This window comes from Hypomesus transpacificus, chromosome 10, assembly GCF_021917145.1.
Source record: "Hypomesus transpacificus isolate Combined female chromosome 10, fHypTra1, whole genome shotgun sequence".
Classification (NCBI taxonomy): domain Eukaryota; kingdom Metazoa; phylum Chordata; class Actinopteri; order Osmeriformes; family Osmeridae; genus Hypomesus; species Hypomesus transpacificus.
Genome location: NC_061069.1, coordinates 12,926,521 through 12,994,229, shown reverse-complemented (window position 1 = coordinate 12,994,229; position 67,709 = coordinate 12,926,521). Strand labels below are relative to the sequence as shown.

The 67,709-nt window shown below is 50.7% G+C and overlaps 8 protein-coding genes across 11 annotated transcripts in view; 2 read left to right on the top strand and 6 right to left on the bottom strand.

Moving 5' to 3' along the window:
- Positions 1–3,509, bottom strand: part of grk7a (G protein-coupled receptor kinase 7a) — a 7,295-nt gene extending 3,786 nt beyond the window's left edge. Inside the window, exons 1-2 of the mRNA XM_047027390.1 lie at positions 2,853–3,509; positions 1,056–1,511 (exon numbers count right to left, since the gene is read on the bottom strand). Of these exons, the coding sequence (XP_046883346.1) occupies positions 1,056–1,511; positions 2,853–3,449 (1,053 nt within the window). The 5' untranslated portion in view covers positions 3,450–3,509. The remainder of the gene's footprint in view (positions 1–1,055; positions 1,512–2,852) is intronic.
- Positions 3,510–9,328: 5,819 nt separating this feature from the next.
- LOC124472385 lies at positions 9,329–10,734 on the bottom strand. The gene is made up of 2 exons (XM_047027177.1): positions 10,651–10,734; positions 9,329–10,560 (listed from the first exon to the last, which is right to left on the bottom strand). The coding sequence occupies exons 1-2, from the start codon at positions 10,697–10,699 to the stop codon at positions 9,329–9,331; spliced, it is 1,281 nt and encodes a 426-aa protein (XP_046883133.1). The 5' UTR covers positions 10,700–10,734.
- Positions 10,735–13,374: 2,640 nt separating this feature from the next.
- On the bottom strand, positions 13,375–15,170 carry LOC124472384 (tetra-peptide repeat homeobox protein 1-like). Its single transcript, XM_047027176.1, has 4 exons — positions 15,075–15,170; positions 14,749–14,857; positions 14,469–14,641; positions 13,375–14,133 (listed from the first exon to the last, which is right to left on the bottom strand). The coding sequence occupies exons 1-4, from the start codon at positions 15,168–15,170 to the stop codon at positions 13,375–13,377; spliced, it is 1,137 nt and encodes a 378-aa protein (XP_046883132.1).
- A 2,287-nt stretch (positions 15,171–17,457) lies between these two features.
- Positions 17,458–23,588, bottom strand: agfg1b (ArfGAP with FG repeats 1b). The gene is made up of 12 exons (XM_047027415.1): positions 23,276–23,588; positions 21,735–21,828; positions 21,273–21,388; positions 21,053–21,191; positions 20,794–20,950; positions 20,108–20,218; positions 19,315–19,459; positions 19,144–19,223; positions 18,968–19,048; positions 18,514–18,669; positions 17,966–18,060; positions 17,458–17,675 (listed from the first exon to the last, which is right to left on the bottom strand). Exons 1-12 carry the CDS (start codon positions 23,440–23,442, stop codon positions 17,616–17,618), a joined length of 1,401 nt encoding a protein of 466 aa, XP_046883371.1. The 5' UTR covers positions 23,443–23,588; the 3' UTR covers positions 17,458–17,615.
- A 146-nt stretch (positions 23,589–23,734) lies between these two features.
- On the bottom strand, positions 23,735–28,127 carry zgc:110269 (probable flap endonuclease 1 homolog). Of its 2 annotated transcripts, none has more exons than XM_047027418.1 (11): positions 27,645–28,127; positions 27,386–27,461; positions 27,012–27,114; positions 26,668–26,722; positions 26,441–26,502; positions 26,051–26,187; positions 25,689–25,749; positions 25,445–25,576; positions 25,215–25,360; positions 24,684–24,828; positions 23,735–24,243 (listed from the first exon to the last, which is right to left on the bottom strand). In XM_047027418.1, the coding sequence occupies exons 1-11, from the start codon at positions 27,724–27,726 to the stop codon at positions 24,055–24,057; spliced, it is 1,188 nt and encodes a 395-aa protein (XP_046883374.1). In that variant the 5' UTR covers positions 27,727–28,127; the 3' UTR covers positions 23,735–24,054. The 2 variants fall into 2 exon arrangements, with proteins under 2 accessions (XP_046883374.1, XP_046883375.1); XM_047027419.1 differs by having other exon boundaries at positions 23,735–24,432; positions 27,645–27,999.
- Positions 28,128–29,238: 1,111 nt separating this feature from the next.
- LOC124472514 (mitochondrial fission factor homolog A-like) lies at positions 29,239–33,736 on the bottom strand. Of its 3 annotated transcripts, none has more exons than XM_047027425.1 (7): positions 33,480–33,736; positions 32,287–32,502; positions 32,049–32,221; positions 31,308–31,393; positions 30,905–31,069; positions 30,366–30,693; positions 29,239–30,173 (listed from the first exon to the last, which is right to left on the bottom strand). In XM_047027425.1, the coding sequence occupies exons 2-7, from the start codon at positions 32,495–32,497 to the stop codon at positions 30,042–30,044; spliced, it is 1,095 nt and encodes a 364-aa protein (XP_046883381.1). In that variant the 5' UTR covers positions 32,498–32,502; positions 33,480–33,736; the 3' UTR covers positions 29,239–30,041. The 3 variants fall into 3 exon arrangements, with proteins under 3 accessions (XP_046883381.1, XP_046883383.1, XP_046883382.1); XM_047027427.1 differs by having other exon boundaries at positions 30,618–30,693; positions 33,480–33,733; XM_047027426.1 differs by lacking the exon at positions 33,480–33,736 and adding an exon at positions 32,948–33,203.
- Positions 33,737–36,675: 2,939 nt separating this feature from the next.
- LOC124472383 (probable G-protein coupled receptor 158) lies at positions 36,676–55,549 on the top strand (the record flags this gene model as incomplete). Its single annotated transcript, XM_047027175.1, is given in 13 exon segments — positions 36,676–37,928; positions 37,930–38,087; positions 38,824–38,929; positions 46,355–46,488; positions 46,963–47,143; positions 47,473–47,541; positions 49,116–49,225; positions 49,541–49,779; positions 52,125–52,263; positions 53,176–53,281; positions 53,365–53,511; positions 53,844–54,149; positions 54,254–55,549. Coding segments are annotated over 13 exon segments (3,711 nt in total), but the record flags the coding sequence as incomplete, so codon positions are not given.
- A 5,045-nt stretch (positions 55,550–60,594) lies between these two features.
- LOC124472519 (annexin A13-like) lies at positions 60,595–67,067 on the top strand. Its single transcript, XM_047027432.1, has 11 exons — positions 60,595–60,704; positions 61,739–61,814; positions 62,171–62,265; positions 62,517–62,687; positions 62,927–62,960; positions 63,051–63,130; positions 63,693–63,761; positions 64,383–64,484; positions 64,629–64,704; positions 64,967–65,079; positions 65,691–67,067. Exons 1-11 carry the CDS (start codon positions 60,690–60,692, stop codon positions 65,808–65,810), a joined length of 951 nt encoding a protein of 316 aa, XP_046883388.1. The 5' UTR covers positions 60,595–60,689; the 3' UTR covers positions 65,811–67,067.
- Positions 67,068–67,709: the final 642 nt, after the last annotated feature.

Sequence of the window (67,709 nt, the reverse complement as noted above, 5' to 3'; positions counted from 1 at the left end):
CAAGCTATGTAACCAATCTGTAATCCCTGTCCAGATTTCCATCTGAAACTCCATAGGCCCCTTAGTGGTGGAGTCCAGAGTATACTGCTGTAGAGGATGCCCTGGTAAAAACATATGCTCATCCTTAACCTTTAGGATGAGACCTATATTGATGCTCATCCTCTTAGCCGGAGGCAGCGTGTGTGTGAGTGGCTCTACGTCGGCGGCTTTTGACCCAAAGCCCGACTAGGGCTCCTGACTCCAGGCTCATTAATAGAACCAGGGACTAATACCTGACAGAACCAAGGACTAACACCTGACAGAACCAACGACTATAACCTGACAGAACCAGGGACTAATACCTGACAGAACCAAGGACTAACACCTGACAGAACCAGGGACTAATACCTGAAAGAACCAAGGACTAACACCTGACAGGCCACAAAAGGGTTACGTCTTGGATAGGTCTTCCTCAAATTGTTTGTTTAAAACTGTGATCTCTCTCTACTGACATACATCACCCTTATCTTCATCTACTCTTCATCACTATCACTACAATCATCTTGATCGTACTCTAATATAATTTACATTTAGCAGAGGCTCTTATCCAGAGCGACTCACAGTAAGTACAGGGACAAGTAGGGTGAAGTCCCTTGCCCAAGGACACAACATCATTTGGCATGGCCAGGAATTGAACTGGCGACCTTCAAATTACTAGACCGATTCCCTAACTGCTCAGCCACCTGACTCCCCTAATTTACTGCCAAGGGAAACCAAATAGTTTTGCTGGTGGCCTAGCTTAACAGATGTCGACTCCCAGTCTGTCTCCTCTCCAACCCCAACATCAATGCTGATCCCTACTGGAGCCGTGAAGTCCTAGCCTAGTGGGTGACCCAGGGGGCGCAGGTTTGGTTTCAAACGTGGGTGGGACAGCTTTTTTTTTAAATATATAACTGAGGACGAGGATGAAGAAAAGTGAGTGGTTATATGTTGCACCCACGTTTGATGAAACCTACTCCCCTGGATTGACCCATCGTAGAAAGGGGGAAACCCCTCGTAGAACCTTCCAGACCTACCTTCTGGGTGATGGTCTTCCCTGCTGGCAGCTCCACGGCCAGACCCAGATCAGAGAGGCGACACTGTCCGAAGCTATCCAGCAGCACGTTTTCTGGCTTCATGTCACGGTAAACAATATCCATCTGGTGGAGGTGCAGGATGCCCGTGGTGATCTGGGCGGTGTAGTGGATGATGCGCTTCATCTCCACGCCTTTCTCCACGCCCTTCCCGTCAATGCCGATGTTGTAGATGTGGTACTTGAGGTCTCCTCCGTTCATCAGGGTCATGACCAGACACAGGTGGGTCTTGGAGTCGTAGGCGTACGCCAGGTTGACCAGGAACAGGCTGTTGACCTTCTCCAGAATCTGCTTCTCCAGCAGGGCCATCTTCTCTCCGTGTTTCTTCTTCAGGCGTTTCTTACACAGCTTCTTGCAGGCGTACATCTGGCCTGTGTTCTTCACCTGTACAGCGCACACCTGGAGAGGGTGGGGGTGGTGAAGGAAGAGAAAGATGTAGTCAATGTTAGGTTGCCAATAAAAGGAATCATTGTTATAGTCAATAATTCTAAAGTATCTACTACAACCACTACTTGAGCTAATAGTCTCATTTAATCAAAGATCAAGCAAGACATTTAGACCTGTCAGTCAGCTTTACAGTTGTCTGATTCAATTTAATTTATACATCAGAATTTAAAACAACACCAGTTGACTAAAGTGCTGTACAATGTGTTTGCAGAACCCCCAAATACATTAAAATCCACAGTGAAACAAAAAGATGAATGTTCAAAACACATGAAATAACTCAGAAAATCACAAATGGTAGGCTAAAGAGAAACTTTTAACTTATATTTAATAGGTAGTGGTGCAGCAGTTTTGATATGTTCCTGAGTTGATAAGACGCACAAGATGATGCAAGGAACAGATTCTCCCTTGGGTTCTGAGGGGCAGACATTTTGTCTGTAGGGGTCATCCCAGACTTCCGTTCTGATTGATTCTGATATTTATGGAGCTGCCTGTGCTTGGTGCGTTGACGGATGTGAGTGCAAATACTTCAGGATGATCAGGACAATCTCTCTATGATGTTGATCTGCGGTTGGATCCTGATTGAAGGCTTTCTCCTCATTCACCTTTGAACAACGCTTGGTGATCTCTTGTCCATAATTTAATTAACTAGCAAATGCCCTGTCTCCTGGCCACCCAGGGCTGTCCCTTGGCCTCCCAGGGGTGTGCTGAAGCGTTGGGCCCCACAACACCCAGGTCCTCTGCTCCCACACACACAGTCGCCCTTCAGAGGGACTTAATGCAATTTAAGCCAAGTCTGCTGCATGCCGTAAGACTAGTTTATCTTGCAGAGCTAAAGCTTCTTAGCTAATAAATATCTCAAGTGTTTAGATGAAAGGTACAAGTTTACTCATCTTGGCTGATTCTGAATTCGCCTGAAACGAGGATCTTGGTCTCAGAATGCAAATAAGTAAAGGTTTAATACCCATTCAAATGAATGAGTCGTTATCCAGCTCTGCAGAAGCCTGTTAATGACCCATTCATTTGAATCAGGTGTGTTGGAGCAGGGAAACATCTAAAACGTGCAGGACAGGGGGTCCCTGAGGACCAGGATTGAAGACCTCTGTTTTAGAGCATTGTAATGAGGCACTTATTACACAAGTGACATATATATTTCAAGTTAGATGAAACCCGGTTTTCGCTGGTTTATCGCAGACACCTGCTGCGACAACTTTTACGGAAACATGTCTGACATCTTAGCAACACATAAGACAGCGAGCGATTCTCGATCGCTGAATTCTCGCCGGTTCTGCTTACCTCGCCGAAGCCTCCCTTGCCCAGAGTTCTGAACTCGTAGAAGTACTTGTCGCTGATTGGCTGTTTCTCGTACTCCTTCCACTGCAGGAACTTGTCGAAAAACGGACTTGTCTGGTAATCCGCAAATGGCTTCCCTTTGAGGAACTCCCTGGTCCCCTCCTGCACTACTCCCTTCATCACCTCGTCAAAGTCCTTGTCGGTCACTGCCTTGCACTTGGTGGCAGTGTCTCCAGTCAGGAAGGTCAGAAAGGTCTTGGAGTCGGCTTTGCAGAACTTGTTCATGATGTTGGTGCGAGCCTTGTCCTTGGCGGCGCCCTCCGCCAGGTCCCAGTCGTTCAGCTCGTCCAGGAACTCCACGGCGTTCACATACTCGGGGGTTGAGGCCAGGTACTGGCGGAAGAACTTCTTGCCGATGGGCTGCCGCTCGCAGATGCTCTCGAAGACCTTCTCCACGGTGGTCCGGGTGGCGGCACACTGCTCCGGCTTGGGCAGAGCCAAGCTGCGCCTCCGTTTCTTCATTTCCTTGTCGTCGCCGCCCTGGGCCTTCAGGTAGGCCGTGTTGGCCACCAGGTTGTCCAATCCTCCCATGTCACACATCTTGGCGGTTGGTGTGTTCGGTTCCCCCCCTTCTCGACTGGTTGCTTCGGCGGTTCCTTAGTCTGTCCTCGCTCGGCTCCAGCCGGTGCGGTCGTGTTTGAGGGGCTTGCGTGTTTGCGTGAGAGTGTAACTCGCTCCGAAGCCAGGACTCGAATGAGACGCTTGAACATACGTACCTGTAAACCTAAGACACACTGACACACCCAGTAATTACTCATTTAGAATTAAATACCTGGGGGGGATTTTAGCTTAAGGATCTTTGTGTGGTCTATTCGTGGATGCTCTTTACGGAAAGGGAATCGTAAGAGGGTTCCATGCTAAGAGGCTTTGTGGCCCTCTATATTTGTCCAGTATGGAGCTGTGGTGAACACTGGCCCATTGGGTTGTGTTGACTCAACACCAAAGGTGTGATGATAACCAGAGGCCCCTGTCACATTCACACTGAGAAAACACACTGACACACACACACACTCACAAATTCCACTATGTACATAGTACACACACAGACATCCCACACAACACTCTCCTATGACTCAGCCTCAACTTCACCACCGAACACATTGAAGTTCAGGAGTCTTCAACTTCTCCATACCTATTCTACCTGTCCTTGCAGGAAGCCTCACATATTGCCACAGTAACAAACAGAAGTCAGCCATCTTTTTCTCCCTCGTCTAAACCTACTCACAGTACACACAAGTTCAACAAGAGGTCAATGTCAAGGTGACACTTTTCATTTGCGCCGAAAATGGCTGCCTAGGTAGGCTCTCCTGCCAAAGTAAATTCCTTGTCTGTGCAAACTTTCATGGCGAATAAACACCAATTCTGATTCTGATTTCTCTATTTTCCTCTCACATTTACAGAGACAGTGAGTCACTCAAAGAAAGACCACCAGTGTTTTCCTCTCACGGTCCTCATGCACCAGTTTCTACTCCTGCTATATCCCCCTTAAGCAACTTAACTCACAGTGAATTCTGACGTGTGTGTAGAGGGATACATGAGGGATCAGATGCAGAGATGTGCAGCCCTGAGCTGGCACTGGTATGGGGCGTCAGGGATGAACAGCAGTAAGTAGTTAAGAGGAGTAAACTATCTTCCAGACGAGCCAAGATAATAAAAGATCTTCGACTCTCTTTCCCTTTTCTCTCTCTCTCTCTCTCTCTCTCTCTCTCTCTCTCTCTCTCTCTCTCTCTCTCTCTCTCTCTCTCTCTCTCTCTCTCTCTCTCTCTCTCACACACAGTTTCAACACAACCTCTTCATCATCATGTTCTCTCTCTGTCTCTCTCTTTATTTGATTGGTTAGGAGCAGTAACGAGCATCGTTAAATTGTTTGCCTGCATTAACAGGTCACACCTGATTTTATCTGTTTATCACCGTAACAAGTCTCACATGTCACAACATTTCTTTGGACCAATTGTGTTGTCTACGTGATGCCCTCTATAAGGATCTCCTACCTCATATGGAGGTTTGCCCTCTATAAAATGAGCAGTGATATGAGGGTGGGAGAGGCACAGGAAGGGGGCGTGGCCAGGATGCCAACCGCTTCACTACAATACTGCTTAGAGGGCACTGGTAAGTCTCATATTATTGTCTAGAAGCAGAAATGTCTGGCCTTTCAGTCCTTTAGGTCTGTCTGTCTGCCCGTCTGTCTGTCAGCCTGTCCACCTGCCTGTCACTGCCTGTCACTGTCTCACTGTCTCACTGTCTCACTGTCCATCCGTCAAGCCATCTCTCCATCCCAGGGCATGTGACAGGATTGAGGCTCATCAGATGACATCAGGTTAACGTCAGGTCAGAGTCCACCTCGGTATGATCCCTGTCAGAGAGCGCTGCGTTCTCAAGGTGTGCCAGTGGGGATGGCCTTCATGAGAGCCGCAGCTTCAGCCCACACCTTCCTGGGAAGAAACTGTTCAGTCTTTGGATTGTGAAGACAAGGGGCGACACCAATAGCAAGGAAGTTCACTAACACTGAGTTTTGTAGCAGGAGGAGAATGGGGTGGGGGGGGATTAGAAAGTACTGTGTGGTGGAATACCCCTCGACACCATCTGGCTCTGTTGATCTGTGATTGGTGATCACAAGCCAACCCGTTGGCAAGGCTGTGAATTACTACCCCCCCACACACACACATTCCCGTTCAGCGAGTGTTTCTTATTGGCTGAGAGCTGCTGCTGAGTTGCGGGTCAGGTCAGAACCGTAAACCCCCGGGCTAAGACAAGCTCATCCCGGCTCACGGCGACGCGTTCCCCCCCCCGCCCCCTGGGCACAGCTGATGGGCCCTGAGAGACGAGGGGGACCCTGTCTTGACCGGGGGACTTGACCGTCGCCATGCCAACCTCTCCACCGCTAGTTGGCAAGCCCCGACCGTGTGCGCAGGGCGATGAGATGGTGTCTCTCTCCTGGCTGACTGAGCCAGCAGGAGCTATTGTTAACACAACCTCGTGTGCACTTGATGTAGCTCGTCCTGAGTGGAGAGCATGACTGAGGGCTGCACCTCCCTTCTGTGGTACCTGATTAACCAAATCAAATGCATGTTCTCAAAGAGGATTTGACGTCTGGATGGCGAAATAAACATTCTCTCTCGTTTAGCAAGCGGAGAAGCAGTGAGGAGTTGACCTTACCTCACCCCCCCCGAGTTGGGATGCAAATCAAACCACCTTTCCCCCAGCCCTCCCCGCCTGGTCGGCCATATTGGAGATCATGTGTCATCTGCAGCTCAGCCTCTTCATCCAGGGAATCTCATTCAGTCCTCTCAGGACACCTGTACACACACACACACACACACACTCACCCACTTTTCTCTTACCTGCTGACCTGGTAGTTGCCCTGCCCCCCACCCCCCCACACACACACACACACATCCACACACACACACACACATCCACACACACAAATGTCCTTGAACCAAACTAGTGTTCCTGTCATCCTGACACACGGTAGATATGTCTCTTGATTCCCTTCATCTTCATTCGCACATAACTGTTCCTTCACATATTAAGTGTCTCATTAGCTCTGATGGAACCAGACGTGTGCAGTGGAAAATAACATCTGGCTTCACTTTAACCACCCACAACCATCTGGAAAACTTGGAGTTTAAAAGTTCTATAGTCTCTTTAGTTGCAGCACATTAACAAGCAGGTAACTTCTTCTGGATTCTAACCTTAACCCTAGATCCCAGATTTTTTATTTTGGCCTTCTTCTTCCTGAATGGTCAAAGCAATCTCCATTGCTTACCACCCCCCCCCCTAGTGGTCAAAGCAGTCTCCTTGGCTCACTACATCCCCCAGATCAGGGCTGTTACTTTGCTGTTACTATACTTTGATTTTTACTTTAACTTTTTTTTCCACACACAGCAAAAGGAGAGGAGGGGAGAGTTACAAAAGTTTTTTTACCTTTCAAAACTTTTTTCACAGACAGTGAGAGGAGAGGACTGTAAGCACCCAAAACAAAGTTTTTTTCGTATAGTAGCCTATAAGAGAGTCCTCATTAATGATGCAAACTTTCTTTTGGAAGGAGAGAACGGAACAGCCTAAAACAGAAACCTTTCAAAAATGTTTCCACACACAACACAACAACGTTTGTCGTTTTTGTTTTTTATGTACAGTTATCTATTAACAGTTAGTTAATTTACATTTATAGTTTATCCCAGTACTAAACATCAACACCAAATCAACACACAATACAGTTATATCCAGCAGTTACATTAAATAAACTATCCCTAGTGTTACAAAAGATAATTCACACAGAATATTTTACAAAGGGATGGTCACAGCATATTTCTAAAGCCCTTGTCCCAGGGCAGAGCCAGACTAGGGCAGGAAATGGGGCAGAAACGAACGAGTCTGACCGCTGACTGCTGATAGATGACCTGGACGGCTGGCTGTTGCGTAACTTCTGTAACTTTCAATTGATTAAACATTATTCTTGCATGTTCGTATTACCCGACCGTCTTCACCTCTCCCCTCTTTCCCTCCTCTCCCTCCCCCACTCGACCCTTTTCTCTCATCTCCTCCTCTCCTCTCCACCTTGTCTCTTAACCCTGCCTTTTCTCTAACACTTAACTTACAAACTGTCCAACAGATTTCATTTAATGAAAAACGGGCCGTAGATCTGACTCGGACTCCGAATTAGCAGGTGGAAGTGCGATGTAGGATACATAGCAGTTAATAGCATTGCATCTGATAGCAGAGATTAAATCTACTAACAGTGAACGATAACTGGTCTACTAAACGTATGGTATAATCAGATGCACAACGCTATTGACGGCATCGTCTGTGTCTCCCCTCTGAGGGAGTCAATTGGGACATTAGAAAACCTCTCAAAACATTCCAGAACAATCCAGGTCAGTGCTGCGGGTGTTAGCTAAAGTGTTTGCTCTAGAACAAGGTGGGCGGAGACTCTGTCGGAGAGAGAATCAACAACGAATCATCCCAAGGTCAAGGTTCGGGATTTTCTGAGCGGAGAGATAATGAAACTCGGTTTTCGCCTTCAGAACCTTTACAACATCCACTCGCGACGCTCCCGAGCTGAACGGGATTCTCTGTAATACAACACAGCATGCGTGGGCGGCCCCTTATGCGCGAGTCATTCAGACCCCACGTTCCTGACACACAGCGATTCATCCATGTCCACGATAGTAGACCGGTTTGTAGGGGCAAGTAACTTGGCAACCGTACTAGTCTTTGTGTGGGTTTCTTTCGTCCAATTAAGAGGAAATTAGGATTCCTTCTGATGTCAAGTTCAAGTCTTTTATTTGTCAGGTACACAGAACAACACAAGGTTAGACTGGGCACTGAAATTCTTAAGACAAGACAACGCAAGCACCTGGCATAACATAACATATAAGTACACGGAACATAATTTACATCTATGCTATGCTTTCACGAATTCGATAGCGATATAAATTGGCACTGTTGTTGTAAATTCGATAGCGATAGAAATTGGCACTGTAGTTGTAGTTAGTTGGGTTATACATTGCAAAGAAGACAACTAATGGAAATGTATTTTACTCAAAATATGTTTAGTGGTCTAACCCAAACCTTTTAATTCCCCGGGGTCAGAGGACGACAGACCGGTCCTGAGAGAAACCGCCCCAGCCACCTGCTGCTTGTGGATATGTAAAACCTCGGATAGTTTATATTCATGATGAAACTGGAACTGAGGTTTAAGCGTATTAAAAACACAAGACAATTGGAAAAAAATATCTTCAGTGGCATAGACCTACAGTTTTTAAAAAGAAAAAATAAGACTAAAAAAATAAAGGACTTTCAAATGACCACCACGCTAACTTAATTAATGCACAAACAAGTTGTTCTGTGTTGATTGAGGTAGTACAGTAAACCTATAGCGCCTTAATTAAAAACCCTTTAAGGAAGGGTTTCAACATTGTTTTTCACTGGAATCTTGACTGAAAACGTTTGAAAATCAATCCTTGTATCTGATCCATCAAAGCTGACGGTTTTTGAAACATTAACTGTGCTTGAGGGATCTGAACCTCCAACCTCTTGAGCTGGAGTCAAAAGCTGTACCACTTCGCTAGGCCTAAATTAAAGAATTCATTTAAATTGAAACCAGCACTGGAAGCAAAAAATGAACAATACAGTATCACTAAACAATACATAAATCACCTTTGATATAAAAACACACATGTAATTTCCCCCACAGGAATGGCATTTGACACCCTGTTCCTATGACCTGAACATAGGAACAGCATGGAGCCATGAACGTGCTGTAGCAGATCACCATGGTTCTGTGTGTGTGTGTCAAAGAGTTTAACTACAGTGCGTGTTCCTGTGTAACTGCCATGTGCGTGTTATGTCAGGTCTGAGCATGGAACGGCACTGTGTGTGTCTTGTGTGTTTGTGTGTGCTTGGCATGTCTGAGTTCAGAACACGTCCAGTTCATGAGTCTCTGTGTGTGTTTCACCTTCCTGACGAGCACCCAGAGCAGGTCTCGCTTGTACAGGTCCCGGTCCCATACTGACCCTGCCTCCCACAGCCTCCTCCCCAGCCTCGTCCTCTCCCGGTCCCATACTGACCCTGCCTCCCACAGCCTCCTCCCCAGCCTTGTCCTCTCCCGGTCCCATACTGACCCTGCCTCCCTCAGCCTCCTCCCCAGCCTCGTGCTCTCCCGGTCCCATACTGACCCGGCCTCCCTCAGCCTCCTCCCCATCTGTAGCCAGACCCGAGTTGGTGTTGTTACTGGTGCTGTTACTGGTGTTGTTACTGGTGCCGTTACTGGTGCTGTTACCTGCAGACAAGGTGTGGTACCAGCTCCGCAGCCTCAGCGCCCACCTGGGCAGGAAGCGCGGCAGGTAATCCCACAGATCCCGGCAGCGCAGCCCGTACACCACGGGACTGGCCGACTGGGCCACAGAGAACACCAGGAAGTTTAGCACCCTGGCGAAGAGCCCGAGGCGGACCCGAGAGATGATGACCACGCCGGGCAGGATGTGGAAGCTCATCTGCAGGGCGTGGATCAGCGCGGTGCGGCGGAGCCTCCGGTTGGACCTGTTGAAGTGTCCGGCTCGGCAGCTCTCCATGGTGAGCAGGGCGTTGCTGAGGACGATGAGCAGCACTAGGAGACCCAGCAACGCCAGGCTGCTCAGCCGCGCCGCCCAGCCCTCCAGCGCTGTGGAGCACTCCGCCTCCAGAGCCAGCGCCCCCTCCCAGCCCAGCCGCGCCCCGGCCAGGACTGTGAACAGCACGGGGCTGAGCAGCGCCAGCAGCCACACCCCCACCATGACGGGCCTCTGAATGCAGCGCACCAGCGCCCGGTAGTGTAGCGGCTGCAGCACGGACAGACAGGCGTTGAGCGCCATGAGCGTGAGGTTCATCATTGCTCCGCGTGCCGCCACCACCTGGAGGTCGAACACGAGCCAGCAGAAGAGGCGTGGCGCGGGGACGCGGGAGGCCCTGACGGAGTGGAGGATGCAGCCGGTAGCGTTGAAGGCGGCGATGCAGGTGCAGTGCTGGCAGAGGAGCAGGAAGGAGGCCTTGGAGCGCAGCTCGTGCGTGTGCCGCACCGTGACAACGATGAGGTAGCAGAAGTACCCCGTAGCGAGAGAGGACGTGGCGTGCACCACCGCCTTCACAGAGTCCAGGACACGCATGCTATCTGGACACAGGGGGGGGGGGGGGGGGGAACCTTTCAGTTGATTACTAGCTGAGTATTAGGTGTCAGGATAGACCACCCTCTCTTTCTCACCTGCGGCCGAGTCCTCCATCCTGCTAGTCATGTTGTTCCACATCCCCATCACTTCAGGAAACACTCCACAGTACTAGAACACCGGAACTCAGATCTAAAATACAAGAACTCAGCGTAACTTAAATTGTAGCCCTTTCGCAGTATCACATAGGAATTCCCCAGTGGCCACAGATCAGCACAGAAAAACAACTAACCATTGAAGAAACATCAGTCATCTCCTCCATCAGAGAAACATCAGTCATCCCCTCCGCCAGAGATGGTTGGTGATGGAGAGAAGACCAAAGCTCCACACCAGCAGAGCATTGACAGTTCTACAACCCAATCAACACAGCCCAGCCATGACAAACACCCCACACCCATTTACATACCCAAGACTTGGAGAGAATCTTCTAGTGCCTTCTCCACCGTCAAACTTCTACTGTCAAACTCTCAACCAACAAAACAAAAAGAAGAAAAAAAAGCACACACACACACACACAAAGCCAGCAACAATTTAAACTGTCTATGTACGTCTATAAAAGGATAGAGACACATGCAGTGCCCCTGTCCTGGACACTGGGGACAGATGACGACCCTGACTCCCTGGCAGCATGGAGATCCTCCAAGGCTTGTGTCTGTCTGGGGGAGACGACACAGCAGCCAGGCCCCTGGCAGGCTCCTCTCTCCAGGCTCCTCCCCCCGGCAGGCTCCTCCCCCCCAGCAGGCTCCTCTCTCCAGGCTCCTCCCCCCAGCAGGGACGGGAGGGTGGAGAAGAAAGCAGCTCCGCTCTTTTAGATAAGAGGAGCACACACACTCACCTACAGTAACAGTCAAAACATTTTGACACATTATCCCATTCGGTGTGTGCCTGTCCAAACCTTTGACTGGTACTGTATACACACACACGTATTCTCACGTGCTTACAACCACACACACACATCCACACGCACACAATCGCACACACACTCCAAGCTCTGTCCACTCACCATTGTTAACAAACACGTATGATCGGTGAGGTATTGAGTGTGTATGTATATGTATGTATAGCTGTGTGAGTGTGTGTGTGTGTGTGTGTGCTTATCTGGTGGATAAGGGGGGTCCAGGCAGCAAGCTCCCCTCCATATTCATGTCACTGTACAGACACTCCTGCTGCCCTTGTATGAGGTAGCCACTGGTATGCACATGCACACAGAACATATTCCTACTTGCAAGTAGGGTTTCAATGAAAATAAATATTTTAAAGGATACGTTCATGAATATAAAAATGTACTACAATAATGACTATTTAATAGTCATTTATTAGTCATCAGTCTTTGATTATTAATCTATACAGTATAAAAGTGGTATTGCAATTGCGCAAACATGGCCTGTTAATGCAACAGCATTTAGGTTTTCAATCGCAAAATATAACAGAGTAGTAGATTGATATATATTAAATTCACTGACTCATTCATACTTGCTCCTCATGTCTCTTCCTGGAAAGTGGCTCCTAAGAAGTGAATGAGTGAGAGACACTGACATGAGGTCATAGCTGTTGCCTAGCAGCTATTTGAAAGGAAAGACATGCAGATTCACAGTCTCTGTCTGTTCTACAGCTGCTAAGCAACAGCCTTGCCGTGTGCTTGTTAAGGGGCATAGCATAGCATAACTAAACTTCGATCGATACTGACAAATCGCAGTGTTTCCCACACATAGACTAATTTGTGGCGGTGCGCCACAGAATCAACACCGGCCGCCACACATTGCGTTTCGTAAACATTTTTTTTTATCGCTATTTAGGTAAAAACACGCAGCGTATTCGTTCAGCTGCATTTCCTTTCCCTGCTCTCCCTCCGTCTCTTTCACGCACGCGTCTTTCTCACATACACACACAGTCACTACGTCAGCACACGTTAGCAACGATGCATACGCCGTTCTAGTGAGACCGACAGCTACATCAGCGAGCCTTCAGCATTAGTGCCGTAGCTAAAGGTCTAGGAAAGTTGAGGCTACTTTTCGCTAGGTACCGACGGACATGTCTTAATCGAAGGTTCCCCTTCGTTGTTTTGGTGAGAAGTTTCAAGAGCTAGCTACTTACCCGGCGTCATGGAGCCGACCAGTTAAATAGTTATTTAGCACCCTGTATGCAGCGTCGCTACCTGCATATGCAGAAATTATTTGTTTGTTGTTGTTGATTGATTTTGTGAATTATTTCGACCCCCCCCCCCGGTCTGACATGAAACAACACCCCCCCCCCCCCCCCCCCCCCCCCGCCACATATAGCTTTCTAATCTGTGGGAAACACTGAATCGGATGCACTGGGTTTAATATACCATGCAATGTGTTTTATATATGTAATTGCAACTAAAATACTAACTTAAATCCGATCATTTAAGTTTTTGAATGCAGGAAGACTAGAAGGAAAAATACGGTTGTCATACAGAACAAATGAAAAAATATATATATTTAAAGATGGGTAACTGTAAGACATTTTTTTCAATGTGTGATTGCTTAATTATTCTTTACAAATGATGAATTGGTTGATGAATCTTCTACAAAGGCTTCAAAAACATCAGATGTCAAACATATGGTTTCACATCTGGGTATCAGGACCAGTAAGAACCAGTCATAACCAGTGCGATCCAGCAGGAACCACTCAGAATCACCAGGGTCCAGCCAGAACAAGCAGGAACCACTCAGAATCACCAGGGTCCAGCCAGAACAAGCAGGAACCAGTCAGAATCAACAGTCTGAGATGACCTGTCCTCACTTCAGTCTTCTTCCTGAGTCTCGTTTCCAGTCCCCTCTGCCGTTGCCTGGATCTCTCTGGACCCCAGACCCCTTCCTCAGACCAGCCAGCTGCTCCCCTGGGAGGTCAGGACCTGGGCTGGGCCTGGGGTCAGGACCTGGGCTGGGCCTGGGGTAAAGACCTGGGCTGGGCCTGGGGTCAAGACCTGGGCTGGGCCTGGGGTAAAGACCTGGGCTGGGCCTGGGGTTAGGGCTCGGGTTATGGCTGGGGTTGGGGTCGGCATCCCCCACCTGGCCTCCCTGATCCACCACGTAAAGCCACACCTGAGTTTCAAGGTTAGGAGTAGGGCCACGACCAGACCCAGAGTCAGGACTAGGGCCAGGGGTAGGACTAGGACCAGACCCAGAGTCAGGACTAGGGCCAGGGCTAGGACCAGACCCAGAGTCAGGACTAGGACCAGACCCAGAGTCAGGACTAGGGCCAGGGCTAGGACCAGACCCAGAGTCAGGACTAGGCCCAGAATCTGACCCAGAGTCAGGGCCAGAACCAAGGCCCATGTCTGAGAGTGCCAGGCTGACTGTGTCAGCAGCGTGGGGCTGCGTGGGGCTCCGTGGGCTCCCTCTCCTCCTCCGGCTCAGCAGCTTCTGCAGCTGCAGCTTGCTGGTGAAGAACACCTGCCTCCAGCCCAGCTCCCGGGCCAGGGAACACACCTGGGGGGAGGGGGGCCCACAGCTGCTCCACACGGCCTGTACCCAGAACTCCTCCGAGTCACACACCTGGAGGAGGAGGGGGGGGGGGGGGGGGAGGAGGAGGAGGAGGAGGAGGAGAAGCAAAGGGGTGGAGGGGGGCAAGGAGGGGCTAATTATGCTATTATATTGTAAAGCAGAGACTGTTCTTTGGCCCTAACCACTGGATGAAAGAATCTGTATGAGGTAAGGTTGTCGTAACACGTGTGTGTGTGTGTGTGTGTGTGTGTGTGGGGGGGGGGGGGGGGTCACAATGACCCAAAGATAACACAAGGGTTAAGGCACAAAAAAACCGTTGAATTTAGATTGACCTCAAGACGAATCTCTATCTCTGTCACACACACACAGCCGAGTGCCCGTCTGACCTGTCTCAGCCTTCGCGAAGTGAGTCTCAGTCTAGCGATGTCCTCTAGCTCCAGGTGGGAGAGGATGCACAGTAGCAGTGCATTCGGCATCCGCTCCAGGAAGTCAAACTCGCCTCGACACAGCGCCTGGCTATAGCGTAACGTTTTCTGCCCGTACACGACCCTCACTTGGCCTGAGCGGAAACGATAGTTCTGGTTGTATTAATCTACGGATGACTAGTATGTGCATGTGAACTAGTGAACTAGTGAACATGGACAGTTTTTGTGACCCGAACTTTACCCTGAAGTCGGCTGTCTTCCAGGAAGTCTTTATGCGGCATCCTAAGCTCGCCCGGTCTAGCGTTCCGGAACTCACTTCGCAGGGATATCTTCCACGACCTCCAAATCACCTGGAAGAGTTGTAAGCTAGGTGTTTATGGAAAAGACAATGAGGCAAAGTTGCCAACTAGTCTTAATTTTAAGTAATGTTAATGAACGACTCAAGATTGGGACTTTAGCTAGTTCTAAACCACTCATGTTGAATGTGAATCACCCCAGACAGAAATAAACGTATAAAAAACGTAACGCTATACAATATCGGCGACGACAAGTCACCAACATACTAACCTCGGTTTTGGTGACAGTAAACTGGTAATAGTCTTTTGTAGGTGCAGGTCCTTGTCCGTCAATTTCAAATAAACTGTCTCCCAATAAACACGCCATCTTGAACGCGTTACTTGGTTGCCGTAGTAACGACGAGGCACAATCGATGTCCGTTGTTCGAATCTGCATTCCGCTGAAAGACATAACTTTACATTTAATTTCCTCATTTAGCAGACGCTTTTATCCACAGCGACTTCCAAGAGAGAGCTTTACAAAAGTGCATAGTCGGGGGGGGGGGGGGGGGGGGGGGTAGAGATAAAACCTATTATTTTTCCTGTGACCCAGCAAAACTAAGGGGGTCAAGACAAGTACGTCTTGAGCCTTTTCTTGAAGGTGGGGAGACAGTCAGTGTCTCTGATGGAGGTGGGGAGCTGATTCCACCATTGGGGGGCCAGACAGGAGAAGAGCTTGTGTTGGGACCGGGCGCTCTTGACCGCTGTCAGAAGAAGACCGTTGGTGACGGGTGGGGGTGTAAGGCTGGAGGAGAGACTTGATGTAGTTGGGTGCAGTCTCGTTCACTGCTCGTAAGGTCAGTCCCAGGGTCTTGAATCTGATACGGGCCGTGATGGGAAGCCAGTGGAGGGAGATGAGGAGCAGGGTAACATGGGAGCGTCTGGGTAGATTGTAGACCAGGCGGGCCGCTGCGTTCTGAATCCTCTGGAGAGGGCGGGTTGCGCATGCTGGCAGACCGGCGAGCAGCGAGTTGCAGTAGTCCAACTTGGAGAGGACAAGTGCTTGGACAAGCAGCTGGGTGGAGTGCTCAGACAGGTATCTCCTGATCTTCGGATGTTGTAGAGGGTGAATCTACACGACCGGGAGACCGCAGCAATGTGGGCTGTGAAGGAGAGCACCCCTAAAGGTCTGATCCTAAAGCCGCCCCTGTTGTTAACAAAGGGGTTATTAGCCATGTGACGGTAAGGTCAGGGTAAGAAGGGAGGCAGACAGGGCAAGGCCGTACAAACACACATTAGCACACTGAATAGGCTACGTCTTTTTACAACATACTGAGGTAGGCCTGCTATGGATTTTTTTCTGGGCAATAAAAGACTAATCAAAACGACTTCGCTATAGAGTACTTGCTAGACAATCAAACGCCAACGATAACATTCTACCTATCAACTACCCTCATTACTGCAGCAACCAGACAGTATGATGGCCGATGTGGCGGGTGAGTTCTGTAATAAATGGATTTGGACTGGAAAGAGTGCTGATGAAAACACACTTCCAATCAGAGGTCCTTGTACTAGCCTGACCATAATGACAGGAGCTGAACCGTGCACATGTGTCCTCACAGATACAAGCACAACCACACACACACACCTGTCCTCAGAGACACAAGCAGTACCACACACACCTGTCCTCAGAGACACAAGCAGTACCACACACACCTGTCCTCACAGATACAAGCAGTACCACACAGAACAGAGAAGCAACGCAACTTACTTTGACAGTGAAGGTGACACTGTACATTACATTCAATAACACATCGGATATCATGTTTCGCTCAAAAACGTAAATCGGGTTAACCCATTTTTTTGTTGATTTGCATTAATAGAACAAGACTGTTAAATTCACAGTTTTACAGAAGAAAAAAACCCCATTACTATGGGCCAAAATGTAGTTAAAAATCTTTAATATATTTATACATATATTTATATATGTACACATTGACTTACATAATCATGTCATTATGAGTAAATTGTAAAATCCATTGTTAGTGATTGGTGGCACAAGTTAACCTACTTCCCTTTCAGAGCCAGGTCTTTGAACGTGTTGTACCCTGCCTGGATAGGTAACAGTAGTGTTCAGGTGGTGTACAGGTAGTGTACAGGTAGTGTACAGGTGGTGTACAGGTGGTGTGCAGGGGCACAGGCCTTCACCTGTACTCCCTCACCATCCATCTGAGATTACAGAGAGGTAGAAAGCAGGGGGGGAGGGGGAGATTAGATAATCTAACGTGCCTGGGATTACAGTAGGCCGACAAACAGCCTGGAAGGTATAGGATTAAAGAGGAGAAGGAGAGAAACATTTTCAACCATCTCCAACCATCTACCTTACCTCCCCCCCCCTCCCCAGCCACCTTCTTATTATATGACAGCTGTAATCTACGATCTACCTTCCCCCCCCCCCCCCAGAACTCATCCAGGTTCTCTCCCTGTACAGAACCATATGGGACCCCTTGTTTGTCCACTCACTTATAGATAATGTACATAAAAACATGATTACAAAGGATGATATGCACAGAGAGTATACAGTCTCATAAACAATGTAATAATATATATATAGAATGTGTCTATCGTTCCAAGGGCATCTTTCCAGAATAGTCCTGTAGTTCATAGTGTTGTTGTTTCTGTCCATCATAGTGTCCACAAACATTGTTTTTTTTTTTTTTTTTTCTTCTTCGTCTTTGTGGTGATCAGAAGTGTGTAGTGAAGTCACTGGCGGCGGATGTGCTGAGTAGGTGCTGTGCATGCTGCCCTCTGGTGGCGGAGGCTGGGAGGTGCGCTACAGGAAGGGGTTGGTGGAGGAGCCCCCACTGGGGAAGGAACCAGCTGGGGCTCCGGCCTGGAGGGAGGGAGGGAGGGAGGGAGGGAGGGAGGGAGGGAGGGAGGGAGGGAGGGAGGGAGGGAGGGAGGGAGGGAGGGAGGGAGGGAGGGAGGGAGGGAGGGAGGGAGGGAGGGAGGGAGGGAGGGAGGGAGGGAGGGAGAGGGAGAGAGGGAGAGAGGGAGGGAGGGAAACCGTAAGCGATCAGTAGAGAGATTTTCTGCTGTACTTTCTATAAGCTCCATCAACAGTATATGCTGCTTTGGATAAAAGTGTCTATTAATTAAATAACATGTAAAAGATGTGCTTACCATAAAGGGGTTATTGGTCAAGCCAGGCCCTGCCATTGGCTGGCCATAGGGGCCGATAGAGGGCTTAGTGTGCCCATAGACTGGGTATCCTGGACCTGGAGAGAGGGAGATAGAGAGAGACAGAGGAGGAGAGAGAGGGAGAGAGAGACAGAGGAGGAGAGAGAGGGAGAGAGAGACAGAGGAGGAGAGAGGGGGAGAGAGAGAGGGGCAGAGAGAGGGAGAGAGAGAGAGGGAGAGAGAGAGGGAGGGAGAGAGAGGGAGAGAAAGACAGAGGAGGAGAGAGAGGAAGAGAAAGACAGAGGAGAGGGAGAGAAAGAGGGGTGAGAGAGAGATGAAGAGATAGATTAGCAACCAGTAAACCTGTTTCTCCATGTGTGACGCTATGAGACCTGCCGCCTTCTACTGCCCCCTGCTGGTGTTGCATGGCAACTACACACACAGGGGAGGTGGAAGGATGGGGAGGGGGGCACATTAACCATTGGACTGGGGGTAGAGGGTGGAGGAGGAAGGAGAGAGGAGCAGGGAGAGGGTATCGGGGGCACACTAACCATTGGGCGGGGGGTGGTAGTTCCCGGGGGGGTAGGGGCAGGGGGCCGGGCCGGGGAAGGGCTGCTGGAAGGTTCCGCTGAAGCTGGTCGGGAGGCAGAAGGAAGAGGAGTTCCCGAAGCCAGCGGGCATGCTCATAGAGCCGGTACCGAACGAGGCTGCACACGCACAGAGGAACAGAGGGACACATGCACACAGAGAGGGAGAGAGAGAGGGGCAGAGAGAGGGGCAGAGAGAGGGAGAGAGAGAGGGGCAGAGAGAGGGAGAGAGAGAGAGGGAGAGAGAGGGGGAGAGAGGGAGAGAGAGGGGCAGAGAGAGGGAGAGAGAGGGAGAGAGAGGGCGAGGGAGGGAGAGAGAGAGAGGGCGAGTGAGAACTGAGAGACACTCTTACCACACAGCTGGACCTGGTGCACAGACACTTACAGGATTTACACACACACAATCATATACACACACCTGCTGCTGGAGGTCTGCCATTGGTCTGGAAGGGGTTGGTGGCCATCTCCGTGGCAACAAACGGGTTGGTGGACGGAACAGCTGGAAGACACACACGTTCCATCATCAGAGTTTATCTGGACGACACCTGAAGAGGCTGTGGTCATAGGACAGTCTTTTGTTCCACACACACTCACCTCCGAAGCCCTGTTGCATGCTGGGAAGGACAGGCTGGGTCTGGGCAGGAGAGCTCCCCAACACGGCTCCAAACATGTTCCTAAACACACACACGCGTGAGTATGTCTGTACGCATACAGCATGTGTGTATATAGATGTGTGTGTGTGTGTATAATGTGTGTGTGTCTCACCCGTGCACGCTGCTCCCAGTAGGAGCAGAGGAGGACAGCTCGTTGTCCAGCTCGGCCAGGGCAGCGTAGCGGTCGCCAGCAGAGCTCCCCTGCTGGGCCTGCGCTGGTACTGCACCCGCCATGGAGGGGATGGGCACGCCCCCACCTGCACACACACACACACACAGAATACACACACATAGAATACACACACATACACATAGAATACACACACACAGAATACACACACATAGAATACACACACACAGAATGCACACAGTCAAATCATCAGGCAGGTTTTACTTATACATCTCACAGCATAGACTGTCCAGTTTCCTAGACTGTATCAGGTTGTATGAGGTGAATATGTGAGGGTGGGGGTACCTGAGGTAACAGAATGTGAGGGGGGTGGGGGTACCTGAGATAACAGAATGTTAGGGGGGTGGGGGGTACCTGAGGTAACAGAATGTTAGGGGGGTGGGTACCTGAGGTAACAGAATGTGAGGGGGGTGGGGGTACCTGAGGTAACAGAATGTGGGGGGGGGGTACCTGAGGTAACAGAATGTGAGGGGGGTGGGGGTACCTGAGGTAACAGAATGTGGGGGGGGGGGGTACCTGAGGTAACAGAATGTGAGGGGGGTGGGGGTACCTGAGGTAACAGAATGTGAGGGTGGGGGGGGGTACCCGAGGTAACAGAATGTGAGGGTGGGGGTACCTGAGGTAACAGAATGTGAGGGGGGGGGTACCTGAGGTAACAGAATGTGAGGGGGGTGGGGGTACCTGAGGTAACAGAATGTGAGGGGGGTGGGGGTACCTGAGGTAACAGAATGTGAGGGGGGTGGGGTGCCGTAATGAGATGGAACTCCAGAGTTGCCAAACGCCTCAAAGTTGGCAAAGTCTGCTGCCCCGGAGTTAGCCTGTGTTGCTATGGCAACGAAAAAGGAAGACAGGACGGGTCACATGACAGGAAATGTCACAAGGACAGTGATGACACAGCGATGACAGTTCCAGCAACACCAAAGGGGCGCTCACATGAGACGGCAACCAAAAAACCACACGAGGGACACGAGCACTCCACTGTGTGTAATCAAACGTCACGGCTGGTTTATGACTCGGTCAAAAGAGTTTGTACAAAAGAGGAAGCACGTATAAAGATATTAACAAAAAATTGCAGTTACATTGCGGTACAGAAGCCTTCAGATTAACAGGCCAAACTGGAAAATGACATGAGGCTGTTCTTTACAATTAGCATTAGCAGCAACGCTAACAGGCATTTCACATCACCACTTCCTGATCTCCCTCACTAACTCGCAGCTACGCAAAAGATAAAAAAAAAAAGCAGTTCTTGATCTAGCGAAGCGCAATTTTAGCACGTCTCATGTGAACCTCTATTTGTGTAACATCTCAATTAAACTGGCAACTACCAGCTACATCAACATACATTCCATTTCTCATAAAACATGATTTGGTGCTCCTTTATAGGCCCCACCCACAGCTTACCTGATTGGCTGGGGAAATGTGCAAAGTTGGCGAAGTTAGCTGAGCCTGCCGCCTGATTGGTCGGGGGGGCGAAGATGTCACCGCCCAGGTCTGACAGCAGGTCAAACTTTTTCTCCTGAACAATGGCACGGGCTTTGGAGCGACTAATCCCAGGAGACTAATGGGGAGGGACAGACAGAGGGTGTGAGTGTATACATGTGAGTGTGTGTGTGTGTTTGTGTGTGTGTGTGTGTGTACCTGTGCGTGTGTGTGTGTGTACCTGGCGAGGGGGGGTCTTGTTGAGCTGCAGGGTCTTCAGAGGAGGGACCTCTGGGGTACTTCCTGTGCTGCTGGCTGAGGAGCCCGACACGGACGCCTGGACACTGGACAGCGCCCTCGCCTGGTCTGGAGGAACATACCTGCACACAGGCACACATTTATATATACACACACACACGTACACACACACACACACACGTACACACACACACACTGCTCACCATCTCTTCTTCTCGTATTTCTCCTGGAGAAACTCCTTCACCTTCTGAGGTTCACGGAAGTCTGGGATGACCAAGGTCCTGTCATCATACAGGCCCAACCAGATGTGTTTACACACCTGGGGAGGGGGGGAGAGGGCAGAGAGAGGGAGAGGGGGAAGGGAGGAGAGAACGAGATAGGGAGAATGGGGGAAAGGGAACAGAGAGGGGGAGGGGAGAAAAGACAGTCATCAAGAGAAGGAATGCAAATAAAGTTTAGAACGAGAAACTACTGCAAGAGAGAGAGAGAGAGAGAGAGAGAGAGAGAGAGAGAGAGAGAGAGAGAGAGAGAGACTGATGGAGAGAAACTACTTACAGTGGAAATGAGATTGAGGTAGAGAGAGAAGGAAAGAGTCAAAGAAACCACTGATAGTCTATACATGCAGGGGAAGTCTATAGATGTAGAGGGAGGGCTGACATCTGTACCTCGTTGCTGTGTTTCTGTAGGAACTCGATTTCCTGTTGTGTGAAGGTTGTCATGGAGATGGACTTCACTCTGTGGGGGGGGTTGAGACCTCGTCTGGGGGGGGGGGGGGATCAGACAGAAGAACAAACTGTTTATCGAAGATCAACTGTCATTTTTGTAACCGTCCTGTGCGGTCTGATCCTACAGAAGCTGATCAGAAAGTGACTGCTGCTGCTTGTAGTGGTGGTAAGGGAGTCGTTCAGAGAGTCAGACAAAGAGTCGTTCAGAGAGTCAGACAAGGAGTCGTTCAGAGAGTCAGACAAGGAGTCGTTCAGAGATGACATCCAGCCACTCTGCCTCAAACTGCTCTTCAGAGTGACGACACAAAACACGCTGTTCTGGCTGGGGTTCAGTTCGGTCCTGAACCCAACCGAGTTCCAGTCAGGAGAAGAAATTGGCCGGACGACACCCAACTAAAATGTAATTATTGATTACTCCCAAGGAGAGGAAGAATGGGGGGGAGGAGATGGGAGGACGAGGCCGATGTTTTTGGCCTGAAATTTGCCTCGCTAGCCACGCCAGACGTGCAGTTCTGGGCGTCCTTCCAGGAGAAACTAGCGTCCGAACACCTTTCTGAGAAACTTGAAAGCTGTTTCAACTCGTTTGCGATCTATTATTCATACAATAACGCGCCTTCCTCTGGTGTTTGTGGTTTCTGTTACGTTCAGCTGGGAGTGATTTTGTGATGTGGACATCAGTCTCAAAAGCTGCTTTTATTCAAGATAGATAAGACGCAACATGTTCACATCGTTTGAGGAGTGAGACGCGAGGATTAGTTGGCGTGGACTGTGACGTGGACAGAGACGGCTACATCTAGACAAAAGCGACGCGCCCCCATTCAATGTCTGTCACCATACATGAATATGAAGTGATGAATAACTGACCACCGAGGCTAACCACCTATCCTCCGTTTCCCGCATGACTGTTACGATTAACGGTTCTTGGTCCACTCCTCTTTCCGCTCTTTAAACCCAGTTCACTCTACAAGTGGTTAGATCCACCCAACGCCACTTTGCTTATCTCAGGGCGTGAGAGTTATGTCAAGCACCGGATGTCCAGTTCTGAGGATAAAAGTTCATCTGCCCTCCCCCGTGACTGGTTCGCCGGTAAAGCGGTGACGTGCTGTTTTGAAACCCCGATCAAATATTTGCTCGTTTTTACATCAGCGACAAACTGTTCACAAACCGTGCAAACCTTGAACCTCGGCGAGCTTTTGATGTTGTGTGAGAAAATCCCCCGGACCAGTCGTCAACACAACTCTGTAGTACAGCTAGTGCTGTCCCGACCCAACACACATTTCTCCGTAAACAAAGCATGCGACCCAGCCCTTTCCTACAGCCGGCCTCGAGCTCACGATTGCGTTACCTGTCCTTTGGTGAGTTGCTCGCTTTGCTGGCTAACGATAGCCGGATCCCTCGCATACAAAACATACGTTATACTTATAGACGTGTTTACACCTGAGAAGCTAATATATAGACAGTATTGCCAGCGCGGTACTTACAGGATTCCCGAACAGGTGGTACAAACGAAAGAACCCACTGTCATGTTGGCGTAAGTCGGGCCGCGCTGATCACAATCAAAACACTTCCTATTCGGCGGTTGGCTCGTCATCTCGCGCAGCATCTTCAGATGAGTCTCCTCTTGTTTTCGCTTTGCACTCGTCGCCATGACCGAAACGATGGGCTACCGACAGCGAGAGAAGTTTATCCCGTACTTGGGTGGGGAGGTCTTCGGTGGCAGTCGGCTCAACGGCGGTAGACACCTATCTGGGAGGTCTAGCGGGGACGGGGCTTGCCCTTCTTCGTGGAGGGTAGAGATGCGGTCTGCGCCTTCGATGCTCGGCTGCCACCTACTGGCGAGGAATGTTTAACGTTTTGTACCTTAGACAGTCGCAGGACTGAGATCAGCCAATAGTGCTTTCCTTCTAAATAAAATTAAAGAAATTCAACGATCTTTTTCTTGAATGTGTTTTATTCGTATTTTACCATACAAATAACGTTCTGTATAAAAAACAGAAACATGTTATTAAGGAGAAACAATCTCTCCAGGGCAGAGATTTGGAGTGACACAGACCATTGTGTGGTCATGTTTTAAGATGCAAGTGGTGTTCAAGTCTGGGGTTAGGCACAGCTGTCTTTGCAGGTGTCCACTGACAGGGGCGTGATAAGAGACAGCCTTGTGTTGCTCGGGGGGTCCAGGGGGGCGGTGTTGCTGTATTAGCAGGGGAAGGAAGGCAGGAGGGGGAGGGGGGGGGGGGTCTGTATCGCTGTATCAGCTGGGTTAGAAAGGAGGCAGGCCAGTGTTGGATGAACTAGGCTGAGAGAAGGAACAGTCTTCTCTCTGTCCTCCAGACCCCTGTCTCCTTCCTCTTTCCCGCCTCCCTCCGCCTCGCCTCTCTTCCTGCCTCACGACAGCACAGACAAGAGGCACTGATCTTCCAGTATTCAGGACAGGCTGATGCCAGGATTCCTGGAAGCAGAGGTGATTTATAGATCTGGTGATCATCCACACTACAGCCCGGATCTCAGAATCTTGTAAACAAGTTCCCGTCTTCATCCCGCAGTACCAATCCTCCTCCACCAGGGGTGGAGGAGGATTGCATCACTTAGGCCTGGGCCTCTTTCCCTTGCTGCTGGCAGGATCCCCAGCCTCAGCAGGCTACAGGAACACAACACAGGGTCAGACACATCAGAGCATGGTCTGAGTCTGAGATTTAGGATTTTGCCGAAGACTGCTTCGCTGGAATTGTTGTGCACATGCCAATACATGACTTGTAACGAAAATAAACTCAAAAATCATTACTGAAGATCCTCTAAAAGGGTTTGCACAACATGTTTCTCCGTTTGAGGAAGAGGTTTTTAAGAGGGGAGGAGTGTGTGCTGGAGGGTTGCTGTGGTGACGAGGCTCACCTGCTTTCTCTTCCTGGTTACGCGGAAGAAGTCCTCCATGCGAGTCTGTCTGCTCCGGCCAGAGGCCTCCTCCTGCTCCCTCTCTCTCCTCCTCCTCTCCCTCGTCTGACGAAACCGCTCCATACGACCACGCACCCTGGGCTCCCTTAAAAAGTTTGGTGTTGTGTGTGGAAAAGGGTTTGAAAGATTAAAAAAATATAAAAGATTCTAAAAAGGTAGAAAAGATTTTCATAAAAAGTTCTGAAAAAACCTTTTTCTAAAAGGTTTCTGTTTTAGGTTTTTCTGTCCTCCTCAGCTCCTCTCCTCCTTTCACTGTGTGTGGGAAAAAGTTTTGAACACACTACACAAAAAAATTGTGTAGATGCGTTTCTGCTTTACCTCCCAGGCAGAACCCAGGACCTACTGGATGTGTTTCTGCTTTACCTCCCAGGCAGAACCCAGGACCTACTGGATGTGTTTCTGCTTTACCTCCCAGGCAGGACCTAGGACCTACTGGATGTGTTTCTGCTTTACTTCCCAGGCAGGACCTACTTGATGTGTTTCTGGTGGCACAGGAACTGGACCAGCACCTCCTCGTCAGGTTCAGTCCAGGCCAGGCCAGGGGCCTCTGTCTGGGGGGCTAGCAGGAACAGCTTCCTAGCATCCTGGTAACCCCACGCCATGGGCACTGGATGGGTCTGGAGGGAGAAAAGGATGGGAGATCCAGTGATTGGCACACACGCACACACACGCACACACGCACACACACACACACAGCGTACCTTCCTATTGATGTGCTGAACCAAGTTCTCGATGGAGCGGTGGGTCTGTATCAGAGACAGGGCTCTCTTAGGACCCAGGCCTGTTATCTTGTCACAGTAGTCACAGCCCAGCAAGATACACAGGTCCACAAACTGGACCAGAAACAGGAGAGGGAGGAACCAGGAACAGAAGACATCACATCAGACAGTTCCAGACTACATAGCAGGTAGCTGTAATGCATGTGTGAGCCAGCAGGGGGCTCACCTCCTCCTGGGAGAGGCTCAGCCTGGTCAGAAGCTTCTCCAGGGAGAACTCCACCACCTCACTGAGAGAAGAAGAAGAAGATGATGCTGCTGTGTCAGTGTTACAGTGTGTGTGAGATGTGGAAGGGTGTTTTTGGAGTGCGTGAGGTGTGTGTGAGGTGTGTGTGGAGTGTGTGAGGTGTGTGTGAGGTGTGTGTGGTGTGTGTGAGGTGTGTGAGGTGTGTTTGAGAGGTGTGCGTGAGAGGTGTGCGTGAGAGGTGTGTGTGGGGTGTGTGTGAGGTGTGTGAGAGGTGTGTGAGAGGTGTGTGTGAGGTGCGTGTGAGGTGCGTGTGAGGTGCGTGTGAGGTGTGGAGTGTGACAGACCCGTTTCTCTTGGCGCTGAGCTGGCGGATCAGGACTGTTCCTCCGAAGGCCAGCGTGTCCATGTCCTCTGAGGCCACAGCGTCCACTAGACCCCCCTGCACCAGCCTGGCACACAGGGCCTCCCCCTCCCCCGGAGCCTGGGGGGCAGGGACAGAGATTTACTGAAGATGTTGTCCATTCACAATCAAGCTAGAGCCTCCATGTTGGCTCCACTACAACATGAGGAGATGAAGCCTACAGCCTCCATGTTGGCTCAGCAGGGCTACAGCCTCCATGTTGGCTCAGCAGGGCTACAGCCTTCATGTTGGCTCAGCAGGGCTACAGCCTCCATGTTGGCTCAGCAGGGCTACAGCCTCCATGTTGGCTCAGCAGGGCTGTTTGCTGACTCACCTGGATGATGGGAACCCCCATGAGCCGCAGCAGCTGGAGACAGTCGCGAGTCTGACTGGAGGCTACACACACACACACACGCACCCACACACACAGAGCATGTCATCATTAAGTAGATGTGTTTAGCAGATGCTTTTACTCTTCTTTTTTTTAAGCAAGACACAGAACAGGGGGTGTTTGAACCTGTGACCTCTAGATCTACAGTCAAATACTGTAAGAAATCTTACCTGAGCCGGAGCAATTGGGGGAGCTCCACCCTGCCGCCTGGGCCCTCCTCTCCAGCTGGACACACACACACACACACACACCACAGGTTAGGACACAAAGACCGAGCAAGGCCGGTCAAAGCAACATCAGGTTTAGATCATTAGGGTAGGCCTGGATCAGTAATGTAGGCACAGGGCAGTAGGGTGGGTCAGTAATGTAGGCACAGGGCAGTAGGATGGGTCAGTAATGTAGGCACAGGGCAGTAGGATGGGTCAGTAATGTAGGCACAGGGCAGCAGGATGGGTCAGTAATGTAGGCACAGGGCAGTAGGATGGGTCCAGGCTTACATTGGAAGAGCACTCACCACAGCTCTCTTCTCTGCTGGGGGAACTCCGTCAAACACAAACACGGGCTTGATGTCATGTTCCAGGAAGGTTAGGGTGCGGAAGAACAGACCTGCTAGGGGACTGGGAGGAGAGAGGGGGGGAGATAGTGGGAGGGTGAGATGGTGGAGGGAGAGATATTCCGTAGCCTGGAGGGGGGAAAGGAGAGTCTGCACAAGCTGTCAAGGACCAGCGTACAATCTGAAGAGACCAGGAAACAACACGAGACAGAGGAGCTCCGCTATCTGGCATTAAACGGAATTATGGCTTACAGTTCAAACAAAGCGATGAAGTAGCGTTAAATAAAGAATATTTTGGTTCGTAAGGAAGAACTCTCATTCGTTAATTAACTTACCCTAGCTGCTCGAGACCAGGTACAGCCGCTCGAAACTGGTTGAGAATGATTGAAGTGTCCACGGCGATGACCTTGCCTGCGATTAAATCCAAATTAACACGATCAAATTCTACTGGTTGTTGAATTCAGCTGTTAAGAGTGCCGTAAAGGCTCGGTGGCTAGCACAGCTTTCAGGTGATGCAGCTTTAAAACCAACTCGTTTACGTTAGCATCGGAGTTAACGAGTCAAACTGTCAAACATTGAGATGGGTAGATTTACCTGTGTAATCGCCGATGTCCTTGTGCGTGATCGCATCAGGTGCTTCGGAGCGAATCAAGTCTGCCAACTTTAAAATCCCCATTTCTTTCTGACGTTAAGGATTTGGCTATATCCACACAACAGTGATACGTATTTCCGGAATAAATAAATAAATAAAACGTTGCTATTGTTGTGCCATAGAAACTTTGTTTGAAATAGTGAAAATGTAAATATTATATCAAAGTTTAGCGTTTTATTGAGCATCCACGAAAAGTGAAAATAAATAAATTCAGATTTGTTAGAAAACCTTGTTTAAATCCTGTTTACAATTCCTCAAGATTGTAGGCGTGGCTAATCAGGTTTTGATCTCGACAGCTCCACCTGTCATACAATCTCAGCCAGTCAGGCACAGCAATGGTGCAAAAAAACAGAAGACGAGGCCGAAGTCCTGCCATCTTCCATTCAGAGGGTCACTGAATGATGAGCTACACAATGCTTTGCTGTCTATATTACTCCTGAGTAAAAATAGTTAGCGCAACGTTACACATACAAATGCAACGTTAAATGCCACTGTCAATGCTAGAGCTAGCACTCTGAATACAATGCTAAATGATGACTGTGTAGGGTTAGCTATTGCCAAATTATTATTTTATTATATTTATCTTTGAGTTTGAGTTCAGGTTTTGTTGCAGTTGCGCCTGTTGGGGGTAGAACTACAGTACTAACGTGGATTTTTTCATGATTGGTTCTGGGAATTAATCTAATGTCTTTACCCTAGCATAAACCCGCCTAATTCAAACCCACTTTCAGGAAAAATCTTAAATTACAATATTTCAATTTTTGAATGAAACTAATGTTCAAATACTTTTAGATGCTTACTTTTAAGTACATACGTCTCTAAATGACATATCTAGAACGATGTTGTGCATTTGAGTTTCCTGACTCAAAGCCATCTTGCTTTTTTCGTCAACCGATAACACAGCCAGGTCCCCCTCATGGAGCGCAATACCGTTTCAGATTTTGTTAGAAACTGGGAAAATTACATACTCCATAGGGAGCATATGACAGACAAATTATTTAATTCAACATGAATAACTACCAAGCTGACAATCCAATAATTGAGCACATTATAATGTAGCATTAGCTAGACATTGCTAAATAGCTAGCCTAGCTAATGTTACTACTAAAATCTGTTCGCTCCGTGATAGCTAGTGCTAACTGGCTAAGCTACCTACTTTCTGTGTGAGTTAGGTAAATCTTACCTTCGTAATTGTCAAAGTTGCTCGAAACATAAAATTTGAATCCTTTTTTCCTGGCGCTTGAAAGGCAGAAACATAGAATCCTATGTAAATCGTTACTTTTCCTTTTGGGAAGATCACCCAAACGCCTCAAAAACGGCAGTTTGAGCGAATAAACGTAACTGTTACTTACCGGAAGTTGTTTACCATAGTTATGCAATATGCAAAAGGGATGCTGGCACATCCCTGTGAGATGTGAGATAGCCGGTTGACAAGCAATAAGTATGGTTTGTTGTAATCACACAATTTTCCCCAAATTGGCAGCAGTGAACACAGGGGAGGCCCGTTCAAACAAAGTAGACGTCAACCACCTAGAATTTAATACAATAAATATTTACAAATGATACATCGATATATTACAAATAATAAATAAATAAATATGTAATGTCAGACTGCATCTTGGCAGGGCAGGTACAGGGCAGTCTCTGCGCTTAATAAAGCAAAACAGAATAGACAGCCATCACATTTGGCATAATAGTTTCCAGTCGATAATATGATGAAATATATTATTTTATGATACATACAACTCCATATGCATATTTATTGCATTATTCCATAAAAATATGATATTTAGATTCTACACAGAAAGGACCGTAATACTATAACAACATTAAAACAGTGCTACTTCCTTCATACGGAGACAAACCTGTGCTGTAATTCCATTCAGACAAACAGGAGACTGAAGGAAATCACAGAGGTAAGATAAGAGTTATATTACCTAAAACCCTTCAGTTATTGTAAGAACAGGGTGATGGAGGGCAGGAGTGAAATGGGGGTTCTGGACCCTATCAGGGAGGGGGTCAGTTTTAGACCTTACAGGGGGTAGGGGTGCGTCTGGACCCTAGGGGGGGTTGTAGAATTTACAGGGAGGGGGATTCTATCAGCTCTAGAATGCCCCCTTGAAAATTCTAGAATCCCCACTCCCCATAAGTGGGAGAAGAGAGGGGGTTCTCGACCCTAAAGGAGAGTGGGGCTGTGGTAAAGATATTCAGACACATGCTATGGCATCTCTAGATTTAGATATAAACTTTGACACTTGTTGATGACAATGTGAAGAGGGTGGGGAGGTAGCTGGTTCTGCCGACCTCGTACCCCAGAGCCCCTGTGGTATGCGGTGGTTCTAGCGTCGGAACCAGACCCACGTGTTGAGGAGCCAGAAGGCCACGGTGGCAGAGTAGAGCAGCAGCTCTCTCCTGGAGCGCTCCTTGTTCTCCTCCTCCAGGAGCTGGAGACGCCGGTTCAGCTTCACAATCTGGAGGAGGAGCGCGCACACACACACACACACAAGGACACACACACACACACACACAAGAACACACACACACAAGGACACACACACAAGAACACACACACACAAGGACACACACACAAGGACACACAAACACTTTTAGAGAAACACAGGAAGCGAAGGATCAGCTCACACCCAAGCACTGTGACTGCCTACCTGTCGTCGTAGTGTTGAAGCACTGTGACTGCCTACCTGTCGTCGTAGTGTTGAAGCACTGTGACTGCCTACCTGTCGTCGTAGTGTTGAAGCACTGTGACTGCCTACCTGTCGTCGTAGTGTTGAAGCACTGTGACTGCCTACCTGTCGTCGTAGTGTTGAAGCACTGTGACTGCCTACCTGTCGTCGTAGTGTTGAAGCACTGTGACTGCCTACCTGTCGTCGTAGTGTTGAAGCACTGTGACTGCCTACCTGTCGTCGTAGTGTTGAAGCATCCACCAATCCCGAATCATCAGGGGTCATATCCAAGGTCATGTCCAGCTGGGCCCTATAACCACATACACATATCCCATTAGTTCAGCAGATTCATGCTTTGGTTATTAGGTCAACTCAGCAGGTAGGTAGTAGCACCAGCATCAGTACCGCTACTCTTCTTCTTCTTCCACACACACACACACTTCACTCACACACCTCACACACACACCTCACTCAGACACCTCACACACACACCCACACACACCCCCCTCCCCCTAGCTCACCTGCGGTGTCCGTCCTCCAGGGCCTCCAGGACCTGCTGGTAGGCCCGGCGTGTGGTGGCCTGGATGTAAGACATCACCCCCCCAGCTGAGTAGAGGGGGGCTCCATCCTCCGGGGTGCACAGGGGGGGGCACACCCGCACAGGGGCCGCGGGGGACGGGGTCACACTGGGGGGGCAGGGGGAGAAAGCATAGTTGTTATCCTGGAGAAAGTGAGAGGGGGGGGAGAGATGGAGAGAGAGATGGAGAGGGAGATGGATAGGAGAGAGAGAGAGAGAGAGATGGATAGGAGAGAGAGATGGAGAGGGAGAGAGAGAGACGGATAGGAGAGCGAGATGGAGAGAGAGAGATGGAGAGAGAGAAATAGAGAGATGGAGAGAGAGAGAGATGGAGATAGAGAGAGTACCTGGTGTCTGCTCTGTGGGCGGGGCTGCTGTGACGGACAGTTGGGCTCTCAGTCGCACTGCGTTCCTTCTTCGACCTGGAGTGAGCCTGGAGGGAGGGAGGTGAGGGGGGAGGGAGGGAGGTGAGGGAGGGAGGTGAGGGGGAGGGAGGGAGGGATGGAGGTGAGGGGGAGGGAGGGAGGTGAGGGGGAGGAAGGGATGGAGGTGAGGGGGAGGAAGGGAGGGAGGTGAGGGGGAGGGATGGAGGTGAGGGGGAGGGAGGGAGGTGAGGGGGAGGGAGGGAGGTGAGGGAGGGAGGTGAGGGGGAGGGAGGTGAGGGGGAGGGATGGAGGTGAGGGGGAGGGATGGAGGTGAGGGGGAGGGAGGGAGGTGAGGGGGAGGGATGGAGGGAGGTGAGGGAGGTGAGGGGGAGGGAGGGAGGGAGGTGAGGGGGAGGGAGGGAGGGAGGTGAGGGGGAGGGATGGAGGTGAGGGGGAGGGAGGGAGGGAGGTGAGGGGGAGGGAGGGAGGTGAGGGGGAGGGAGGGGAAGGACGTGAAGGGGGAGGGAGGAAGGTGAGAAGGGAGGGAGGGGAAGGACGTGAAGGGGGAAAGAAGGGGAGGGAAGGACAGGAAGGGATGGGGAGGATGTAGGTAAGAATGGAAGGAAGGAGGGAACAAGGAAGAGGGTAGGGAAAATTATTGAGGTCTCAGACACCGAGACACACTGGAGATTATCTGGGTGGAGGAGGGGTGGAGGTCCTGACCGTGCGGTGCATGGGGGCCGGGGGGGCGGGGTCTGTCTCCAGGGAGTCCAGCGGCTGCTCCGTCAGTGTAAGGACCCGGGGCGGAGCCTTCATCCCCAGCAGGTCTAGCGGAGGCGTGGCCTGGATCAGGTCCAGGTCTCTGGGTCGGGAGTAGCGCGAGTCCACATCGTCCCCTGGAACACACACACACCGTCATATCCACACAGTCACACACGCCCCCCACCCCCATCCTCCGTACCTGAGATCACGATCCGCTCGGGCACCTGCATCAGGGCAGGGTGGGGGGCCAGGACCCCCGGGGAAGGCCCTCCTGCCTGGCTCTCTGGCCCCATCTTCAGGGTGTCGGGGATACGCATGCGCTGGCTGATGCCCTCTGTGTACTCCAGCTCGTAGTGGATACGGCTCATCTCTGCCTCGTCCGCAGCAGGGTACACTGTCCCAACACTCATTTGGCCTGGGGGGGCGGGGGGGGGGGGGGCACATGATCAGGGGAGTCAGGTGAGGGGTTAGGGAATCGGGCTAACAATCAGAAGGTTCCCGGTTTGATTCCTGGCTTTGATTCATTGATCAACACATCTGACCCGGCAGGGGGTGTCACATGATCAACATCTGGGGTGTCACATGATCAACACTCATCTATGAATGCATCAATTAAGAGAATGAAATGAGATCCTCCTGTGGCTGTACAATGACAGACATATGTGTATCGAAACACAACAACGTTGACTGTCAAACTTAAAGATAGACCACACTTAGCGTCGTTGTTTAACTACACACACGGAGATGTCCCATTTAGCAAGGTGGTGCAAAAAATGTAATAGCGGACCATGCATCACACCAAGAGGTTAACAGCGACCTCTCGCTATGAGTAGACGTCCTCTACTCATCAGCTTGCTTACCGCTGCTTTGTTATAAATGGACATCAGTAGTGCTAATCCCCGTCTTATAGGGTAAACTGCGTGGGTAGTAAACGCAGGACGTCCAGATATTACGCTGGTGGCCAGCGTTCCTTGATCCCTCGGTTCAATACGACAGGCAGGGACGGAACAGCAAACTGATCATAGTTTCGACAAAGCGTGTAGATTATAGGCTACATAAATAAACAAATCAAAAAGCCACGCTCGCGTTAAATCTGATATTGAATCATAGTATTGTGAATGAATGACTGATCTCTTCCTGGTTAGTGTTATCTAGCACGCAACTGATTCGTGCATTTGTGATGACGTTGTGACATTGTTATGATATTAGACTCCATTATTTCACCGAAGCGATCTAGCTAGCTAGTTAAAGCTAACTGCAGAAATCTTGTTTTATCTAAACGTCAAGCTAGCAAGCTATCTGGTAGTCTAGTATCATTCGCAAAATAATGCACGACGTCTTACGTTATTTGTCAGAACAGGTTTGGATATGATACGGAGATGTACGACTTACCGAATATTGTAACGTTTTTCGTCTATCGTGTTCTATATGTTGGTATCTTAATTTGACCAAACGCTTCCCTGTACATCAGCCAAAACACAAACACATCGCATGTGCAATGTGAAGGACAGCCAATAGGGTTCTGGCGCATCAATGCTAGGCGCTGATTAGCATCCTGTATTTATAGGGTCTACGTTCGAATTAGTCACATTGAAAAGTCTTTATTTGGCAATCATATATAGTCTATAGGTATGTCCTTAGCGTATTAGTTTTCAGTATTCATTCTAAACATGCAAATATTGAGGGAGACACCTTTGCATTGGCCAATAAGATGCATAGCCCCTCCTCCGGCGCACTGCACAGTTCCCCTAGTGTAGTGGTTATCACGTTCGCCCAACACGCGAAAGGTCCTCGGTTCGAAACCGGGCGGGTTAATGCACATATTTGTATAGCTGATCAACAGAGCTGACTCTGTTGGATTGGTCTACCATCCAATTATCAAAAAGTTTAGTAAGGTTGAAAAATATGTTTTCAAAAAAGTCATAAATAAAATGTGTGAAAATATTTTTTCAACCTTTTGAAAGTAATATTTCACACGCAATGTAAGGAGAGAAGAGGAAAGGGGAGAGGAGAACAGATAAACCTAAAACAGGGTAAAGCAGAGCAGAGTAGTACAGTATATTAAAGTCCCCATCAAGTACTGTTACATCAAGTTCAGGAGATTGTTGTATGGTAGCGATGGGGCTAGAGTAGTTCTGTCTTTCCACCCTTGTCCACGAGGTGGCAGCACTGCAGGCTACATGATTAGGGAAGGTGCATGTTGTTGTTTTGGCTTGCATGTAAAAAATTATAAATCAAACGAGAATGTACGTGTTGCATGTGATCAATGTGTGCATGCATGTGTGTGTGTGTGTGTGTTCATACATGTATGTGAGTTTGTGTGTGTGTCAGAGACAGAGTGTATTTCCAGGATTATGAGACTTCACACCCACTTGTTCTCTGGGGGCATTTCTCCTTGTTCTGAGACGAACTGTAATTTTACACTTGTCAGTTCACACGTTCCCCTTCTCGCCAGATGGACCCCACCCCCCCTCACAGATCCCCCCCCCCTCACAGCTCCCCCCCACCCCCACCCCCCCTCACAGCTCCCACCCCCCCTTCACAGCCCCCCCCCCCCCCCTCACAGCTCCCCCTCACAGATCCCCCCCCCCCCTCACAGCTCCCCCTCACAGATTCCCCCCCCCCCCTCACAGCTCCCCCCCCACCCCCCACCCCCCCTTCACAGCCCTCCCCACCCCCCCCTCACAGACCCCCCCCCCCCTCACAGCTCCCCCCCCCACCCCCCACCCCCCCTTCACAGCCCTCCCCACCCCCCCCCCCCCCCCCTTCACAGCTCCCCCCCCAACGCCTCCCAGCCCATCTGTCGTAGCTCACAACTCCCAAATTCTCCTCCTCAGAAACACCCAACTCAACCATAACATCCCCCTTTCAGAAACACCCAACTCAACCATAACATCCCCCTTTCAGAAACACCCAACTCAACCATAACATCCCCCTTTCAGAAACACCCAACTCAACCATAACATCCCCCTTTCAGAAACACCCAACTCAACCATAACATCCCCCTTTCAGAAACACCCAACTCAACCATAACATCCCCCTTTCAGACACACCCAACTCAACCATAACATCCCCCTTTCAGAAACACCCAACTCAACCATAACATCCCCCTTTTAGAAACACCCAACTCCATAACTTAATATCCTGTTCACGTAAAAACGTTTCCTGTCTAAACAGGAAGAGCTGTTGACACCAATTCTGTCTGACATTTTCTCGACAGTAAACAGCATGAGCACACAAACACCTAGATATTTTTTGTCTTAATCACATTCTTGCAGCTGGCCTGGCACAGAGAATTGACATTTACCCGTGAGGTAAACAAACACACAAACACACACAGATAGACACTATTCCTTTATCTTAGTAAATGATCACTGCTGGAAGTCTGCCTCGATATTGACATGAAAGAATCTCAATCAACACTGTGAACTGAAGAATGTGTGTCTTTTCTTGTGGGAACTGAATGGTTCCTGTGATTTATCGATATAACCCGTCTCACCTCACCCCCCACACACACACAACCACACGTGTGGCTAATATGGTGTTGAAGCTAGCCTGGTGGAGCTAGCCTGGTGGAGCTAGCCTGTTGGAGCTAGCCTGGTGGTGTAGCTCGTTTGGCCACCATCCAGCATGACCAAAACTTTGTGTCAGAGGCAGCAGAAAATGAAGGAGCTGTTATGTAATGTTCCAAAGCTTGTTATTCTGGAATTGGGAAGGAAGTGCATGTGTGTGTACACATGTGTGTGTGTGTATCTGTGTTTCTGCATGTATTTGTGTGTGTTTGTCTGTGTGTGTGTAGGTGTGTGTGTGTGAGAGAGAGAGAGATAAAGAGAGAGAGAGAGAGAGAGAGAGAGAGAGAGAGAGAGAGAGAGAGAGAGAGAGAGAGGAGGACTGGTGGCAGTGCTGATGCTGTGTGTGTGTGTAGGTGTGTGTGTGTGTGTGTAGGTGAGAGAGAGGACTGGTGGCAGTGCTGATGCTGCCATAGAGGAGTACATAGACGCATGCAGATGAGACACAAACACATCAAATATTCATCAGACTAGAGACAGCTGTGGTCACATACCAGGAGAAACACAGGAGTCTGCCTGCCTGTCTGTTTGCCTCTCTGCCTGCCTGCCTGCATGTCTGTCTGCCTCTCTGTCTGTCTGCCTGTCTGCCTGCCTGGCTGCCTGCCTGCCTGCCTGCCTGCCTGCCCGTCTATCTGTCTGTCTGTCTGTCTGTCTGCCAGTCTTCTTGTCTGTCTGTCTGTCTACCAGTCTGCTTGTCTGTCTGTCTGTGATCTCTTAACTGTTCTGGTGCCATCACTCCAGGGGCTTTAGCGGTCATCACCCCAGTTACCATAGAAACGTCCCGTCAGTCACCCCAGGCAACAGCAGCTCTTCTGCAGTCATAACGTTCACGTGCACACGCACAGACACGCACACAAACACTCTAGCAACACACCTACACTTTCAAACACAGAAACACAGGCACGTGCAGGCAAGCGTGAACGCTCAATCCTGTGACATTTCACTCACCCACCCACACACCCACATTCAGAGAACCAGATTGAAATGGGATCCCAATTTAATTCCAATACCGTAACAGATGCTTTGCTTGTCACCTTGAGCTACTTTCAGCGCCGGACAGCTCCCGGTTGCCTCGCTCCACCCATCTCCCACCACACGCAGAGGATTGGCTGAAAGAACAACCACACACGCCACAGTTCAGGTGACTCGTGCCATAGTGAAATATCGTCAAATTCTGCATCCTCTGAGATCTCACATCGTCGTCCTGCACCTCTCGGTCTCGAGAAATTATTTTACTGAGAGCTCCGGAAACGCAGCCCGTGTTTACGGCGATAGAGGTAGGGCGTCACTTTAACTGTAAACCGTCTGGGAGGTAGTGGAGATGATTGGTCGACCGTGATAACATCTGCCCGTCACAGATGCAGTCTGATCAACGGAAGAAGCGGCGAGGAGCACGGAATCAGACGCGAGCTGCACCTAGGAGACAAACCCTTTGGATGTTAAACTCCGGTACACGTCAGAGACGGCTTGTTTTAGTTGCGGAAGCCACAAATTACGGTGTCGGTTATGCTTACGGTTGATTAAGGGAAGACGGTTTCGCGACGGTCACGCAATGGCTTTCTCACTCATTCTCCTGCTCTTCCAAATGGGGCTTGTCTTCGGATCAAACTACGGTTACGTAGAATGGTCCGACAACGACAAAGACGCAGAGATACGGGCAAATATACCGACTATCCTCAGCACCCAAAACCAAGCAATCAACAAAGAATCGTTTCATTACCCAACTTACTACCCCGGGCATGCGACCGAGCGCACGGTGGTGGCGCACAAGATCGAGGAGGACCTGCCGCGGGTAGTGACAGCCTTCCTCCACACCGGAGACTCTTCGGCGCTGCGGCAGGTAAACTGCTCCCGGAGATACGAGCTCCGGAGCCTCCGTGGTGGCACGCGCGTCGCCTCACACTACTCCCTCCACACCGTGCTGGACACCGTGGCGCACGCGACCAACTTCCTCAACATGATCCTCCAGACCAACAGGTCGCGAGAGCACAGCCTCCGGCGGGACATTCACTGGTATCACGCGCTGGTCAGGAGCATCCTCGAGGGAGACCCCAAAATCCACAGGGCGGTGGTAAGTTTCCACACGGATGCGCCAACACCCGGTCCTCACGTCTTCCTCCAAGCGACCAGGAGAGACAAGCAGGTGGTTCTCCAAGACCTCTCCGGTTCCGCTCACCTCCACCTCAGGAGCCGAACACCGGATTCGGATTGGTTTAACGAGTTTAGGGACCGGAAAAGACCTCAGCTACAGAAGAGAGCTTCCAGCCTGGACGTTACCCGCCGCTCCGAACGGCTACTTCCTGGATAAAAGCCAGATCCGGTGGTCCGCACCGTTTCTGGAGTGCGAGCACGGAAGCTTTGTACCGCACTGGTTGCTCACCTTGTCCGCGGGCTTTTACGGTCTGAGGGAAGACTCTGCGCCCGAGTTCAGGTGAGTACCAGGTGGGTGTGTGTGTGTGTGTGTGTGTGTGTGGGGGGGGGGGGATCAATTAAAACGAACCCTTGATGTTGAGGTAATAATGGGATTTTAAGAGCAATTATAATCTTCCTTCCTCTTTCTTAACCCAAATTCTGAATCTCTGTGTCTGTCACTTTTAAGTCCAGCGTTTGAGAAGGAAGACATTCTAAATGTAAATGACTCCAGAAGATTTTGAATATTATTTCCCATCTGAAGGCAAGAGTTGTCTCCCGGAGTCTGAGGGAGACAGCCATGATTGTCCAGGTGTTAAATGTTTGTTCTCACACTATGTGTGTACACGCTCCAGCAGACCAGATGAACCTACTTGGGCAATAAAGCTGATTCTGATGTGGTCAGGAGTGTTCAGAAACCTTCTGGTGTTTCAGCAAATGGGTGTCAGACTTCACACGCACACACACACACACAGACACACACACCCCCTGACACCGAGGAGGCAGTACGTGTGTGTGATGTGAACTCTCTCCCTCTCCAGGGGGGTGGTACTAACCCTAACTCTCTCCCTCTCCAGGGGGGTGGTACTAACCCTAACTCTCTCCCTCTCCAGGGGGGTGGTACTAACCCTAACTCTCTCCCTCTCCAGGGGGGTGGTACTAACCCTAACTCTCTCCCTCTCCAGGGGGGTGGTACTAACCCTAACTCTCTCCCTCTCCAGGGGGGTGGTACTAACCCTAACTCTCTCCCTCTCCAGGGGGGTGGTCCGTGTGGATGTCAACCTCCAGGATGTGGACATCAACCAGTGCTCCAGCACAGGATGGTTCTCTGGAACACACCGCTGTAACCTGACCAGCATGGAGGTCTGTCTGCCAGCCTGCCTGTCTGCCTGTCTGCCTGTCTGCCTGTCTGCCTGTCTGCCTGCCTGTCTGCCTGCCTGCCTGCCTGCCTGTCTGCCTGTCTGCCTGTCTGCCTGTCTGCCTGTCTGCCTGTCTGTCTGCCTGTCTGCCTGTCTGTCTGTCTGACTGTCTGACTGTCAGTCTGCTTGTCTGTCTGTCTGTCTGTCTGTCTGTCTGTCTGTCTGTCTGTCTGTCTGTCTGTCTGGCTGGCTGTATACAGCAATCAAGCAATAGTAATGTAATAACAATCAAGTTCTTTAAACACACACGTACCATGTAGTTACATATATTAGAGCAGGTGTGCACAAGAGGAATCTCTGTGTGTGTGTATATATAAAGTATGTGTGTGTGTGTGTATATATATATAAAGTATGTGTGTCTGTGTGTGTGTTTGCGCGGGTGTTTCAGTAAACTGGAAGTGATGTAGCTAGCGTGTGTAATTTGAGAGGAAGTGAGGTAGCTAGCGTATGTAAGTAGACAGGAAGTGAGGTAGCTAGCGTGTGTAATTGGACAGGAAGTGAGGTAGCTAGCGTGTGTAAGTGGAGAGGAAGTGAGGTAGCTAGCGTGTGTAAGTGGAGAGGATGTCCCTCTTATGGTACTCATGCATTATGAATCCCCCTACTGAGGGGAAACACGTTGCATAAGAGACCGCAGCTCACATAATGAGATAGGTCCCGGGAAATTAGTGTATGAGAAAGTGTGTGTGTGTGTGTGTGTATGAGACTATGTGTGTGTGTATGAGAGAGTGTGTGTGTGTGTGTGGTGATATATGGTGATGGAGATAAAGAGCTTCAAAGGAGATTCTGCTAATGAGACGCTGTGACAGGTCGTCCTCTCTCCTCCCTCCCTCCTTCCTCCCCTCCCTCTCTCTTTCTTTCCTCCATCCCTCCTTCCTCACCTCTCTCTCTCCTCCATCCCTCCTCCCTTCCTTCCCTCTCTCTCTCTCGTTCTCCATCCTCCCTCTCTCTATATCACACTCTTTCTATCTTTCCTGCTCCCTCTCTATATCTTTCCTGAATGAATGTTCTAACAAACCCTGTTCTCTCTATAGAACCCACCCCGTTCTCTATTTGTTCTCTCTACAGAACACACCATGTTCTCTGCAGAACCCACCATGTTCTCTTTGCTTGTCCCACTGGAAGTCAACCTCGTTTTAAAACAAACAAATTATCTGAAGGACAGATTTCACACTTGGGAACAGTCCTTTCCCTCCCTCCCCCTGTCTCCCTCCCTCTCCTTCTCTCTCCCCCTGTTTCAGCCCCTCTCCTTCTCTCTCCCCCTGTCTCCATCGCTCTCTCTCCCTCTTCTGTCACAGTGGAGGAGGCGGAGACTACTCCTCTTTTGTTACCATAATGACATCTCCATGCGTCTGGCCTGACACCTGGGCTGTTTCACACAATACATCACTTTACACTCCTCTCACTACACTCCTCTCACTACCCTGATCTCACTACCCTGCTCTCACTACGCTGCTCTTACTACACTCCTCTCACTACGCTGCTCTCACTACGCTGCTCTCACTACCCTGCTCTCACTACCCTGCTCTCACTACCCTGCTCTCACTACGCTGCTCTCACTACCCTGCTCTCACTACACTCCTCTTACTACACTGCTCTTACTACCCTGCTCTCACTACGCTGCTCTCACTACCCTGCTCTCACTACCCTGCTCTCACTACCCTGCTCTCACTACCCTGCTCTCACTACGCTGCTCTCACTACCCTGCTCTCACTACCCTGCTCTCACTACCCTGCTCTCACTACCCTGCTCTCACTACGCTGCTCTCACTACCCTGCTCTTACTACGCTGCTCTCACTACCCTGCTCTCACTACGCTGCTCTTACTACGCTGCTCTCACTACCCTGCTCTCACTACGCTGCTCTTACTACCCTGCTCTCACTACCCTGCTCTCACTACGCTGCTCTCACTACCCTGCTCTCACTACGCTGCTCTCACTACCCTGCTCTCACTACGCTGCTCTCACTACCCTGCTCTCACTACCCTGCTCTCACTACCCTGCTCTCACTACCCTGATCTCACTACCCTGCTCTCACTACCCTGCTCTCACTACCCTGATCTCACTACCCTGCTCTCACTACCCTGCTCTCACTACCCTGCTCTCACTACGCTGCTCTTACTACCCTGCTCTCACTACCCTGCTCTTACTACGCTGCTCTCACTACCCTGCTCTCACTACGCTGCTCTTACTACGCTGCTCTCACTACCCTGCTCTCACTACGCTGCTCTTACTACCCTGCTCTCACTACCCTGCTCTTACTACGCTGCTCTCACTACCCTGCTCTCACTACGCTGCTCTTACTACGCTGCTCTCACTACCCTGCTCTCACTACGCTGCTCTCACTACGCTGCTCTCACTACCCTGCTCTCACTACGCTGCTCTCACTACCCTGCTCTCACTACGCTGCTCTCACTACCCTGACCTCACTACCCTGCTCTTACTACGCTGCTCTCACTACCCTGCTCTTACTACGCTGCTCTCACTACCCTGCTCTCACTACGCTGCTCTCACTACCCTGATCTCACTACCCTGCTCTTACTACGCTGCTCTCACTACCCTGCTCTCACTACCCTGCTCTCACTACGCTGCTCTCACAACCCTGCTCTCACTACCCTGCTCTCACTACCCTGCTCTCACTACCCTGCTCTCACTACGCTGCTCTCACTACCCTGCTCTCACTACGCTGCTCTCACTACCCTGCTCTCACTACGCTGCTCTCACTACCCTGCTCTCACTACCCTGCTCTCACTACCCTGCTCTCACTACCCTGCTCTCACTACCCTGATCTCACTACCCTGCTCTCACTACCCTGCTCTCACTACCCTGATCTCACTACCCTGCTCTCACTACCCTGCTCTCACTACCCTGCTCTCACTACCCTGCTTTCACTACCCTGCTCTTACTACCCTGCTCTCACTACCCTGCTTTCACTACCCTGCTCTCACTACCCTGCTCTCACTACCCTGCTCTCACTACGCTGCTCTCACTACCCTGCTCTCACTACCCTGCTCTCACTACCCTGCTCTCACTACCCTGCTCTCACTACGCTGCTCTCACTACCCTGCTCTCACTACCCTGCTCTCACTACGCTGCTCTCACTACCCTGCTCTCACTACCCTGCTCTCACTACCCTGCTCTCACTACCCTGCTCTCACTACCCTGATCTCACTACCCTGCTCTCACTACCCTGCTCTCACTACCCTGCTCTCACTACCCTGCTCTCACTACCCTGCTTTCACTACCCTGCTCTTACTACCCTGCTCTCACTACCCTGCTCTCACTACGCTGCTCTCACTACCCTGCTCTCACTACCCTGCTCTCACTACGCTGCTCTCACTACCCTGCTCTCACTACCCTGCTCTCACTACACTCTGAGGAGAACCAGGAGCTCCTCTCCTCCACCCTCATGTTCCCCCTCCCCCTGTACCCCTCCAGCTTGATAACAGGAGCAACGGCAGCTTGGAAAAAGATTCTCTCTCACAGTGTAGGCTCAGACGGCACACTTAACATTCACACACACACACACACACACACACCCACACACACAGGACCACACGCACGCACACACACACAGGTCCAGGCACACACACACACAGGACCACGCACGCACACACACACACACACACACACACACACACACACACACACACAGCACCACACATCTGCTGTTTTCGCGGGGAGGAGACAAGCTGAGGAGGAGAAGAGAGGAGAGGAGAAGAAGGGAGGAGACGAGCTGAGGAGGAGAAGAGGGGAGAGGAGAAGAAGGGAAGAGACGAGCTGAGGAGGAGAAGAGGGGAGAGGAGAAGAAGGGAGGAGACAAGCTGAGGAGGAGAAGAGGGGAGAGGAGAATAAGGGAGGTGACGAGCTGAGGAGGAGAAGAGGGAAGAGGAGAAGAAGGGAGGAGACGAGCTGAGGAGGAGAAGAGGGGAGAGGAGAAGAAGGGAGGAGACAAGCTGAGGAGGAGAAGAGGGGAGAAGAGAAGAAGGGAGGAGACAAGCTGAGGAGGAGAAGAGAGGAGAGGAGAAGAAGGGAGGAGACAAGCTGAGGAGGAGAGGAGAGGAGAAGAAGGGAGGAGACAAGCTGAGGAGGAGAAGAGGGGAGAGGAAAAGAAGGGAGGAGACAAGCTGAGGAGGAGAAGAGGGGAGAGGAGAAGAAGGGAGGAGACAAGCTGAGGAGGAGAAGAGAGGAGAGGAGAAGAAGGGAGGAGACAAGCTGAGGAGGAGAAGAGGGGAGAGGAGAAGAAGGGAGGAGACAAGCTGAGGAGGAGAAGAGGGGAGAGGAGAAGAAGGGAGGAGACAAGCTGAGGACGAGAAGAGGGGAGAGGAGAAGAAGGGAGGAGACAAGCTGAGGAGGAGAGGATAAGAAGGGAGGAGACAAGCTGAGGAGGAGAGGAGAGGAGAAGAAGGGAGGAGACAAGCTGAGGAGGAGAAGAGGGGAGAGGAGAAGAAGGGAGGAGACAAGTTGAGGAGGAGAGGAGAGGAGGGGAGAGGGGACATTTGTCTGAGGCTTCATGGTTCCAATACTGCTGCCCATTTTTACACACACATACAAACACACACACACACCCACACTGTGTCTCTCTTATCTCTGGGAGATAGCTGGCAGGCATGTGGAGGGGAGACCGCTCGTTCCGTCAGAAGCCTCTTATCTCCTCCGTCCTCAGGGAACTTCCTTCAATTCCCAAACTTTCTTCTTCCCCTGCTGTCTGTCGGCACCCAAACACAGCCGCACAGCAACACAGCAACACAGCCGCACAGCAACACAGCAACACAGCAACACAGCCACACAGCAACACAGCCGCACAGCAACACAGCAACACAGCCGCACAGCAACACAGCAACACAGCAACACAGCAACACAGCCACACAGCAACACAGCCGCACAGCAACGCAGCCGCACAGCAACACAGCCACACAGCCGCACAGCAACACAGCCGCACAGCAACACAGCCACACAGCAACACAGCCGCACAGCAACACAGCAACACAGCAACACAGCCACACAGCAACACAGCCGCACAGCAACACAGCAACACAGCCGCACAGCAACACAGCAACACAGCAACACAGCCACACAGCAACACAGCCGCACAGCAACGCAGCCGCACAGCAACACAGCCACACAGCCGCACAGCAACACAGCCGCACAGCAACACAGCCACACAGCCACACAGCAACACAGCCACACAGCAACACAGCCGCACAGCCACACAGCCGCGCAGCAACACAGCAACACAGTCACACAGCCACACAGCAACACAGCCGCACAGCAACACAGCCACACAGCAACACAGCCGCACAGCAACACAGCCACATAGCAACACAGTCACACAGTAACACAGCCACATAGCAACACAGCCACACAGCAACACAGCCGCACAGCAACACAGCCACATAGCAACACAGCCACACAGCAACACAGCCACATAGCAACACAGCCACACAGCCGCACAGCAACACAGCCACACAGCCGCACAGCAACACAGCCGCACAGCAACACAGCCACATAGCAACACAGCCACACAGCCGCACAGCAAACAGCCGCACAGCAACACAGCAACACAGCCGCACAGCAACACAGCCACACAGCCACACAGCCACACAGCAACACAGCCACACAGCCACACAGCAACACAGCAACACAGCCACATAGCAACACAGCCGCACAGCCACACAGCAACACAGCAACACAGCAACACAGCCACATAGCAACACAGCAACACAGACACACAGCAACACAGACACACAGCAACACAGCCACACAGCCACACAGCAACACAGCAACACAATAACACAGCAAGTGTTCCGTAGCTGGGCACCTTCTGGACGTCGTTGTTTCTCCTCTTCCCTCCTCTCCTCCTCCCTCCTCTCCACTCCTCTTCCCTCCGCTCTCCTCCCCTCCTCTCCCCTCCTCTCCTTTCCTCTGCAAGCCATACACCCAGGGGAGGATGGAGGAAGGGATATAGAAAGTAGACAGGGAGAGAGCGATTGTAATGCTTTTAGGGTTTCATGCTTTCAGGGATATAAATAGACCTCAGAGGACTCCCCTCTCTCTCACTGTCTCTCTCTCTCTCTCCCTCTCAATGTCTCTCTATTTCTCTCTCTCTCTCTCAATGTCTCTCTATTTCTCTGTGTCTCTCTCTCTGTCTGTCTCTCCGTCTATCTGTGTGCTCTCTCTTTTCCCTCTCTTTCTTTTTCTCATTCTGAGTCTGTGAGCCTGTAATCAAGGCCCCACCAGGAGAGAGAGGAGAGAGAGAGGGGCGAGCAAGAGAGGAGGAAAGGGGGAGAGAGAGTCGGAGGAACAGAGAGAGAGGAGAGAGAGAGCGTGTGAGAGTGGGAGAATCAGAAGGAGAGAGAGAGGCAGGTTATGTCAGACACTGTGGAAGACTGTGGGCTTCCTTTTTAAGGAGCTCAGGAAATGATTAGTAGGAAATGGATGTGTGTGTATATGTGTGCGTGTATATGTGTGTGTGTATGTGTGGGTGTGTACATATATGCGCATGTGTATGTGTGTGTATATGTATCTGTATGTTCCAGATGGTCCATGGTCCCTCCACTTGGTTGGAATTATGCACCACATTCAACATTTACTAACCACATCTTAATATTAATTAATTTAGATTTTAATCTAATTTAGATACAAATTAGTTGGCTGTTACTTGGTAACTTGGGTACAAGTTTTACAATACAACTAATTGAGTGCGCTTGATTCAACTCACCAAACCAGAGAATTGAGTTATCACTCACCTCCCCTCTGCTGCTGGCAGAAACACTCACCTCCCCTCTGCTGCTGATAGAAACACTCACCTCACCTCACCTCTGCTGCAGGCAGAAACACTCACCTCCCCTCTGCTGCTGGCAGAAACACTCACCTCCCCTCTGCTGCTGGCAGAAACACTCACCTCCCCTCTGCTGCTGGCAGAAACACTCACCTCCCCTCTGCTGCAGGCAGAAACACTCACCTCCCCTCTGCTGCTGGCAGAAACACTCACCTCCCCTCTGCTGCTGGCAGAAACACTCACCTCCCCTCTGCTGCTGGCAGAAACACTCACCTCCCCTCTGCTGCTGGCAGAAACACTCACCTCCCCTCTGCTGCTGGCAGAAACACTCACCTCCCCTCTGCTGCTGGCAGAAACACTCACCTCCCCTCTGCTGCAGGCAGAAACACTCACCTCCCCTCTGCTGCAGGCAGAAACACTCACCTCCCCTCTGCTGCTGGCAGAAACACTCACCTCCCCTCTGCTGCTGGCAGAAACACTCACTTATCCTCCTTCTGTTCCCCCACCTCCCCCCCCTCCTCCCCTCTCCCCTCCTCCTCTCCTCTCCTCCTGTCCTCCTCCTCCCCTCCCCTCCTCTCCTCTCTCCTTCTCAGTGTACTCCTCTAGGTGGGCATGGGTTTGTTCTGGACCAGTACAGGTGTGCGTGTCGGAGAGGCTTTTACCACCCCAGCAGAGTGCCCGTCAACAGCTTCACAAGTAGGGCCCTCAGCACCTCCACCAACCAGCTCATCACGCAATCAATCAATGAATGAACAAACAGATGAACATTTGCATCAACAAACGAATGAATGAATGAACTGTATGAAACACAGATCTACATTGTTGTTAATGGAAACCGAGTGAACAAAACAATGAATTCTAAAAAGGTGATAGCAAACTAGGGAGATTGGACGTTCCTGTACACACATACACACACACACACACACACTCACACACACACACACACTGAGGCCAGTCTGGTTGTTTCCTAGCAACAATAAACCCCAGTGTGGTGAGGAGCAGAGAGAGGCAGGTGCAGGCATGGACCAGTCTGTACCCATTGTCTATTTACAGACACACACACACACCCACACACACACACCCACACACACAGGTGTTAAAACCAGAAATAAACTACACCCAGAAACACACACACACAACCCCCCCCCCTCCTCCCCCCATGTGACCATCCTGCTGTGCCCCAGGCCCCGCCCCCCCCAGATGAGGACGGCTCCAGCCTGTGTCTGCCGTGCCGTGAGGGCTGTCCGGTGTGCCGGGACGACTCCCCCTGCCTGGCGCGGCCCCACGGAGGCATCCGGCTCGCCCTGGCCTCCCTGCAGGGGGTCTGCATGCTGCTGACCCTGCTGGTCATGCTGGGTACCTACCACCATCGCAGGAACAAGGTCAGGGGTCAGGGGGGAAGGATTGGGGTCAAGGGGTCAAGGTTGAAGAGTTCATTGCCAGCAGGCGGAAGAGAGAAGGGGGGGGGGCCTAAGTTAAGGATGGGGTCTGCTGTTTCATCTGTTTCAACCATTTGCCATCTCTCTCTCTCTCTCTCTCCTCTCTCTCTCTCTCTCTCTCTCTCTCTCTCTCTCTCTCTCTCTCTGTCTCTGTCTCTGTCTCTGTCTCTGTCTCTCTCTCTCTCTCTCTCTCTCTCTCTCTCTCTCTCTCTCTCTCTCTCTCTCTCTGTCTCTCTCTCTCTCTCTCTCTCTCTGTCTCTCTCTCTCACCAGAGAATCCGTGCGTCTGGTCTCATCCTCCTGGAGACCATCTTGGTTGGAGCGTTGCTGCTTTACTTCCCTGTGAGTACAATGTGTGTGTGTGTGTGTGTGCGTGTGTGCGTGTGTGTGTGCGTGTGTGCGTGTGTGCGTGCGCATGTGTGTGCGCGTGTGTGTGCGCGTGTGTAGCTGAGAGGAAGCAGACTAGAACAAAGACAGATATAGCTAACAACAAAACAACTTCCCTCAGAGTTGCAACCATGTCGAGAGAGATGCTCTTACCTCACCTTACCTCACCTCACCTCTCTCTCTCTCTCTTTCTCTCTCTATCTCTCCACCACTTCTCTCTCTCTCTCCAGGCATTCTGCTCCCTTCTCTCCCTCTCTCTCACTTCACCCCTCCTCTCTCTCTGTTTTTCTATTCCTGGCTGTTGAATCTTCCTCCAGAAATATCCTCTCCCCTTCTCACCACTCCCCCTTACTTTCACACACTCCACCTCCCCCTTCCTCTCTCAACCCCCCCCCCTCCTTCTCTCCCTCTTTCTGTCTCACTCACCCCCTGGCCCTCAGCACTTTCTGAAGCTCTCTCTCCCCCCTCTCCCTCTCTCTCCGCCTTACTCACCTCTTCACCCTCGGTGCCCACAAGCAACACCCACTCTGAGATGATACAGACCAATATACACTCCTCTCCCTTTCTCTCTCTCCTCTTTCTCTCTTTATATTGCTCCCTCTTTCTTTCTCTCTCCCTCTTCATCTTTCTCTCTCCCTCCCTGTCTCTCTCCCTGTCCCTCCCTCTCTCCCTCCACAAGACAAGTAGAAGGAGAAAGATGGAGACAAGCAAGGAGGGAACACCAGAAGGGAACACCTGTCTTGTCTCCATCTTTCTTCTTCTTCCCCTTTCTTTAGTCGTGCTCTTTGCCTTCTTCCTAGGGGTAAAAACAGACCATCTACCCCCCCCCCCCCCCCCCCCCCCCCCCCCCCCCCCCCCCCCCCCCCCCCCCCCCCGTGAACCGGTCCCCATACCCCCTCCCCCATCCAGCTCCAAACAGCTGCTCCTCTGTGGCATCATTGATGCATTTTTAAAGACTCCATCAAGTTCTAGCGGTACTTGTTTTAAAAATAAATCTGCTGATTAATTTATTGGAGGAGGTGAAGCGAGGAGGTAGAGGAGGGGGAGGAGAGGTGGAGGAGTGGGGAGGAGAGGGGAGGAACCAACTAGAGAGTAAAGGAAGAGAGGAGGAGGAGAGAGGAGCAGGAGAGAGGAGAGGAGGAGCTGTCTCCTTCTTAACCTGACAGCAGGATCTCCTTTCTGTCAGAGAACAGAGAACAGATGCTTCTTGTCTCACCATCACTGAGGAAGGGTGTGTGTGTAGGTGTGTGGGAGTGTGTGTAGGTGTGTGAGGGAGGGTGTGTGAGACTGTGTGTTTGTATGTGTGTATGTGGCTGCTCTCTGTGTTTAACAGTAGCATCTCTCTCAGCCTGTGGAGTCTGCAGCTGGGTGTGTTCTGGAGTGTGACACAGGGGCGGGGGTCTCCTCTATGACGGGCGGGTCCATCCACCAATCATCTGCCAGAACAGTGAGACAGACACAAAATCCTAAACAGTGTGTGTGTGTCTGCCTGTGTGTGTGTGTGTGTGTCTGCCTGTGTGTGTATCCAGGTGATGATCCTGTACTTTGAGCCCAGTGTGTTTCGTTGTGTTTTGCTGAGGTGGGTACGACTGTTCGGCTTCTCCACCACCTACGGAACTGTCCTTCTGAAACTGTACAGGTACACACACACACACACACACTGTCCTCCTGAAACTGTACAAGTACACACACACACACTGTCCTCTTGAAACTGTACAGGTACACACACACACACACTGTCCTCCTGAAACTGTACAGGTACACACACACACACGCATAGGAGAGGAGAAGAGAGGGGAGGAACGGAAAGGAAAGGAAAGCTGGGGAGGAAATCTCTCTCTTCAACTCCTCCCTTCCCCTCCCTCCCTCTCTCTCTCCCCCCCCCTCTCCCCCTTCCTCCTCTCCTCCCCCTCCCTCCGCTCTCTTCCCCTCTCTCCTCCCTTCCCTCCTCCAGGGTCCTCAGGGTGTTCCTGTCCCGCACGGCCCAGAGGACTCCCTTCATGACGGGCTGGCGCGTGCTCCGCCTGCTGGGGCTGATCCTGCTGGTGGTACTCTGGTTCCTGGTGGGCTGGACCGCGGCCGTGTTCCAGCACCGCCAGCCCGCCCGCGCCCTCATCGACGTGGGGCTCACCGCCCAGGGACGCCAGTTCAGCCTGTGCCTCCTGGATCGCTGGGACTACATGATGGCTGTTGGTGAGTCGGAGGGACTCTCACACACACACACCTGGAGGGACTCACACACACACACACCTGGAGGGACTCTCACACACACACACCTGGAGGGACTCACACACACACGCACACCTGGAGGGACTCTCACACACACACACACCTGGAGGGACTCTCACACACACACACCTGGAAGGACATAGAATTCTTCCCTCACACAAGCAGGGAGGGTGACAGAGGCAGAACAGAGAAAGACAGAGAGAGAGAGAGAGAGAGAGAGAGAGAGAGAGAGAGAGAGAGAGAGAGAGAGAGAGAGAGAGAGAGAGAGAGAGAGAGAGAGAGAGAGAGAGAGAGAGAGAGAGAGATGATGGTCAAGCAGGGAGAGAGGAGAGAACAGAGAAAGAAGGAATGTCAGGACAATTCAGGTAAAGATGAGGACACTGAAGAGGAGGGGAGGAATGTGTTGGTTTGTGGGTGCGGAGGAGAGAGTGGAGGGAGGAGGATGGAGAGAGGAGAGGATGGAGAGAGTGGAGGGAGGAGGATGGAGAGAGGAGAGGATGGAGAGTGGAGGGAGGAGGATGGAGAGAGGAGAGGATGGAGAGAGTGGAGGGAGGAGGATGGAGAGAGGAGAGGATGGAGAGAGTGGAGGGAGGAGGATGGAGAGAGGAGAGGATGGAGAAAGTGGAGGGAGGAGGATGGAGAGAGGAGAGGATGGAGAGAGTGGAGGGAGGAGGATGGAGAGAGGAGGAGTGAACTGATTTCCCTTTCAGGTTCATGTTCTGCAGCTTGTTAGCGAATCATAATCAGTATAAAATAATACTAGCATCTGCGGAACTTGACGTTTAAATACTTACTGTAATAATTGTATAATTTTAATTAAATCAAAATTAATAAATGTATGAAACTGTTGAAGTGATGAACAAGCAGACCCAGTCTCTTATTAATTTATCATCCACCATCACTGGGGCACAGACACACACACACACACACACACTGGGGCACAGCTCTGTATGAATACTACACACACAGAGACACACACAGAGACACACACACACACTGGGGCACAGCTCTGTATGACTACTACTACATACACACAGCAATCCCACACACACTAATCGCCCACTAAGTAGCATATAATAAGAAACGATGTGGGAATATTCATGAGTGATAATCCACCCCTAATCCCCAGTCAGTAATGATCATCTATATTCCAGAATTATCCCCCATGTGTCTCAGACCGCGCTGTTACTATTCATTATTTATTTATTGATTATCATTTATTATCTCAGAGATGACGCAGACAGGTAACAGGCTTTAACCGTCAATGTTAGATTGAACGAGTGTTGATGTTTACTGTGTTGATGTTTACAGCGTATAGTTGTTCACTGTGTTGTAGTTTAATCTGTTGTTGTTTACTGTGTTGTTGTTAACTATGTTGATGTTTACTGTGTTGATGTTTACAGAGTATAGTTGTTTATGGTGTTGATGTTTACTGTGTTGATGTTTACAGAGTGTAGTTGTTTACTGTGTTGATGTTTACTGTGTTGATGTTTACAGAGTACAGTTGTTTACGGTGTTGATGTTTACTGTGTTGATGTTTACAGAGTACAGTTGTTTACGGTGTTGATGTTTACGGTGTTGATGTTTACAGAGTATAGTTGTTTACTGTGTTGTAGTTTAATCTGTTGTTGTTTACTGTGTTGTTGTTAACTATGTTTATGTTTACTGTGTTGATGTTTACAGAGTGTAGTTGTTTATGGTGTTGATGTTTACTGTGTTGATGTTTACAGAGTGTAGTTGTTTACTGTGTTGATGTTTACTGTGTTGATGTTTACAGAGTACAGTTGTTTACGGTGTTGATGTTTACGGTGTTGATGTTTACAGAGTATAGTTGTTTACTGTGTTGATGTTTACAGAGTACAGTTGTTTACGGTGTTGATGTTTACGGTGTTGATGTTTACAGAGTACAGTTGTTTACTGTGTTGATGTTTACAGAGTACAGTTGTTTACTGTGTTGATGTTTACTGTGTTGATGTTTACTGTGTTGATGTTTACAGAGTATAGTTGTTTACTGTGTTGTTGTTTACTGTGTTGATGTTTACAGAGTACAGTTGTTTACTGTGTTGTTGTTAACTATGTTGATGTTTACTGTGTTGATGTTTACAGAGTACAGTTGTTTACTGTGTTGATGTTTACTGTGTTGATGTTTACAGAGTACAGTTGTTTACTGTGTTGTTGTTAACTATGTTGATGTTTACTGTGTTGATGTTTACAGAGTACAGTTGTTTACTGTGTTGATGTTTACTGTGTTGATGTTTACAGAGTACAGTTGTTTACTGTGTTGTTGTTTCCTGCGTTGCCGTGTCCAGCTGAGTTCCTGTTCCTGCTGTGGGGGGTGTACCTGTGCTACGCCGTGCGGAGCGTGCTGGCTGCCTTCCACGAGCCACGCTACCTGGCCGCTGCCGTCTACAACGAGCTGCTGCTCTCCGCCCTGTTCCACAGCATCAGGTACGCAGCGCCACAGGAACACCACACAACATATACACACTAGAGAGAGCAAGGGAGAGAGAGAGAGAGAGAGAGAGAGAGAGAGAGAGAGAGAGAGAGAGAGAGAGAGAGAGAGGGAGAGAGATGGAGAGAGAGAGGGAGAGGGAGAGAGAAGGAGAGAGAGGGAGAGAGAGAGGGAGAGAGATGGAGAGAGAGAGAGGTGAGGCGGGTGAGGAGGAGGGGGGTTTGACAGAGAGGGAGAGAGAGGTGAGGCGGGTGAGGAGGAGGGGGGTTTGACAGAGAGGGAGAGAGAGGTGAGGCGGGTGAGGAGGAGGGGGTGAGGAAGAGGAAGGGAGAGGTGAGACGGGTGAGGAGGAGGGGGTGAGGAGGAAGGGGTGAGGAGGAGGGAGGGAGGTTGGGGGACACCAGACAGACTCGATTCCTCTGACAGGATGTGAAAGCCATGAAAAACATTGTGCAGCTATGACTCATGACCATTCAATCCTGACAGAGAGAGGGAGTGGGGGGTGATGGGGAAGAGAGGGGGAGGGAAGGACAGAGAGAGAGCAGTGTTTGAGGCACCATCAGAGCAAGCTTGCTTCTGGGGACCAGAGATAAGTGTGTGTGTGTGTCTGTTTGCTTTGCATGTGTAGGTCTGTGTGTGTGTGTGTGTGTGTAATGAAAGCCGTGACAAGTCTTTTTAGCCCTCATAGCAAAGCTGAGGTTGATTAACGAGGGTGAATCTAATTGATTAACGAGGGTGAATCTAATTACTGAGACACGGAACAGACACCTTGATCAACAATAACCCGAGCCCGAACACACACACACACACAGACACACACAGACACTCAGACACACACTGAGGTTCAGCTGAGGTTCCAGTGTTCCATGGTTCTCAAATGTCTACCTGGTTCTACCCGGTTCCAATAGGTTCTACCTGGCCCCTAGCCTGCATCCTGATTGGATGCTCATGCTGTTCTTCGCTCACACACACCTGACGGTCACCGTGACACTAGGCCTGCTACTGGTCCCCAAGGTAACATCCTCCTCTCCTCCCCTCACCTGCAAGGTCATGAGTGCTCTGTAGAGGTCATGTGATACCCCCCCCCCCCTCCCTAGTTCCTGTCGTCGGGGCGGCAGGTGAGGGAGGACACAGTGACGGAGACGTATGATGAGGAGCTGGACCTGGGCCGCTCAGGGTCCTGCCTGAACAACAGCATCACCTCAGCCTGGAGTGAGCACAGCCTGGATCCTGAGGAGATACGGGTCAGAACCACTCACCTGCTCACACACACACCTGCTCACACCTGCTCACACACACACACCTGCTCACACACACACTTGCTCATACACACACCTGCTCACACCTGCTCACACACACATGCTCACACACACACACTCACACACACACCTGCTCACACACACACACACACACCTGCTCACAGGTGCTGCTGTGTGTGTGTACCTGTGTGTGTGTACCTGTGTGTGTGTGTGTACCTGTGTGTGTGTACCTGTGTGTGTGTGTGTACCTGTGTGTGTGTACCTGTGTGTGTGTGTGTACCTGTGTGTGTGTACCTGTGTGTGTGTGTGTGTGTCAGGAGGAGCTGAGGAGGGTGTACAGCCAGCTGGAGGTGCACAAGCACAAGAAGATGCTGACCAACAACCCTCACCTGCAGAAGAAGCGCAGCTCCAAGCGTGGTCTGGGCCGCTCGCTCATGAGGCGCATCACCGAGCTGCCTGAGAGCGTGCACATGCACCGGCAGGCCAGCCGCGAGGGGAGGGAGGGGAGGGAGGACGGAGACGGCGACCACGGTAGCAACCGTAGCACGCTGCGACGGAACCCGCTGGACGGCGCCGCCCGGTGTGGAAGGAGCCACCAGCGGGACGACTCCCTGAAGAACAAGGTGTTTGTTTCACTGGGAAACACTGGGGATTCAGGTGTTCTGGCTGCTGGTGTTTTGCTGTTGTTCTTGGTGTTATTGTTTGTTTGTTGTTGTTTGTTCTTCAGGTCCTGGACCTGGCCAGATCCCTCAGCTACGACCACATCTGCGCCCAGGGGGAGGAGCCGGGGGAGCAGGGGGAGGAGCCAGGGCAGCAGGGGGAGGAGCCAGGGCAGCAGGGGGAGGGAGGAGAGACCCGAGACAAAACGTCCGCCGTTGCCGGGACCAAGACGGTCGCCCCCGGTGACGGGTCTCTCCTAGGATCCCTGATTGGCCGGAGGCAGCAGACCAGGAAGTCCCCGGAGCCTCCCAGGGTGGAGCAGGCGGGGTCGGCCGAGTCCGTCCCTCTGGTGTGTTCCGGAAAGTCTGTCAGCGCCCACAACCTGACGGCGGACGGCAAGAAGCCGGCACTGCTGCGGACCTCCATCATGCAGAAATCCCTCAGCGCCATCGCCAGCGCCAAGGAGAGGATGCCCGGCCTGGCCAATCGGACGGCAGGACGGGAGGGGGGCAGGGCTCTCTCGGAGGTGGACGAAACTCCGGAGTGTTACCCCTCGAAGATGATCATCAGCCTATCGGTGGAGTGCAGCAAGACAACGGGTAAGTTGGGCATCATGACCGGGAGTCAGCCATCCATCCTGTACGAGGAGGTCTGTCCCTGGGAGGTGGAGGACCCCCCCGCGCCCGCCGATGGTAGGGCCCAGAAGCATGTGTCCATCGCCCCGGGAGAGACCACTGCGGCCCACCGTAGGGGGAGTGGCTGCAGCAGGGCCCAGCAGAAGCAGAGAGCCTCCGGACAGTCTCCCGCCAACCGCCGGCGATCAAAGGATAAGGGAGGAGAGAGGGATGAGGGGAGGAAACCTCGCTCGCCCCTCCCGCTCAAACCTGAAGTCTGTCCATGGGACTTTGAGGAGCCCCAGATGGGCGGGGCCTCTGGGTCCCTCTCCCCCGACAGGATCAGGCACAAGAAGAGCGTCACGCCCACCGACGGCAAGCCCAAGGTTCTGCACTCAGACCACTCCAAGTCCACGGGCTCCCTCCTGCAGCCCCCCAGCCTCATGGTGGACATCTGCCCCTGGGACGAGGAGCCGCCCCCCTCACCCTCGCCCTCCAGCCCCACGCCCCACTCCAGACGCAAGCGCAAGGGCTCCTGCTCCTCCAAGGACCGGGGGGAGAAGGGGGAGAAGGGGGAGAAGGGGGGGCGGGACAGGGAGGAGGAGAAGAACAAGTCCAAGAACAAAGAGAGGCGGAGCTCCGGCTCCTGCAAGCCCTCCGAGAGGAGGCGTGTCAGCCAGTCGTCTGAGGGAGGAGCCGTCGCCACGACGACGTCCGGGCGGAGGCGGAGCTCCACGAGGGACCCAGAGGGGGGAGGGGGGGAGAGCAGGAGGGCGGAGGGGGGAGGGGGGGAGAGCAGGAGGGCGGAAGGTGGAGGGGGGGAGGGCAGGAGGGCAGAAGGGGGAGGAGGGGAGGGCAGGAGGGCGGAGGGGGGAGGAGGGGAGGGCAGGAGGGCGGAAGGGGGAGGAGGGGAGGGCAGGAGGGCAGATGTGTGTCCCTGGGAGAGCCAGCCCCCTCCCTCCCCCAACGACACAGCGCCAGCCTTCACACGCACACTCCCCACCACGCACACCACGACTAAGACACCGCTGGCGACACACACACTCCCCTCGACACACGCCGCATCATCTAAGACCCCCCTGACAGCTCACGCCACCAGCCCCTCCCCAGAGAAGAGGAGAGACTCCGCCCACAACTCCAACAGCAGTCCAGTGGTCAGCACTGCCAAGATGGCCGACGTTTGTCCCTGGGACTATGACGACACAGACTCCGGGAAGAAGGCCTGAAGGGGTGCGTTTGTTTTATTCTCCAGGACGACAGAGAGACTTGGTAAAAAGGAGACAGACAGAAGGCAGGAGGGCTTCTGAGAAAGTCACCCTGGGGTGTGTTTGTTTTAAACTCACAGACAGCACAAACAGCCCTGTGAGCCGAGTTATGGGGTAAAAGGCATCCGGAGAAGAGAGGGAGGTGAAAGGAGAGAGAAGAAGAAGACAGGAAGTGGTTGCGATCCCCCTAATGCATTCCAAACACAGTATGTGTTGAATCATAAACTTGATGTTGTTACTCGTGTGAATATGCAACTTTGAAGTCACTTTATCGGCCGTGGGAAGGGATGTACAGTAGACGCTCGCTCGCTAATCGTACATTTAACCTTCTACCTTTTCCGTTTTTCTATTTCACCCACGAAACAAACTCACCCAAGCTCCACAGCCTGAACCCGGAGAGGAAACATGACGACTCGTCCAGTCAGATCACCATGACGACTCGTCCTGTCAGATCACCATGACGACTCGTCCTGTCAGATCACCATGACGACTCGTCCTGTCAGATCATCATGACGACTCGTCCTGTCAGATCACCATGACGACTCGTCCAGTCAGATTACCATAACGACTCGTCCAGTCAGATCACCATGACGACTCGTCCTGTCAGATCACCATGACGACTCGTCCTGTCAGATTACCATGACGACTCGTCCTGTCAGATTACCATGACGACTCGTCCAGTCAGATCACCATGACGACTCGTCCAGTCAGATTACCATGACGACTCGTCCAGTCAGATCACTATGAGCACTTAGAACTGTTATGAGCATGAACAGAGATTCGACGATGTTACGATTAAACGTTTGGGATGGAGGTGAGCATGTAAACTCACATCCATATAAGTATATGATGGTTATAAGCTGGGGGTTATAAACTCTTATTTGTGGTTATGAGTATGTAATGTATACTGATCATAAGCACATACAGATGTGTATAAGCTTATTCAGGTGGTTTACAGAATATTGATGGTTATAAGCCTTTATAGGTGGTTGTAATCATACATGCTTTTACAGAAATGCAGATGTTTATAAGCTTATTTGGATGGTTTACAGAATATCGATGGTCATAAGCATGTATACATCACACGCACATACGTATGGTTATAAGCCTTTATAGACACTTTATGAAGACATAATCTTAGCTGCATACAGAGCCTGTGGCCCAGCAGTGACAGGGCTCTAGATACAGAATGAAACCATATCAAACATTCATACTGACTCCAGGATGAGCCCAAGCTGCCATCAAATATCCATGAAGGAGGAGAGGAGAGGACGTACAGTAACACACATGCTGAGAGGAGAGGACGTACAGTAACACACATGCTGAGAGGAGAGGACGTACAGTAACACACATGCTGAGAGGAGAGGACGTACAGTAACACACATGCTAGTCTCTGCACAGGAATGTCTGACTGGAAGAAAAAAAACTGTTTGAAAACATTTTGGTACAAGTAGAAAATTGTGGAAATATTCCAAGCTAGAACCTAAATGTTTTAGATGGGGTTTTTTGTGTGCGTGTTTTTTTTATTTTTTTTATAAGGTTCTGCTACAAAGATATCTAGATGTGTGTGGCACTATTTCTCTTGGGTCATCCCTTCTCTCCTCCTCTCTCTCCTCTCACTCCTCCTCTCTCCTCCTCTCCTCCTTTCCTCCTTTCCTCTCCTCCTCTCTCTCTCCTTTTCTCTCTCCTCTCCTCCTCTCCTCTCCTTTCCTCTCTCCTCTCTTCTTCTCTCCTCCTCTCCTTTTCTCTCTCCTCCTCTCTTCTTCTCTCCTCCTCTTCTCTTCTCTCCTCCTCTTCTCTCCTCCTCTTCTCTTCTCTCCTCCTCTTCTCTCTTCCTCTCTTCCTCTCCTCTCCTCCTCTCCTCTCTCTCCTCCTCTTCTCTCTTCCTCTCTTCCTCTCTTCCTCTCCTTTTCTCTCTCCTCCTCTCTTCTTTTATCCTCCTCTTCTCTTCTCTCTCCTCCTCTGTTGTGTTCATACTCTCTTCTTCGCTTGCTACTGTTGAACCTTCTTGCCGTTCACCACAAGATGTTTATTGGAAAAGAGTTCAATAACACCACACTGAACCGCATGTGTGTGTGTGTGTCCTTACTGGATGTGTGTGTGTGTGTTTTACTACGCATGTGTGTGTGTGTGTGTTTTTCTATCCCCTCTGAAAGCATGCGTAAATCCTGCTTGCTGCCACCGATGGTCTTCTCAATCGATATGTTACCCCTCCCTCCCCCTGCTCTCCCCCTGCTGTCCCCCCGCTCTCCCCCCGCTGTCCCCCTGCTCTCCCCCTGCTCTCCCCCTGCTGTCCCCCTGCTGTCCCCCTGCTCTCCCCCTGCTCTCCCCCCCTGCTGTCCCCCTGCTCTCCCCCTGCTGTCCCCCTGCTGTCCCCCTGCTGTCCCCCTGCTCTCCCCCTGCTCTCCCCCCGCTGTCCCCCTGCTCCCCCCCCTGCTCTCCCCCTGCTGTCCCCCCTGCTCCCCCCCCCTGCTCCCCCCCCTGCTCCCCCCCTGCTGTCCCCCTGCTCTCCCCCCTGCTCTCCCCCCTGCTCTCCCCCTGCTGTCCCCCTGCTCTCCCCCTGCTCTCCCCCTGCTGTCCCCCTGCTGTCCCCCTGCTCTCCCCCCTGCTCTCCCCCCTGCTCTCCCCCCTGCTCCCCCCCCTGCTCTCCCCCTGCTGTCCCCCTGCTCTCCCCCCTGCTCCCCCCCCCCCCCTGCTCTACCCCCTGCTCTACCCCTCCCCCCTGCCTCACACCAGAACTGAAACACCATTTTTACCAGTGGGTTCTCTTAAAGTTCCACAAGGTTGGAATTGACCTTTGACCTCTGTAGTGTACTGTGCACATGTTGAGTGTTACCATGACAACACGCTGTTGTTGCTCTAGCTGTTGCATGTACATACAGACTTATAACCCTGACCTGCAATAAGAAATGTTTATATTAAATCTAACGTTGCTGTCAGACTTTTGTTTTCATTGTGGATTTAGTTCAGATGACTCTTCTGATTACTCTTTAGCACATAAACGGGTCTGTTGAGATTCTTAGTAAGAGTTGTGGAGAGTCTTGTGTCGAGAAAACACACGCAGGCCAACGAGGTTACATCGGTGGCGATTTTAGACCCTTTTTAGAGGTGCTCAAGCACCCCTACATTTCATCTCAGCACCCCTAGAAATAATAATACAATAAAAATGCGTTTAACATTTTCTACTGGGGGAGCATGCCCCCGGACCCCCTAGATCAGGGGTGTCGAACTCCGGTCCTCGAGGGCCGCTGTCCTGCATGTTTTAGATGTTTCCCTGCTCCAACACACCTGATTCAATTAAAAGGGTTGTTATAACGACCATTCATTCGAATCAGGTGAGCTGGATCAGGGAAACATCTAAAACATGCAGGACAGCGGCCCTCGAGGACCGGAGCTCGACACCCCTGCCCTAGATGGTCGGGGGTTCGCCGTATCCTTCTCACCTTCTTTACCCCTGACGTGTTTGCATGCCTGTTACTGTATTTAGGGTTTAGCACTTTTGCGAGACACTGTATTCATGTCACATTCTCATTGGGGGCTGAGCACCCTAAAGGGCTGATCCTAGGATCGCCCCAAGTTTACGTTAAAGTTTATCAATGATAAATACAAAATTAAGTAGTATAATGCCAGCAACTTTGTGTTACGGTACTACCCACCCACAGTTATTAGTTGTGGAGTTATTACATACTTAATCGTTAAGTACCTGTCAATGAAAAGTATCTTCCTGTCACTAAGGCCAGATAAGGTGCCATACACACGACGGCGTTGCCACCTAGTGGACATGAAGAGGAATTACAACATCTACCAAAGGGACTCATCCCTCGCCATCTCTCCTGACGTCCTTCCATCCCCGTCACTGGCCTAATAATGTAGTCTTCATTTAGCAACGCTTTTACCCAAAGCGACGCACAGTAGGCCCTACAGGGCGCATTTGAAACTGCAATGGCTTGATCTGAATGCTCTGGGCTAGCCCCGCAGTCAAACGCTCTACCACAGAGCTACACCCACACCCACAAAAAAAAATATTTTATAAATCCGTGATTATGTTTAGGCAGATGTGGGAAACTCTACAAATTAGTTATAGTACTATTTTATATATACAACTCTATGGTATACAAAGTTGACTTACACTTCTCCAACGTTAAACAGATTGACCCAATGGAGAAAAACACTATGATACTAAAAGACAAATCAAAAGACAGCCGGTGTATAGCCGCTCTGAGCGGAAGACACATATAGCTTCTGTCCGGTGACGGTTCACAATGGAGCTTTTGTATTTTGACCAGACTATTAACCCTGGAATCAGACTCCGTTAAAAGCCTATGTGAGATGACAAACCCGTGTTTGATTGACAAAAACACGATTTAAAGTTATTTTGATTACGTTTCTCTCTCTTTTGTGGTATTTTTTATATATTTATATATTCATATATATATTTTTTGTAATAAGTTTTGCTTTCGCCGGTCATTGATTAGCGGGATGACGTCACCTATGCAGCACCGGACAGGGCCGAGTCTCATGTAAGTCTCGCGGCGTCAGCATACGTGTCCCACGCACGAGGAGTTCACACACCAGCCAATCTGACATCGCACATCTGTCCGCAGCAGCACCAGTCTCTCTCATCATGGGCAACGTTCAAGTAAGTGCGAATTTAGGCTTATTCAAATAATTTAAATCGTGTTGTTTCCTGGTCGACAATATCTACGCGTGGAGACATGTTAGGATGCTAAAGCAGATCCAGTAGCTTGGTGTATATATATATATATAAAGTTTAAAGTTCGTAGGTCTGTTTACTGTACCGCACCTATTTTCATGCAAAAAAAGAAGAAAAAAAATACATGAATGTGCCTTTAACAAGGTGGTCCTAACTGCGTCATCTGTGCTCTGCATTCGATACAGTAAAACTCATTACCAATAAAAACATGTACATTTTACATTTTAAACGACCATCTATAGATTGCAGGCTATTTAAGTAATACATATTTTAAATGATGGTCTAGACCTACTGTAAAACGGGTTGTGATACTTGACGTTGCCTACTTAGACGATAATAACACTTCAATAGTTGACTGTCTGAAAGGGTTTGGTCCAACATGCATCTTTGGGAGGGGGCAGAATCCCTACGGAATGTCTCAGCTGCGCGCGACTTCCCGGGATCAATAGACTAGCTTTGTGTTACCGGAAAGTGGGCGAGTGTAGAGGCCGAACCGGCTCCGGCCAGATTTCTATCGGTACCGAACCGCCCCGTGACTCAGCTAACCGGGGACTGCGCCCAACCGCGGGGAGATCAACTGCAATCCCAAAGAATCCCAAAGTAACTCCGTTTCCAGGGAGACAACCACACTGGACAACAACCTCTCCACGCCCTAATGTCTCTGGGAGTTGTGCAGATCAATAACACTGGGTTGGTTTACAGCCATGTCTGTGAGAGAGCCTCCACATTTTTTGACGTTTACATTTTCTTTATTTAGCCGACTCGTTTATCAAAAGTGATGTGTTAATAGTGCATCTAGGTTATAGAATTACAGTATTATAGAAGTCTAGGTTATCGGATTCTACAGCATTTCGGTGGTAAGTGGCCTATGTGTTATTAACCACATCTCAGCTACAAGGGACGGTGCAACAATAATAGCAGTATCTTCTCTCAACGCCCCCCCACCCCCTTCCCCCCAGCCAACCATCGTCCCGTACGAGGACTTCGACGTGCTCGCGGACATCAAGTCCCTCCGGAAGGCGTGTAAAGGGCTCGGTGAGTGACACGGTCTCGTGCACCTGTCACGGAGTAGCGGGAATCCCTGCTTCTTGCCTTTTTGTACAAACGCACCTTCACTATAGTTTTATAATTTTATATTTGATTTATTTAGCAGACTATTTTATCCAAAGCGAGGTAGAACTATAGTGCACAAAAATAGCCTTTAGCAGAAAGTCAAGGATCAGATTTCAACGGTTTTTCGGTGGTCAGAGTCAAGGAACGTCTTTATTTAACATCCGTTCAGCGTTTAAAATAATCTAAAAGGGAAAGCTTTGAGAGAGATTTATTATTAAGGAATACAATATTTTTTCTTGATGTAATAAAATATGTTTTTCTCGAAACTTCTGTCTCAGGGACGGATGAAGAGGCCATTATTGAGATCCTGGCCAATCGGAGTGCAGCTCAGCGTGTGGAGATCAAGCAAGCATACTTTGATAAGTATGATGATGTACGTGTCTCTCAGACGTGGCTGTCTCCTATGTCCTTCAGTGTCTCCTATGTCCTTCAGTGTCTCCTATCTCCTTCAGTGTTTCCTTTCTGCTGCTGTTCATACCAGTGAGAATGAATTAAAGCCATACCCAGGGAGATTCTCAGTTTTTACCTCACCCTTCCTCACCCTTCCTCACCCCTACTCCCACGCCATCCCCCCCAATCCTCTCCACCCTCCCCCCCCCCACCCTCCCCCCTGTTTTCCTCCAGGAGCTGGAGGAGGTGCTGAAGAAGGAGCTGACCGGTAGTTTTGAGAAGGCGACGGTGGCCATGTTGGATCCTCCCCCTGTTTACTTTGCCAAGGAGCTCCGCAGGGCCGTGCAGGGGGCGGGCACTGATGAGGCCGTGCTGGTGGAGGTCCTGTGCACCGCATCCAATCAGGTCAGAGCCTGAGGAGACTTCCAGCCAATCACCACGCTCCTGGTCACTCATCACCTGAGTGATCTACACAACCACACATACACAACCACACGTACACAACTACACGTACACAACCACACACACAAAACCAGACATACACAACCACACACACACACAACCACACATACACACACACATTTAGATAAAAAACACCCAGATTGTGTGCATGTCTGAAGGTGGTCTTGTCCGTCTCCCAACAGGACATCATGAACTACAAAGAAGCCTACGCCCAAGGTTAGTCATCCTGTACCAGGACTCTCACCACACACCCTCCTGTAGGTTCCTGCTCTGTAGGAACTCACTGTGTGTGTGTGTGTTGTGTAGCGAACGATCGAGACCTAGAGGAGGACATTGAGGGTGACACCAGCGGGGACGTGAGAAACCTCCTCATGGCTCTACTGCAGGTGAACACAGCGTGTGTGTGTGTGTGTCATGGCTCTACTGCAGGTGAACACAGCATGTGTGTGTGTGTGTCGTGGCTCTACTGCAGGTGAACACAGCGTGTGTGTGTGTGTGTCGTGGCTCTACTGCAGGTGAACACAGCGTGTGTGTGTGTGTGTCATGGCTCTACTGCAGGTGAACACAGCGTGTGTGTGTGTGTCATGGCTCTACTGCAGGTGAACACAGCGTGTGTGTGTGTGTGTGTCATGGCTCTACTGCAGGTGAACACAGCGTGTGTGTGTGTGATTCCTCACACTACTCACTAATCTCCTCTCCCTCCCTGTTTTGCTGGAGTGCCCCACCCTGGTGCACTGCCTCTCTCCCACTCTGGAGTGCAAAACAATCCCGCCTTCCTGACTCACATCCCAGGGGGATCATATCAGATCTGTGATTGGCTGTCAGGAGTGGAACGTTCCATGAAGTTCTGAATGTTCTAATCCCCCTCATCTGCCTCCCGTCCCCTCCCTCCCACACACCTCCTCTCCCTCCCCTCTGCCTTGTCCCGCCTCCCCCGCGTTCTGATAGGCCTGCCGGGATGAGACTTATGATGTGGACGAGGGATTGGCTGAGCAAGATGCAACAGCCCTGTTTGAGGTGGGCTCTTCCTGTTTCCTAATTCTATAGGGAGGGGGAGGAGGAGGGGGAGGAGGAGGGGGAGGAGGAGGGGGAGGGAGTTCTACAAAGCAAAGGCCAGGGGAGATTTGAACCTGCGATCTCTTGATCTGTGGTCTTATGCTCTACCTGAAGCATGTGGTATTTTACTTGTGTGTGTGTGAGTGTGAGTGTGATCTCTATCTGTGTGTGTGTGAGTGTGAGTGTGATCTCTATCTGTGTGTGTGTGAGTGTGATCTCTATCTGTGTGAGTGTGAGTGTGATCTCTATCTGTGTGTGTGTGAGTGTGATCTCTATCTGTGTGTGTGTGAGTGTGATCTCTATCTGTGTGTGTGTGAGTGTGAGTGTGATCTCTATCTGTGTGTGAGTGTGATCTCTATCTGTGTGTGTGTGAGTGTGAGTGTGATCTCTATCTGTGTGTGTGTGAGTGTGATCTCTATCTGTGTGTGTGTGAGTGTGATCTCTATCTGTGTGTGTGTGTGTGATCTCTATCTGTGTGTGTGTGTGTGATCTCTATCTGTGTGTGTGTGATCTCTATCTGTGTGTGTGTGTGTGATCTCTATCTGTGTGTGTGAGTGTGATCTCTATCTGTGTGTGTGCCAGGCAGGGGAGGGTCGTTTTGGGACCGATGAGTCCACGTTCAGCTACATCCTGGCCCACAGGAACTACCTGCAGCTGCAGGCCACCTTCAAGATCTATGAGTCGGTAGGAACATGCAACACCGTTCACACAAAACTAACAAACAATAAAACCTGAGGAAATGAAATAGATCTATGAGTTGGTACAAAACCGTCACTCAGTACAGCTGAACGTGTTCTGTGTTGTTATTTATGTTGTTGTTTACCTCAGCTGGCGGGGACGGACATCCTGGACGCGGTGGACAACGAGGCCACAGGGACTCTGAAGGACTGCTACATCACCCTGGGTGGGCGCTCTGCCGCTCATATGAATACACCTGTTATATCAATATTAATATAGGCTTCTCCTGTCTCATCAAACACCATCAGTGAGCTCACACTGCTGTGCCTCATGCATCTGTCACCTGAGAGGCACCAAGATACATCTGAAGTGGTGAATGTATTTGTTGACATCTGTGATGTTTGTCTGGTGTGCGTGTGTCTGTGTGTGTGTGTCTGTGTGTGTGCGTGTGTCTGTGTGTGTGTGTCTGTGTGTGTGTGTGTGTGTAGTGAGGTGTGCCAAAAGCCCTCAGCTGTACTTTGCTCGCCGCCTCAACGCTGCCATGAAGGGGGCAGGGACTGACGAGGAGACACTGATACGCATCATCGTGGGCCGCTCTGAGGTAGGCCGGGATGCCTGGAGTGTTGGGGTGGAGTACAGTTCTGGAGTGTGGGGGTGGAGGACAGTTCTGGAGTGTGGGGGTGGAGGACAGTTCTGGAGTGTGGGGGTGGAGGACAGTTCTGGAGTGTTGGGGTGGAGGACAGTTCTGGAGTGTTGGGGTGGAGGACAGTTCTGGAGTGTGGGGGTGGAGGACAGTTCTGGAGTGTTGGGGTGGAGGACAGTTCTGGAGTGTTGGGGTGGAGGACAGTTCTGGAGTGTCTGGGTGGAGGACAGTTCTGGAGTGTGGGGGTGGAGGACAGTTCTGGAGTGTCTGGGTGGAGGACAGTTCTGGAGTGTTGGGGTGGAGGACAGTTCTGGAGTGTGGGGGTGGAGGACAGTTCTGGAGTGTGGGGGTGGAGGACAGTTCTGGAGTGTTGGGGTGGAGGACAGTTCTGGAGTGTTGGGGTGGAGGACAGTTCTGGAGTGTTGGGGTGGAGGACAGTTCTGGAGTGTGGGGGTGGAGGACAGTTCTGGAGTGTTGGGGTGGAGGACAGTTCTGGAGTGTTGGGGTGGAGGACAGTTCTGGAGTGTTGGGGTGGAGGACAGTTCTCCAGCTGTGTTGTGTGTCTGCAGGTGGACCTGGAGACGATAAAGGACATGTACCTGGAGAAGTACGACGTCCCTCTGAAGGACGCGCTGTGCTCAGAGTGTGGAGGAGACTTCAAACGCCTCCTCCTGGAGATCCTGCACTAAACCCTTCATCCTGTCACCCCTCCATCTCCCCCTCTCTTCCTCCTCTCTTTCATCCCTCCGTCTCCCCCTCTCTTCCTCCTCTCTTTCATCCCTCCATCTCTCCCTCTCCCCCTCTCTTCCTCCTCCTCTCTGCAGTTCTCCTCCTCTCCCCTCTCCTCATCTAACATGCTCAGTGTGTCCTGCAGCCTAGCTTCTCCAGGGTGTGATCCTCAGAGATCTGACCTGAGGTCTGTTTGTCTACCCAGGCCTTCATCAGCCATGTTCCAAGTTAAACCCAAAGAAACACTAGTTTGCTGCTCACTAAATAACTGTATTCACTGTATGTAATGAAGCAAATACTCGTTATTTTCACAATCTCTTCTATCTTTATTTGTCTGTTTGTTTATTTATTTATTTATTAGTATCTTAATTTGAATTCTGGTCCTTTCCTTCTATTGCTCCATCTTCCTCCAGTCAGGCCTACTTGTAGACAGGTGGATTGATCACCGGATGGGATGATCATCCTCAGTGTCACTCGGATGCTTCTAGAAGTTCTCATGCAAACCTTCCTTAATGCTGCGATCGCGCCACTCACTCAAGTGCCCACGAATCACATGACACGTGACATGATACATCACATGACACGTCACATGACAGTCCACTGTGGAACCAGCATCATCCCTGGTCCGGGATTTGTAACCATTCAGACCGATGAACTCCAGTTTCATCTTTTTAAAACACAGCATCCAGACTGCCAGGTGTCTCCCTGACTGTGTCCTAGAGCCACACACTGGTCACTGGAGGTGACTCTAGCGACACTGAGACAGTACTGAGGACTGTTAGGGAACATGGTGATGTCATTCCACAGCACTTGAACACTTCATGTTCAGCCTTTAATAGACCTGCCTTATGATGGTCCATGTCGCAGCTTCAGATACGGTCACTCAGCTGCTCTGTGGCTGCTTGGGTCTGTAATGTACCTGACTCAGAGATGACCTGTCTTGAATTACTAACCTCTTTACTCTACTCTACCCTACCTTACCCTACCCTACAGTACCCTACCCTACCCTGCTATACTGTACCCTACCCTATCCTACCCTGCTCCACCCTACAGTACCCTACTGTACTGTACTCTACCCTACTCTACTATAAGAGCAGAGCATTGTAATCTGGATCTGTGTGGAGGGTAGTGAGTGTGATTATAACACGATCTAATGATCAGGTGGTTGTTGACACCAGGCCACTAATAAAGTATTAATAAAGTAGTAATAAAATAGTAATAAAAAATACCAGATTGTGTAGTTTAATCTGTCGTTGTGTGAGGGGAAGGGGGGGCTTGGAGCGAAACAGAAAGGTGCAGTGTGGAGGATCAGCCTCCAGATGGCGCCCTCTCTGCACAGACGAGTGAGGAACAGACGGGGAAGGCAGATATTGTTATGAACCGCTTACGGAAAGCTCTAGAAAGACGATCCCTGTGAGTCTAACCCTCTCTCCGTCAAACCCAGTTAAACTTACCCCACATCCAGAAGCATTGGAAGGGCTTGGATCTCTTGCCAAGTCTGCAGACAGCAGAGGTCAAGACCAGGACAGCAGCTTGATTTATGGTTTGAGGGTTTAGATCGATTAGAGATGCTGATCTGTGGCCATCTGTGAAGCCCTCTGTGACCCTCTGCTTGCAAAAAGAGATAACCACTTTATAATCTGATTTAGATTGGATGGTCTGTGCTTCTCTTGTCTAGCCTAAGGAGAGACAGTGAGGAGCAGAGAGAAGTGTTTGAGCGGGACTGTCTTAACTGTTCGTCTGTTATCTCCACCGACTGTGTACTGGAATAGGGATGTGAAAGACACGAGTCTGGATGTGTGTGTGTGTGTGTTTGATCTGTGATGAGAACCATCTGTCTGTCTCACACACACCTGGGT

What these genes read in the sequence shown, in the direction of transcription:
- LOC124472385 (XM_047027177.1), bottom strand. Translation starts at nt 10,699, where the DNA reads ATGGGGATGTGGAACAACATGACTAGCAGGATGGAGGACTCGGCCGCA. An exon ending in GATGGAGGACTCGGCCGCAG is followed by an intron (nt 10,561 to 10,650) that starts GTGAGAAAGAGA and finishes CCCTGTGTCCAG; the next exon opens with ATAGCATGCGTGTCCTGGAC.
- LOC124472384 (XM_047027176.1), bottom strand. Translation starts at nt 15,170, where the DNA reads ATGGCGTGTTTATTGGGAGACAGTTTATTTGAAATTGACGGACAAGGA. An exon ending in TTACTGTCACCAAAACCGAG is followed by an intron (nt 14,858 to 15,074) that starts GTTAGTATGTTG and finishes CAACTCTTCCAG; the next exon opens with GTGATTTGGAGGTCGTGGAA. An exon ending in CTTCGCGAAGGCTGAGACAG is followed by an intron (nt 14,134 to 14,468) that starts GTCAGACGGGCA and finishes CTCCTCCTCCAG; the next exon opens with GTGTGTGACTCGGAGGAGTT.
- agfg1b (XM_047027415.1), bottom strand. Translation starts at nt 23,442, where the DNA reads ATGGCGACGAGTGCAAAGCGAAAACAAGAGGAGACTCATCTGAAGATG. An exon ending in CATGCAACAGGGCTTCGGAG is followed by an intron (nt 19,049 to 19,143) that starts GTGAGTGTGTGT and finishes TGTGTCTTCCAG; the next exon opens with CTGTTCCGTCCACCAACCCG. An exon ending in CTACCACCCCCCGCCCAATG is followed by an intron (nt 18,061 to 18,513) that starts GTTAGTGTGCCC and finishes CCCTCTCTCCAG; the next exon opens with GTCCAGGATACCCAGTCTAT.
- zgc:110269 (XM_047027418.1), bottom strand. Translation starts at nt 27,726, where the DNA reads ATGGGGATTTTAAAGTTGGCAGACTTGATTCGCTCCGAAGCACCTGAT. An exon ending in CCCCAATTGCTCCGGCTCAG is followed by an intron (nt 26,503 to 26,667) that starts GTAAGATTTCTT and finishes GTGTGTGTGTAG; the next exon opens with CCTCCAGTCAGACTCGCGAC. An exon ending in TGCCACCAGAAACACATCAA is followed by an intron (nt 24,829 to 25,214) that starts GTAGGTCCTGCC and finishes AAACTTTTTAAG; the next exon opens with GGAGCCCAGGGTGCGTGGTC.
- LOC124472514 (XM_047027425.1), bottom strand. Translation starts at nt 32,497, where the DNA reads ATGAGTGTTGGGACAGTGTACCCTGCTGCGGACGAGGCAGAGATGAGC. An exon ending in CGGCCCCCATGCACCGCACG is followed by an intron (nt 31,394 to 32,048) that starts GTCAGGACCTCC and finishes CCCTCCCTCCAG; the next exon opens with GCTCACTCCAGGTCGAAGAA. An exon ending in GCCCACAGAGCAGACACCAG is followed by an intron (nt 31,070 to 31,307) that starts GTACTCTCTCTA and finishes CTGCCCCCCCAG; the next exon opens with TGTGACCCCGTCCCCCGCGG.
- LOC124472519 (XM_047027432.1), top strand. An exon ending in GAAGGCGTGTAAAGGGCTCG is followed by an intron (nt 61,815 to 62,170) that starts GTGAGTGACACG and finishes CTTCTGTCTCAG; the next exon opens with GGACGGATGAAGAGGCCATT. An exon ending in TCCTCATGGCTCTACTGCAG is followed by an intron (nt 63,131 to 63,692) that starts GTGAACACAGCG and finishes GCGTTCTGATAG; the next exon opens with GCCTGCCGGGATGAGACTTA.